This window comes from Nothobranchius furzeri, chromosome 1, assembly GCF_043380555.1.
Source record: "Nothobranchius furzeri strain GRZ-AD chromosome 1, NfurGRZ-RIMD1, whole genome shotgun sequence".
NCBI lineage: Eukaryota > Metazoa > Chordata > Actinopteri > Cyprinodontiformes > Nothobranchiidae > Nothobranchius > Nothobranchius furzeri.
Genome location: NC_091741.1, coordinates 60,630,913 through 60,703,001, shown reverse-complemented (window position 1 = coordinate 60,703,001; position 72,089 = coordinate 60,630,913).

Below are 72,089 nucleotides of genomic sequence, written 5' to 3'. Positions count from 1 at the left end.
CACTCATGAATAATAATATTTCTCTTTTTAGAATGAATGAGGTCTGAGTTATTTGAAAAAACCTTTGACCCTTGTCAGATTTATGGGTAGCAGCAGTTGCTTCTCTGATGAAGTTTTTCAGCCTTGTGCTAACAAACACTTGTGTGCTCCAGACCTCCTAAAGAGGTGGTTACACTGAAAACACCAAATAGATACTTTCCATCATAAATCCTGGATTCTGCAGGGCGGACTTAGCTTTTCACACCCATCTTTTTTGTTTAATACATGATGGGATCTGCTAGCCTGGCAAGCCAGACTAAATAAATGTATTATTTAGTCTGGCAACGCTCCATTGACGGCTCTCGGTTGTGGGGCGGGTTCTACCAGTGTTGCCAACTTAGCGAATCTGTCACCATTTATAACGACTTTTCAGACCCCCTTAACGACTGTTTTTCAAAAAAGCGACTAGCGACAATTCTGGTGACATTTCCGACCCTCCTCAGCTACTTCGACTACAACTTTGTTGCCGAGATGCCGACTTTACCTGCAGATTAGAGATGCATTTGAAGCGACAGGACCGTGTCCTTCCTCCAGATGATCAGAAAGAAAATGATCTGCGCATGTGCATGCAGCATGATCATGCTACCCCCGTTGACCAATCAAACCATTTGTGGGTTTTCACCCTCCAACTAATAAATTTGTTTTACAGAGAAAATAAATTTAATTGTACAAAAGAAATATCCAAGTATTTAAGACCAATTTTTTCCTTTTGTTAGTCACACACTGGCCACCCACCAACAGATATCCACCTATTTTCAGACTTTGTATCAGTTCTATAGAGAATTGAACATACATTAAACAGCCTTTTTAAAGGCTACTTTACACTGTTTACTTTTGCTTAGAAAGCAATAATTTCTTTAATTCCTATATACGTTTTTTCATCTTTTAAACATTTATTTCTCCTTCCTCTTTCTAAAGTGTCCCCAGCCTTTTTTTATTGCTTACCATTTATTAATTTCTCAGTTCACCTCACATTTTCCCCAACTCAAAATTAAAAAAATTGTTTTTACTTCTTTCATCCTGTCCCACCTCCTTGTTTTCCCTTCATCATAGTGACACAGATTTCGATAAAAAACAGACATTTAACATTTTATTAGACAAATTGGCAAAGTAAATACATTACAACAATGACACAACCAAAATCCTATTTCCAAAAGTACCGCAAAGAATGGGAGTCACTACCTGAATTTAAAGGTTGGCTGAAACCACATGCAGGTAGTGACATTAGAGCTACCTGCATGTACTGCAAAACAGACCTCTATGCAAAGTTGTCAGACATTAAAAAGCATGCAGCTACCCAGAAGCACATCGAGAAGGCTAAGCCTTACAATCAGGCAAGCCAACCCAAACTGACATTCGTTGCCAAAAAAACGGACACACTGAAGCAGGCAGAGGCCACAATTGCTTTGGCTATCAGTGATCACTGCTCAATTTTGTCATGTGACCACATTGGTTTAGCATGCAAAGCAGCTTTCCCTGATTCTACTATTGCCCAAAATTTTCGGATGCACCGTACCAAATGCACTGAGATGATAAATGGTGTTTTGGCTCCATATTTCATACAGCGGTTGGTGGCTGACATTGGCAGTAACAAATACAGCCTTTTGCTTGATGAAAGCACAGATGTCAGTGTCTCCAAATATCTGGGCATTGTGGTTCGCTATTTTAGTGAGGGAAAGGGACACGTGGTGGACACCTTCCTTGGCCTTCTTGAGCTGGAGGGAGGGGATGCGAAGAGCATCGCCAAGGCAGTTCTCTCCTTTCTCCATCAGTCTGGCCTTGAGAAGGAGAACCTGCTTGGCATTGGAACAGACAATGCATCAGTAATGACAGGGATATCCAATGGTGTTCACAAAATTCTTAAAGAAGAAATAAAACACCTTGTTCTCATCCGCTGTGTATGTCACTCCTTGCAACTGGCTGTCAGCTCTGCTTCCAAAACCACTCTTCCTCGCAGTGTTGAGTTCCTGGTCAGGGAAACCTACAATTGGTTCTCCATCTCCCCTAAAAGAAAAGAAGCATACAGGACAGTTTATGAAACCATAAACTGTGGCGAGAGGCCATTGGCCATAACAAGAGTCTGTGCCACACGCTGGCTTTCAATAGAACCTGCTGTATCAAGACTACTCAGTCAGTGGGAGGAGCTAAAGCTCCATTTTAGTCTGACCAAGACAAGCGAGCATTGCTACATGGCAGACGTTTTGCATTCAATGTATGCTGACCCACAGAACCTACTGTACTTGACCTACCTGAAATCAATCCTTGGTGAGGTGCAGGCTGCAGTGAAGGCCTTTGAGGGAGAGCAAACAGATCCTCTCAAGCTCCTGGACTGTTTAATTCTACTAATTAAATCTGTGTGCAGCAGAGTTCTTCATCCTGGGGCTACAATTGACATCCTGAAAGACCCAATAGAGAACCACATCTCACCCAGGCCGTATCTTGGCTTTGCATTTGAGTCCAAAACAGCAGAGCTTACCATCTCCCCTGAGGATGAGGACTGTGTGAGACGGAGGTGTATTAGTTACACCGTTGCCCTAGCCAATGAGCTTCGAGCAAGACTTCCGGACAGTCTGGAAATTCTTCAGCACATGTCATTGTTCAGCGTCGGAGAGACCCTGAAACAAAACAAGAACCCAGATGACATGGCAAAGCTGATGGTCTTATTAGGATATGATCCTGAAACAACTGACCGCATAATTAATCAGTGGAGAAGTGTCCATTTTCAGAGATGGGAGGAAACAGCCAACACCACTGGGTTCTGGTTTGAGGTCAAAAAGCACAGGGATGCAGCAGGCCTTAACCCATTTGAAGAGTTGGCGTCTGCAGCAGTTGCAGTTCTTTCGCTGCCTCACTCAAATGCTGCAGTAGAAAGACTCTTCAGCCAAATGGGTGTCATTAAAAACAAATTAAGAAGCCGCATGTCCCTCCAAACTCTCACCTCCATCCTCCACATAAGATATGGCTTAAGACTAGCTGGGAACACGTGTTATGAGCACAAGTTGCCAGATAAGGTGCTAAATCTCTTTGCCACGTCTGCTGCCTACTCTTTTAAAGCAGACAGTTGTCCAGGTCCAAGCATGCAGTCATCCAGCACTGCTTCTCAGAGGGAAAGCACTGATAGTGCTTGTATAGAGGACATGGAGTTCTGCCTCAGGGCCCTCGATGATCTAGAGTAAGCAGATTAAAAAAAAAACATTAAAATTAGTTAACTTTGTAAATATTTGTCAATAGTTTATGTGATATGTTAATAAAAAAAAATAAATTGGAACTCCAATTAAAAAAAACTCTGTTAATATTGTAAATAAGTCAATAGTTCATGTGATTGGCCTTTAAATCAAGCTGTATAATAGCTAATTTATTGTAAGTAAAAAATATCAACTGGAACTACAATAAAAAATCCTTTTTGTTAATACTGTAAATATGTCAATAGTTCATGTGGTTGGCCTTTAAATAAATGTTAAATAGTTAATCTATTGTTAATAAAACATCTGAACTGAAACTAATAGATAAAACTGTTTCATTGTTGTTAATAGTGTAAATATTGAAATAGTTACAGCTTTGCAGGGTGATGATAAGTTTTCTTACCTTTTGAGTTTGTGCTCATCTTCGCTGGGGCGAGGTAGTCGTCGTGAGTAGCTTTGTTAGCTTTGTTGTTAGCTTTAGCCATTTTCTTCTTCCTTTGTTGACTCACACACACTTTACGTTTTGCTGAAACTCCTTCGTCTGGTTGTGAAGGGTGATATAATATGACCAGTGAGTTTTTTTCTCTCGCATGCAAATAGTTTATTAACAAGTTCATTATTTAAGATAGCCACCGGAGCTAGATAAAGGGCAACCACTCCTTCCGCCATCCTGCCGCATTTCGGCAGCTGAGCTCAGTTGGCACTGGTAGGCTGACCGCAGGGCAGCGTCGCTATCGCACATGGCTGCTGGCTTCTCACACCCATGTCGATGCTCGCACCACTTGTGGTGCGATCAAGGAACATTGGAACTCTATGATGAGTTCATAAACATTGCACATTTTAAACTTTTATAAAAAGGTGCTGTTTTGCATTCTATGGGTTTTTCATTTTAATAAAATATTAAAAAATAAATTAAATACATTTTTTATAAAATCACGTGGGTTTTATTTGATTGGTTTACTCTACAAGACCGATTACGTCACGACGCAGACGTGGTGACGTCATCACGTCTTATGCAAATGAGCACGTGACGTCATCTGGTGACATCTAACGTCTTTCGGGGGGAACTTCAGCTACTTTCAGTCAAAAACAGTTGGCAACACTGGGTTCTACCGTTGTCTTTCAAATGATCTCCGCATTCCACTGGACAAAGAATGTGACATACTCTTGTTTCACTCTGTTGCATCATCCCACCCACCAGGCATATAGAGTGCCCTGAATGGGCCACAAAGCAGATAAAGCTCTGTGATTTGTTCACTAAGCAGATAGAGCACTATGATTGGCCCACCATTATGGACCAATCACAGCTCTTTATGTGTTTGAAACCCCTCTAGAGAGCTGTGATTGGCCAGCCAGAGTCCTGGTAGGAGCTGCGGAGGTTCCAATGGAGCATTCCTAGACCAAACTTTGCAAAGCAAGAATTTGGTCTAGTTCACTAGGCTAGGGATCTGCTGCATTTGTGTAAAACTCAGAACCTGAGAGATGTGTTTTTATTTTTTGTAAAATATGTAAAATTTACTTCAGTAATGGCTGAATTGTGATAATGAGGAAGAGAGAGGATGTAATGAACTCTGACCTCCTTTTAAAAAGCACATTTACAGCAACAATGCCCCCTGCTGGACACTATTGCTTTGCTCATATACAATTTCCTCATGTAAACTTTAATTATTTAACTAATGATTACATATATTTATTTATTCAGTGAGATAAAAAAATGGTGCCTTCACCAGCCAAGTGACAGGATTTTAGAAAATATAAGCAATAATTAAAAATGAAAATTAGAACACACTCAAAGACGAATAAGACGTAAAGAGCTTCTGCCTACCACTATATTGATGCTTAGGGCTATCTTACTGTTTATTTTTAAAAACAGGTTCAGACATTGTTAACCACTGGACATTTTAACAGCTTGACGTGTGGATGGAGTGCACACATTTAGTTACTGTACTCTTCACAGTTTGTTATAAACAACAGATGTTCCAGTTATCAGTTACTTTGAAACTCGGACCCATAAGTGCTTGTTTTCTATTGGTTAAACAGAAGTGAAGCCATTGACCACCACCAACAGACAAGGCAGGTTAAGTGTCTTGCCCAAGGACACAACAGCTGTGACAGACAGCGGTCAAACCAGCAGCCTTGCAGGTTACGCCACTAGTCGGTCTCTGGCTGGTCTGTGCAGTCCATGACACAAATATCAGGGGAATCAAATATGCGGCCCGCGGGCCGGATCCGGCCCGCAAACGGGTTAAATCCGGCCCGCAAGATGGTTGTGTAAACTTTATTTTCATACTTTACAATGTAGAGTGAAAATAAACTTATCTTTGTGAGCAAGTTTCCTCTGTAATGAGTATAAATAAAACAAAGCTGCGCTCAAGGCTCACACAAGAACTTGAATCACATTCTGAAGTTGGCTGCCACTCAGGATGTGACTTCTGATATTGATGTGCTGGTGAAAGCTAAAAGATGTAAAGTAAAATGAGTCAAATATACTTTAAGTGCTGCATGAAACTGGTCTAGCCATGTGACCTGTAAGCTCTTTGAATCACTAGGGAATTTTTATTTATTGATTGATTTTTTATTTATTTCAAATTTTCAAGTACACTTCAGGTGTTGTACTTGTACTATTTTGGATACACTGTCCTCAGGCTCCAGCCTTGTTTTATATTGATTGTATTAAAACAAACTCCTCCTTGAACCGTCACCTTATCGTGGTGGAGGAGTTTGAGTGCCCTAATGATCCTAGGAGCTATGTTGTCTGGGGCACTTAGTGCCCCTGGTAGGGTCTCCCATGACAAATTGGTCTTAGGTGAAGGGTGAGACAAAGAACGGTTCGAAGGATCTTTCATGGCGGTTAAAACGAAGAGTCGGAGTACCCGGCCCGGAGGGTTACCGGGGTCCCACCCTGGAGCCAGGCCTGGGGTTGGGGCCCGTGAGCAAGCGCCTGGTGGCCGGGCTTTCGCCCATGGGGCCCGGCCGGGCCCAGCCCGAACCGGATACATGGGCTCGTCCAACTGTGGACCCACCACCCGCAGGAGGAACATGAAGGGTCCGGTGCAATGCGAATCGGGTGGCAGACCAAGGCGGGAGCCTTGGCGGTCCAATCCCCGGACAATAAAACTAGTTTTTGGGACATGGAACGTCACCTCGCTGGCGGGGAAGGAGCCGGAGCTTGTGGCAGAGGTTGAGCGGTACCGGCTAGATATAGTCGGACTCACCTCGACACATTGCATTGGCTCTGGAACCCGAGACCTGGAGAGGGGTTGGACACTCTACTTTGCTGGAGTTGCTCCGGGTGAGAGGCGGAGGGCTGGGGTTGGCTTTTTGTTAGCCCCGAGACTCTCTGCCTGTGTGTTGGGGTTTACCCCGGGGGACAAGAGGGTAGCTTCCTTGCGCCTTCGGGTCGGGGAACGGGTCCTGACTGTTGTTTGTGCTTATGGGCCAAATATCAGTTCAGAGTACCCACCCTTTTTGGAGTCCCTGGGACGAGTGCTAGATAGTGCTCCATCAGGGGACTCCATTGTCCTGCTGGGGGACTTCAATGCTCACGTGGGCAATGACAGCTTGACCTGGAGGGGTGTGATTGGGAGGAACGGCCCACCTAATCTGAACTCGAGCGGTGTTTTGTTATTGGACTTCTGTGCAAGCCGCAGTTTGGCCATAACGAACACCATGTTCGAACATAAGGATGCCCACCGGTACACTTGGTACCAGGGCAGCCTAGGTCACAGGTCGATGATAGATTTTGTAGTCGTATCATCTGACCTGCGGCCGTATCTTTTGGACACCCGAGTGAAGAGAGGGGCGGAGCTGTCAACTGATCACCACCTGGTGGTGAGTTGGATCAGATGGCAAGGGAACATGCCGCGTAGACCTGGCAGACCCAAACGCATAGTGAGGGTCTGCTGGGAACGCCTGGCAGAAGAACCTGTCAAGACGGTCTTCAACTCCCACCTCCGGCAGAGCTTTGACCACGTCCCGAGAGCAGTGGGGGACATTGAGTCCGAGTGGGCCTTGTTCCACTCTGCGATTGTCGAGGCGGCTGTTGCTAGCTGTGGTCGTAAGGTGGCCGGTGCCAGTCGTGGTGGCAACCCCCGTACCCGCTGGTGGACACCAGAGGTTCGGGGAGCCGTCAGGCTGAAGAAGGAGGCCTACAGGGCGTGGCTGGTCTGTGGGTCTCCGGAGGCAGCAGACAGGTACCGGATAGCCAAGCGGGGTGCAGCAGTGGCAGTTGCCGAGGCAAAATCTCGGGCGTGGGAGGAGTTTGGTGAGGCCATGGAGAAAGACTATCGATCGGCTCCAAAGAGGTTCTGGCAAACTGTCCGGCGCCTCAGGAGAGGAAGGCAGCAACTCGCTCACACTGTTTACAGTGGGGATGGGGAGCTGCTGACGTCAACTGAGGCTATAGTCGGACGGTGGAAGGAATACTTTGAGGAGCTCCTCAATCCCACCAATGCGCATTCCGAGGAGGAACCAGAGCTGGGAGGCCTGGGGATGGACTGTCCGATCTCGGGGGCAGAAGTTGCTGAGGTAGTCAAACAACTACACAGCGGCGGAGCCCCGGGGGCGGATGAGGTTCGTCCTGGGTATCTCAAGGCTATGGATGTTGTAGGGCTGTCATGGTTGACACGTCTCTACAACATTGCGTGGTCATCGGGGGCAGTTCCTAGGGAGTGGCAGACCGGGGTGGTGGTCCCCATCTTTAAGAAGGGTGACCTGAGGGTGTGTTCCAACTATAGGGGGATCACACTCCTCAGCCTCCCTGGAAAGGTCTACGCCAAGGTACTGGAGAGGAGGGTCCGATCGATACTTGAATCTCAGATAGAGGAGGAGCAATGTGGTTTTCGTCCTGGCCGTGGAACTGTGGACCAGTTCTATACCCTTGCAAGGGTGATGGAGGGGGCATGGGAGTTTGCCCAACCAATCCACATGTGCTTTGTGGATTTGGAGAAGGCTTATGACCGTGTCCCCAGGGGCACCCTGTGGGGGACGCTCCAGGAGTATGGGGTGGGTGGCTTTCTGTTAAGGGCCATTCAGTCCCTTTACCAGAGGAGCGTGAGTTTGGTCCGCATAGCCGGTAGTAAGTCGGACCTGTTCCCAGTGAGGGTTGGACTCCGCCAGGGCTGCCCTTTGTCACCGGTTCTGTTCATCACTTTTATGGACAGAATTTCTAGACGCAGCCGTGGTGTGGAGTGTGTCGAGTTTGGTGGCAGGAGAATCTCGTCTCTGCTTTTTGCGGATGATGTGGTCCTCCTAGCTTCATCCAGCTCTGACCTTCAGCTCTTGCTGGGTAGGTTCGCGGCCGAATGTGAAGCGGCTGGGATGAGGATCAGCACCTCCAAATCTGAGACCATGGTTCTCGACCGGAAAAGGGTGGCTTGCCACCTCCGGGTCGGGGGAGAGGTCCTACCTCAAGTGGAGGAGTTTAAGTATCTCGGGGTCTTGTTCACGAGTGAGGGTAGGAGGGATCGGGAGATCGACAGGCGGATTGGTTCGGCATCTGCAGTGATGCGGACGCTGAGCCGATCTGTCGTGGGGAAGAGGGAGCTGAGCCAGAAAGCCAGGCTCTCGATTTACCGGTCGATCTACGTCCCAATCCTCACCTATGGTCATGAGCTTTGGGTAATGACCGAAAGAACGAGATCGCGGATACAAGCAGCCGAAATGAGTTTCCTCCGTAGGGTGGCCGGGCTCAGCCTTAGAGATAGGGTGAGGAGCTCGGACATTCGGGAGGGACTCGGAGTAGAACCGCTGCTCCTCCGGATCGAAAGGAGCCAGTTGAGGTGGTTTGGGCATCTGGTCAGGATGCCTCCTGGACGCCTCCCCGGGGAGGTGTTTCGGGCATGTCCTGCCGGCAGAAGGCCCCCGGGTCGACCCAGGACACGTTGGAGAGGTTACATCTCCAATCTGGTCCGGGAACGCCTTGGGGTCCTGCCGGAGGAGCTGGTGGACAAGGCCGGGGAGAGGACGGCCTGGAGCTCCCTAATTGGGATGCTGCCCCCTCGACCCGGACCCGGATAAGCGGAGGAAGACGACGAGACGACGACGACGTATTAAAACAAAGAAAACAATCTGAAGTTGTTTTTAATTTACCGGTCCGGCCCACTTGGGACTAGATTTTTCGCAATGTGGCCCCTGAGCTAAAATGAGTTTGACACCCCTGACAAATATTAAACAAACTAAAAATTTGTAGAATATAAAATAAATTGTAGTTGGTGCTTCGGCATGATCTTGGGATGATTTAGATTTGGGCTTTTCTTTGAGTCAAGCAGAGGAAAGTCCTTTATTTAGTAAAAGTATGTATTTGCATCCTCTTCGACAGTGTATGGCGAATCGCCCCATAGCGGTGAGTACATCATCTTGTTTGTTATCAGTGTGGAGACAGTTTTAAAGACGACCGTAGATCCTTCCCCACAACTGTGTCAATGGGTCGTGGCCATGGCTTGCCAGACTAGAAGCCTTTAGGTATGCTCCTCCTCAGCTCCAGAGCCCAGAATCTGTCTGCCAGAAATATATAAAGCACCACATTACAAAAGAATCTCAAGGAAAAATAAAACATTCCAATTAAGTTCAGTTCATTATGCCAATTAGCTAAAGGTTTCCTATAAAAGGAACCCAGCCACCGGAACCACTGAGACAGGTGGTGGAGACAGGTGGCAGACTTGCGGAGCTCACCAGTCTGTTTAAAGAGGCTAAACCTAGTGGGTCACCAGAAGATATTTTACCCCCGCATTTGCTTAAGGAAGTTTTTAAAACAGTTGCACCACTGATTTTGCATATAATCAATAACAGTTTGGCTTCTGGTTTTGTACCGACGGATTTTAAAAAAAGTTATTCACCCACTTTTAAAAAAACCTGGTATGGATGCTTCCTTACCAGTGAATTATAGGCCAATCTCCAAGCTCCCTTTTTTGGGTAAGATGCTGGAAAAATGTCTACACTCAACTCATGGACTTCTTTAAGGACTTTGATATTTTAGAGACCCTCCAATCAGGTTTTAAAATGTTGCATGGTACGGAGACTGTCCTTATCAAGGTCTTTATTGACATTCTTCTAGCAACAGATGCTGGCAGTCCAGTGCTGCTGGTCCTATAGGATCTTACAGCAGCTTTCGATACCGTAGACCACGAAGTGTTGCTCCATCGCCTTGAACATTATGTGGGAATTTCTGGGCAAGCCCTAAACTGGTTCAGATCTTATTTACCTGACAGGATGGTTTGTGTGAGGATGGGTGGCTTCTCATTGGGCTTCTCACATCTGCCATGGGGGATACCACAGGGTTCAATACTGGGACCCTTGCTGTTTTCAATTTATATTCTCCCATTGGGTAACATTTTACAAAAGTTTGGAAATGGATTCCATCTCTATGCCGACGACTGCCAATTGTACTTGCTTCTAGATGGCGCCGGTGATCACACGATAAAAAGTTTTTTGGATTGTCTGGCAGAAATTAAGATATGGTTGGCAGAAAACTTCCTGTGTCTCAATGGGAAAAAAATAGAGGCACTGCTGTTTGGTCTGAGTGGACATGTTGATTTTTCAAACGTAGACTGCGGTGAATTGAACTCATATTTGGGTGTTTCAGCAGTCAACCTTGGAGTGAAGTTGAACAGTGCATTCTGCATGGATGCTCATGTGGGTACTGTAGTATCCTCTTCATTTTATAATTTAAGACGTTTGGCTAAAGTAAAGCCGTTTCTATCTAGACATGACCTTGAGACTGTTGTTCATGCTTTTATTACCTTGCGACTGGACTATTGCAATTCCGTTTTATTTGGTGTAAGTAAGGGTACTGTAAACCGGCTGCAGCTTGTCCAGAATGCTGCAGCCAGATTCTTGTACAACAAAAGGAAGCATGAACACGTGACACCAATTTTGGCTGCTCTCCACTGGTTGCCTGTTGATTTTAGAATTCGTTTTAAACTTATTTTAATGGTGTTTAAGGCGCTGAATGGTGTGGCTCCAGCCCATTTGGCAGAGTTGCTGCAGCCATACGTTCCGGCCCGGTCACTCCTCTCTGAGAACCAATTGCTACTTGTGGCTCCTAAGGCCAGATTTAAGTTAAGAGGGGACAGGGCTTTCTCTGTTGCGGGTCCAAAACTGGAACGCACTGCCCCTAACCATTAGGGGCTCTCCATAGGTGGCGGTTTTTAAAATGAGGCTGAAAAACTACTTGTACGATCTGGCTTTTAATTCTGTGGGTTAGCAATTGCTAATGTTTTATATTTTGTAATTCTTATTTGTGGTTTTAATTATGTCTGTGGCGCTATATGTTTTATTGTTTTATTCTTCTGTTGTACAGCACCTTGGTGGCTTGCTCATGCCTGTAAGGTGCTTTATAAATAAAGGCTGATTGATTGAGGTGGTGAGTCTAGGATTGCAGCACAGATATTAGAGACTTTCTCCACAAAGTAATGAAGGAAGTGTTCACAATTTCCAGCTGACGAAGACAGTTCACTGTCACAGTGTAGGAGGTGGAGACGGCGGACCATGTGTGGCTCAGAAAACTCCATCACTGAATTCAACACGTTAAAAAGTGTGACCTTTGACCTTTAACACCCAGTTTCTTCTGGAAAACCCTCCCTTATGTATCTGAATTCTGAACAATTCTGTGAAGCAGACTGGGTAAAGTAAAGTAAAACAGAGTTCACTTCAAACCACTTCCTGGACTACATGAGGGTAAAAACCACCGGCCCTAGAGCCCTCCGGCCATTCTGGGATTCCCCAGAACTCACAGATGACTAGTCCGCTCCTGTTGTTGACTTTTTTTAGCTACTGTTTACCCAAAGGTACAGGTAAAAGATTTCTTTTATCAACAAGTACTTTTCTGAGAGAAGCAAGAGTCAGGTCAGCTACTGGAGATACATCAGATCACACTGGGATTCTGGGCCAGACAGAGATCTCAGTGGAAATGTGAAACATGTAAGCAAATATTCAACCCTCTTAAGGGATTTTAACGTTAGAAGAAAAGAAGGTGTTGTTTTCACGGTTTGGTTTTTGTGTTGAAGAAAAACAGAAGACATGGCTTCTCAGTCTGTGAGCTCCAGCTGTGCTGAAAGGTGGATTTTGTTACATAAACAAACCAGCAGACTCTTGAGGTGGACTACATTTAGTCTGAGTTACTGGGATAATAATGATGCCACATGCAAGGAGATGTGGAGGACCACCAAAACACGATTTTATACTTTACAGTGACGTCTGAAATAACATAAACATAGCAAATATTAATTAATTTTATGTTGAATTTAATGTTTTTATGCCAATAACATGAAAACAAAACTAAATCCAATTGTAAATGGCATCAACTGTTTATCAAATGAGCCTAATAATTGGGGTTGGAAATCCTTTTTCTTCACCAAAATGACCTAAATAAAACATGCAGATCCTGCAGAGTCACTGCAAACAAAAATGAAATGGAGTTGGGATTTCAGGATCTAATGCCGCAGAGTCTAATTTTCTATCTTCTTTAGATGCTCTTAAGATACTATACTATATATCAGATATTCTCTACACAAATCAGATTTGACAGTTTTTTCAAACACAGTTCGAAGCTAAATAAACAAGTGTGTTATGAAATGACTTTAAACCTTTTGCCTTAAAAAGTTACATTTTTGTTTTAGGAAATTATTTTATAAATTATTTGATTTGTAGAGATTCTGCCAAGACCCTCAGACTCGGGGTTAAACCAAAGTTATTGAGACAACAATGGTGGCAGGAGAGTAGTCTCCACAAGATGGCGCTATCATACAGACCTGACCAGCATAACTCACCCGGTTACATCCAACGTTTATGTAAATGTTGGATGTGTTATCCGTCTCTGTCTCAGGCTGCACATTAGAAAAAGCATGCATTAGTGACATTGTGATGTCAGATAATTAAACTCAAAATTTTCACCATTAAAGCATTTTTCTTCAGTTTTTTTTTAGGTTTTAGTCATGATCCAAACTGTGGAGCGGGTAAGTCAGATTGGTCAAATATAGGAATGCCTCAGGAACATAACAACCTATCACTTATTCCAGGCTCCGAAGTCCTTTAGAACATTGATTTTGCACCTATTGATAACGTGACAACTGTAAGTTTCAGTTTAAGTCAATTTTATTTATATAGCACTCATCACAGACAGAGAATCACAAAGTGCTTCACAAAGATCAAAAATAAAACAAATCACAAAGTCATAAAATCATAATGATCTTAAAACAGAAAAAAAAATCAGAAAAACAGAAACAAATGAAAGATGATTACAAATTCGAGTTAGAAATGAGAAAATAAAATATTTACGTGCAAGTAGCTTTAAATAAAAGGGCCATCAGCTGTTTCTTTAAGTGTCCAGACTGTCAATCCTACGTAAGGATAAAGGAAGATCATTTTTAAAGTCGGGATGCAACAGTCTGGAAGGTGCGATTTCCTCGACTTTCATATCTGGTCTTTGGAACATCTAGAAGGTTCTGGTGTGTGAACCTGAGGGCTCGGGTTGGAGCATAAGGATTTGACAGTTAATTAATTTAGGGAGGAGCTTGACCATGTAGAGCCCTGAAAATTATAGTCAGGATTCTAAAATGAACCCTAAAGTTAATGGGTAACCAGTGCAGAGACATTAAAATAGGAGTGACATGTGCTCTTCTGTTTGCTCCAGTTAGGAGCCTCGCTGCAGAGTTCTGGACCAGCTGAAGGTGGTAAAGGGCTTTTTTGTTAAAACATGTGAAAAGTGTGTTACAGTAATCTAGACGGATGAGATAAAAGCATGGATAACTATTTCAAGCTCATGTTTTGATACTTTGTGTTTCTTACATGATAAAAACAGTTTTGGACCAACTCTTTTGAGTGACCTGGAACATCGATTGGTTAAAAACAACAACCAAATTCCTCAAGTTTGTCTTGATGGCAGAAAATAAAGGACCACGATTTAGACTAATCAGGGGAACCATGCTCTCAGGGACAATGATCAGACATTCAGTCTTTTCAGAGTTTAACTGAAGGAAGTTATCTTCTAGCCAGCTGGTGATAGCTGATAGAGACTCTAGTAATTCAGACAGTTTATAGAGCTCAGAATCCTTAAAGGAGCAGTACAGCTGAATCCGCATATTCGATTCCGGGTCTGTATCCAGCACAATTTAGTTTTAACTCTGTTTCAACACACAGCAGGTGATTAGCAGGCTTCTACAGAGCCTGATGAGCTGCTGCACAGGTGAATCAAGTGTGCTGAATCAGAGAAACCATTAAAACGTGCTGGATACCGAACCTCCGGGCCCAGAATTTAATACCCCTGATACAGGTGATAGGAGACATTATGAAGATAATCAATTATCTGTCTAAGAGGGTGTATGTACAGTAGAAACAAGAGTGGACCCAAAACAGAGCCTTGGGGTACCCCACAGAACAGATCAGTAGAATCTGACATGATTTGGTCAGACACTGTAACTTCTGTTTGAAAGGTATGAGCTAAACCAGTGTAGAACAGTTCCAGAGATCCCCACCGAGTCACGAAGTCTGTTAACTAAGGTGAAGTGATCAAAGTGTCAAAAGCAGCAGAAAGATCTAACAACACTAACACTGTAAACTCCCCGTTGTCTGCAGCCATCATGATGTCACTGGAAACTTAGAGCAAAGCGGTTTCGGTTTTGTACAAAAACCAAATTGGAATTCATCAAAACTGTTGTATAGTTCCAGAAAAGTAATCAGTTGATCTGCCACAACCCTTTCCAATATTTTAGAGATAAAAGGTAATTTAGAAATGGGTCTGTAATTTTTAGGCTGAGTCTAGACTGGGGTTTTTCAAGGATAGGTTCAATAACTGCATGTTTGAAAACAGATGGTACAAAGAGTACGGTTTAATTTATCCTGTTCCGTTAGTTGGTTCTTAGTTACACCTAGCTCATACCAGGTTGGACCCACTTCTGTCTTCAGAACCACTTAATTCTTGATATCTCAGACTCAATAAGAAGATGGAAACATCCCTCAGAGGTTCTGGGCCATTCTGACTTGACAGCATCACACATTTCCATTCATGATTAGTCGCTGCTCCACCACATCCTAAATATTCTGGACTGAACTGAAATCTGGTGACTGTGGAGGTTGTTGAAGTCTAGTGAACACATCATAATGGTATTGAAACCAGTTAAAGATGATCTGAGGTTTGTGACATGTTGCTTTATCCTGCTGGAAGTAGCCATCAGAAAATGGGTCTACGTGGTCATAAAGGGTTGGACATGGTCAGGTGGGCTGTGGAGTTTAAACCAGGCTCAGGTGGTACTAAAGAGTTTAAAATCCCACACACTATGACACCCCCAGCAGCAGCCTGAAGCTTTGGTTTAAGGCAGGATGGATCCTCATGTTTTCTGACCCGACCATCTGAATATTGCTGCAGAAGTCCAGACATTTAAGACCACGACATATTTTCCAGTCTCTCCTGGTCCAGTTCTGGTGATCCTGCTAACAAGTCATTTTCATCCACACATCTGCTGCTCACTGGACATTTTCTCCTTTTCAAATCATTTTCTTTAAACCTGAGATTGTCATGGGTTCAAATCCCAGTAGATCTGCATGTCTGGTATCAAAGACCAGGCCATGTTTAAATTCTCTTAATGTTCTTTTGAAGTTCAGTTTGAACTTTATCAAGTCTAAAACACATGTGGCTTTGTGATTGGCTGATTTGTTATCTGTAAACTTTTCCTGAAGGTTTCTGCTTCATATCGTCACCCATCTTTGCACGGTATCTAATTTGTTTAGAAAACTGCTGAAACTGAAGTTAAAATTAAAGAGTTGGACAACAACAAACAAACCAAAAAAAAAAAAAAAAAAACAAGTGTCCCAGAGGTCCAAAGTCCACCTTGGTCCCAGGGAAATCATTTTAAAATTGTCTGCAGGGAAAATGGGTTCATGTCTACCCCTCAATCAAGTGAAATGAGGTAGTACAACCCCCCCCCCCCCCCCCCCCCCGCACCACAGTTTCTGAATCTCAGTTGTGAAATGTTTGTCTCACAAAGGTGGGTGAAGATGTGAATCTGACATTTTCAGAAAGCATCTGTTTGCTGAAGCAATAAAATTTCCAACACATATAAAAGAGGTTTTGAACAATTTAACATTAAAATCTGGCTACTTTCCCCCATCAGATATGTTTTGTGACTATTTTGTGGAAATTGCCATGTTTTGCATTCAAGGTTCCCTTTTTATTTAAAAAGTTGATCAAAGTGATCATAATGTCTAAGCGAACTACAACAAGTCCCAGAAGCATACCTTTTCCTCATGCACGGCTGTAAATGAGGAGCAAGTGTCATAATTAGCTCATGTCGCTGACAGATGTATTGCTTTTGGCTTGGACTCAGCAGCTTCCTACTATGCTTCCCTTTGGTAGCAAGTGCTCAGAAATACTTGAACATCTTCCAGTGGAAATAGCTTAAGGACAATCTCACAGACTTCTCTTCACACCAGTGTCGAGGGCAGGAAGCCGAACCAATTTGGGAAAAATCTAACATTATCTGTTGGTTTCATTAGTTCTTTCTGTGCAAAATGAACTATAAAAAGATGTTTTCCATAACAGGACCTTCAGGAGCAGTAAATAACCCAAATCTTAAATAGCAACAAACTCTCAGCTGTGAGCCGGGACAAATTATATATATATATATATATAAATAAAAAGATAACCATAAATGGGGAAACAGATCTCAGGAACTGACGGGTTATGCTTTTATTGGATAGGTTGAGAGATTGTCCTTATGTGAAATGGCAAACAGTAATGTAAACTGGTGGGAAAATAAAGGTTGTGTGTGTTATATCTGAAAATATGAGACTGGCACGATGGTGGAAAAGTTACAAAACACATGCTGGTTTTGCTGTGTGATTGACAGCAGACTAGTAATGGCTATAAAGCTTATATCACATTTAAATTAATGTATTCAACAATATGAGATTGTTACTTTTTTAATAAAAGATAAATTTATTACTTACTATGAGAAGATATTTGAGATTTTGCTTTGGTTTTCCAAAGGTTTGCATTAGAGCTGCTTGATCATTTTTTTAAACACTTTTTTGCTTTATCAGAGACAGAGGAAACACTATGTCAACCTTTTCACACCCTTCTAAACTCTCACTGGCCAAGCTGTGGTAGTGGGATGGGGTGGAGGGGTGCATGCTTTGATTGCACTAATTGGCTGCCACTGTGAGTGCAGGCTAAAGGCCTGTTGGTGAGGCTTGACCCCTCATTCACACCAAGTACAGAACAATGCAGACCAGAATCTGTGCTACTTCCACATTTACTGACATTTACGCCGACTGCGGATGGACGTCCAGAAAAAATAGAAACCATGCAAAAGGACTCCTGCATTGCAGCCAGTGAAAGCTCTGATTGGACTAAATTATTTTCAATCTTTGCAGAAGCTGCATGGATTCTGACTTGGCTGCCTGGGCTACAGGAGAGTCCAGCCATGTTCTCGAGATCCCAATCAACTGCTCCAACACACCTGGGTCTATGACTGGTATACCAATTTAGTGAGCCATCAAGCTCTGCAGAATCCTGTCAATCATCACTGATTAAGATCAGGTGAGTTAAAGTAGAGAAACTAACACGTGCTGAACAGGTTGGACCTGGGGCCTCAGTATCAAACATTGTGTAGAATCCTTACTAAAACCGTACTTAAGCTCAGCAAAAAAAAAGTACTTATGTCAAGTAGGTTTGTGATCTATCAAACATGGTGTACGCACAGCTGCACACAATCTCCGCTTCATGAATCAGAAACTATCTAGAAATGTTCTCAGCTGCTTTTTAGTCACATCCCACCCTCACCACGCCCACTTACTGCCATAAATAGTCAATGCAAAGTGCCTTGTGGACCTCATGCATACATAAGCCAGCTTGTTGCAGCATTTCGATCATGACCGCAGATCAAGGAAGCGCTATTTCACAAGCAGAAATTCAGGTACTTGTGGGTGAGGTGGAGAAATGAAAGGAAGTACTTTTGCAAAACAAATAAGAGAAAATCCACGGAGTGGCACAACGTTGCTGAAGCCGTCAATGCTGAGTTCTTCAGAGAGATCTTTGGCGGATATAAAAAATAATTATCCGATCAGGATTCAATCCCCAGACTCCCAGGTGAAAGTCACACGCGCTAACCAGTCAACCGAACGGAGATCTCCCTTGTAGTACTAGTAGCAGCTAGGACACATGATCATTCGGGTCACAGTGACAGGACACACACTGTCACAGATGCATGACATTCTGTCTCAATCTGTCCCCCTGCTGATTTTCTGCATTCCGTATTCTGCACTTCAGGCTGTGTGTGTGTGTGTGCGCGCGTGTGTGTGAGTGTGCGCTCATGTGTGTGTGCACGCGCACGTGTGGGGGGTCTTGTTCTGTGTGAAAACGAAGCAGTACAAGTGATAATGCTGCAGGATTTCATTATTTTATCCTTCTCAGCAGCAGCACTGCAGGTGCTCTCCATGTCCAAAATGTGTGTAAGCCAGGTCCTTAGTCAACTTAAAGTTGTGCACATGTTTCCGCTAAGTTATCTTTCATAAATCCCAAAGTTTGCATGGAAAGTTGCTTACACAGTTTTCCGACCCCGTTTTGTGCGTAAGCAAGCTTGACAAATAAGGCCCCTGGTGAGATAAAGTAGAGAAACTCTAACAAGTGCTGAACAGGCCGGACCTGGGGCCTCATTTATCAAGCTTGCTTACGCACATGTTGGACACGGAGAGCACCTGCAGTGCTGCTGCTGAGAAGGATAAAATTATGAATTCCAGCAGCATAATCACTTGTACCGCTTTGTGCGCACACAGAACAAGCAAGCCGCACGCATGCACGTACGCACGCACGCACGCACGCACGCACGCACACGCACACACACACACACACACACACACACACACACACACACACACACACACACAGCGCCTGAAGCGCAGAATACGGAATGCTGAATATCAGCAGGGGGACAGATTGAGACAGGTCATGTCACTGTGACCCGATTGATCATGTGCCCTGGCTGCTTGAACAAAGGAGATGGCTGTTTGACTGACGGGTCAGCATGCAATACTCTCACCCGGGAGTCTGGGGATCAAATCTCAATTGGACAAACTTTTTTATATCTGCCACAGATCTCTCTGAAGAACTCACAGCATTGACGGGCTTCAGCAACACTGTGCCACTCCGTGGATTTTCTCTTATTTGTTTTGCAAAAGCATTTCCTTTCATATCTCCGCCTCACCCACAGGTACCTCAATTTCTGCTTCGGTGAAATTGAGCTTCCTTGATCTGCCTTGATCTACGGTCGCCATGTCATTGGCGGAGTGCTGCAACAGCCGGCTTATGTATATGCATGAGATCCACAAGACACTTTGCATTGACTATTTATGGCAGTAAGTGGGCATGGTGAGGGCGGGATGTGACTAAAAAGCAGCTGAGAACCTTTCTCGTTAGTCTCTGATTTATGAAGAGGAGATTGCGTGCAGCTGTGTGTACTCCATGTTTGATAGATCACAAACCTACTTGACGTAAGTACATTTTTTTGCTGAGCTTAAGTACGGTTTTAGTGAGGATTCTACGCAATGTTTGATAAATGAGACCCCTGGTGATTGATGCTGCATGATCTGCGGGCTCGTGGCTGTGAGGTTTGTTTTGTTTGGGTTGCTGCCCATGTGGGAGTGGTGGGCAATGAGCGAGTGGACTCTGTGGCCAAGGCAGCGCTGAGGAGTGCTGTTTTGGACCTGGAGGTTGTCATGGGCTCCCCTGAGTATTGTTCTGCAATAGGCAGGGAGGCCATGAGATTGTGGCAGGCATCGTGGGATGGTGGGGTGGTGGGGTGGTGGGTAGGGGCTTTCATGGGTTGCATTGTTTGGTGGGTGGCAATGGGTCGGTCCTCGATCTTCGGAGGAGAGACTCGGTGGTCCTCACTCAGTTGAGGTTGGGGCATTGTGGTCTTCGGGGCGGGTTGTTTTTGGTGGGGAAACACATGGACGGGAGGTGTGATTGTGGGGAACTTGAGTCTGTGTGTCATATTCTGTTGCACTGTGGACGGTATGGTCATGAGAGGGAGGCCTATTTTCGGAGGTTGAGGGCTACGGGTCTGTCTGTGTTTTCCCTGTGGACCTTGTTGGGTGTGGAGGACAGGCGTAGGGTGTGGGCCCTGATGTGGTTTCTGCGTGAGACAGGGGTTTATGAGAGGCTGTGACGCTCTCTGGCAGTGTGTTTGGGCGGCTGTGGCACCAATACGCCTCGTGGGCGTCTAGCCTGCCTGACTCTATGAAGAAGAAGTCGTGCTGAACAGGGGCCCTCTATGACCAGGGTTACACACCACTGGGCTGCAGCATCAAACGAGTTTCAGGATTTTGATCTACCTGATTTCACTTTAACAATTACTCAGTCAGGTGTGATTCACCCATTTAATCAATACACTTGCAGTGGCTTCTAGTAGGAATGAATGCCTTGTAAGCTGTGGTGGTGGGGACTCAGATGCACTTTCAGGAAGTCAGCTGGAGAAGAAAGAAGCTTCAGACGACAGAATTTGGAGTCTTATTTCCTGATATTTGGACATTTTGCCTCTGACTGGATAACAGCAACATGGCTCTACTACTGACTCTGTTTGCTGTTTATTGTTGATGTTTTGTCTCCACATATAACACAAGCCTGAAGAAGTTCTGCTGTGTGGTGGAGTTTGTAATGCTAACTGTTAGCTTTAACTATAGTCGAGGCGTTCTCATGGACTCTAACACAACAACAGCCTTCCAAGTTGCAAGTCAAGATGGGTGAGTCCATGAGTGTTAAGTCATTGTATAAAGCAAATCTGTCAGGATTTTCAAATCCAAGCATTTCATTATATATTTTCTATCAGAAGCTAATGCAGGAGATCGGTGTAGGAGATCGTTTTCATGTTCAGCCTGCATGAAAACCTCAGCGATTATAACCAGAAATATAAAAAAAAGTTTTTTCAGTGAAGTTGAACTTTAATGTTTATGGATTTCTCTCTGAATGTGGCCTTTTGTATCTTGACAATTACTATGCATGGTAGGTAAAACTACAGCCTTAGAATCACTGACTAGATACACAAGAATGTCACAATGTGAGCATGGTCACTTTACTGATGTACATTATTTTAATAAATACACAGCTATGAACATCGGCAAATGTATTTGTGTAATAATCAAATGTGAAGTGTGTAACAAAACTTTTAAAAGCAGCTTATTTAGCAGTTTGAGAGAAGAGGAATTTGTTAATGTCTTGAGCTCAGTGTGACTACTATTGTTTATAAGTTTCATGGATTTATCTATAAATGTATCACTGTAATGTGGAAATCCCCGCTGAACAAAGACAGCCTTTCTGTCCTTTTCAATGTTTTCCTTCTTCCAAAGGATTCCATTGTAACAGTTACTACACCTAAAAGCATTTGCAGCCTCCTGCCATAAATAAATGACTTATTTATCAGCCGATTTAACCACCAAACCTCAATCTGCCTTGCAACCAATCTTTGAAACGGGAAGAGGGACAATCATTGTTATGTAACCAGTCCTCTATGAATAGCTTCATCAACAGGAACTATAAAAATTTCCTGCTAAAAGTATAATACTGAAGAAAAAAAATCGCCACAACTTGTGGAGCAAGTGTTTTATGTAATAGAGTCTTTGTTTTGAAGCGCTAAGGGCATTGTTTCTCATGCTGCTGTCACACTCTTCCTTATCTTTCCATGTAGACTGCCACATCCACATATGTCTAAAACGTGGGTCAAAACATGATCAAATAAAGCAAACGTTAGATTTAGACACATTCCTGTGATTTAGATTTGCATTTTCAAGGAAGTTTGGGACAATTATAGCACATTGTGGTACAAGCGCGACGTAACGGCATTGTTGATGACGTTTGGTTCTCATATGGATTTTTGCAGCTGTGCATTCATTTTTTCGTTCTTCTGGGGACCCATGGTCCGGAAGTAGATGGGCGTGACTTAAGCCTGGTTTATGCTTCTCCGTCAGCTCCGCAAGGGACAGACACGCACGGATTGACGGAAGCGTTTTGCTCTCATACTTCTCCGTCTCCTGGAGAGTGTGGCAAAGCAATTGCCCGGCAGGACCACAGAGGGTGTAGCGCTGTTCTGTGGTATCATGTCATGTATCTGGTCCAAGATAGTGTGTTTATATTGTGTTTTTTGTGCATATAAGATACTTTTAACACGGACATATTTGTCTCTCATTCTCCCACCTCTTCATGCGCTCCCCACCTCTAAATGCACGTTTCCTGTCATTTCCGTCCACAAATAAAACGCTTGCTGTGCATTTTTTCACTCCTCCAGTCACGGGGAAACTAAACGTTCATATTTTTAGAGTTTTTTCGCGAGGTATTCTTCAAGCTTCTCTGTGTCTGCCGCTAGTTATCCTCGGCTTTCTTTGCAATGGCGGTGCTGTAAACAACAGCGGTGTCCTGACCAATCACAAGCTTGCGTAATCCGTCTCGTTCGACGGATGTTTAAAAAAGTGGGCTAGACTCCGTACGTACTTGCGTGCCTGCCGGAGCCCTACGTAAGGACGGATAATGGCGTTGCGTGTCTCCGCACTGACGCAGACGGAGAAGCATAAATCAGGCTTTAGCAGGCGCACAGTGGTAAACAAACGTGTCTGCCGAACTTTTACTCCGGATGTAAACTTTAATTCTTGCAGTGAAAAATACGGCATGGAAGAAGGATCTTAAAATGCGTCAGCATGGTGGAATTACTACGAGTCTTACAGAACAAACTCCAAGCGGTGTAAGGGGAATTTTGGTCGCTGCAGAAGTAAAAACACACAGAGCCTCAACTGTGAAATGCAGCCGCTCACCAACACTGGTCTGTGTGAGTGTGACCATACGTAGGAAGGCTGAGCAATAACCTGATAAATAATCATGCTAGACCAGCCTGGTGGGTGACACCGGGTTCTGGCCACTAGGAGCCATTACGGATAATAAATAAATAACTATACTAATAAAAATATCACACAACAGGCAATGTTGTGTGATTATTTTTCTTTTTTGAACTATTTAGTCTGTTGAGAGTTTAAACGTTCTGTTAGATTGTCACTGACAGCAGCTACATTTAAGTTTCAGTTTCCCTTCTGACTGAATCGCAGCTGCAGCATGTAGGTGTAGACTCTCAGTCATCCTGGACATGATCATCCTGAGAGTTTGAACCTAACAGCTGGACTTTTCTGGTTATGCTGAAGACACTTTGCCTCTCATCCGAGAGGCTTCTTCAGTTCCTGTACTTTGGTTGTGAGTTGTGTCAGAAACAAACACACTGATTGTTTTGCAAGTCTTTTTCTTTCTTTTTAGAAAGCATGTTTTTGTCTAAATGAAGGTGATGCTATTGTACATAGAAGCAAAATTCATGTTGCAGTTCAGATTGTTTCACCAAGTAAGACCTGTGGTTAGCTGGCTCACTAAAAACACATCACGTTTTTTGGATCCTGCCACTTGATAGACTCAGGAATCAATAGGAACCCAAATCTAAATGAAAAACTGGAATTGGAATTTTTCTAATTCAAACGATGCTCAACCCTACCCTTAGCCGGCCAGAAGGAAACATGGCGTCTCCCAAAGACGCTAGACCCACACCACTTTAGACCCAATTCTTATGGTTATATGTTACGAAGCTGCCAACATTTTTCAAAAACTGAACATCGTTTTAATCTGTTTTCAACGTTTTGATGGGTTTTTTCTGAGTTTAACGGTAAAGACTACAGAACGTTTCTTTAAAGACAAAAGTTACAGGATATTGAAGGTTCTGTCATAGTTTTATACATCTGTCTGATTGTATTCTGTACCAACACGGAAGGAACTTAACTCATAGAAAGAAACAAGATTCGTCCGATGAAAGACAAGTGAATAAAGAATAGTGTTTAGAACAATAAAACACGGTTAAGTACAAGTGGCAGTAATAAGTCTTTATACAGCCCACATGAAGATGATTATAATTAGAGTTTTACTAGAAGCTTATTTTAAAACAAATGTACTTCATTCTTTATTTTTAGAAACTAACATGTCCACATGATGAGTTTTTGCACTGTACTATGACAGTTCCTACTCCCATGTTGTTCTTATTGTAGGAAACTAGCGACCAAATGACCCAGACGCTTAACCATAATGCTATAAAAGCTTCCGCCAACACACACGCTTATGGATTTTGCTGTGATGCGCTAATCACTTTCTGAATGAACATTTGCAGTTCAGCGGATGTAACAGACCTTTAAGCCAAACATCTGATTTTACACAGAGCTAATGTTAAAGCACTTCATCTCCTATCGTGACGTTCATGACGGGGGCTTCCCGGTAGTGATGTAGGTGGATTAAGGGCCTGCTCTGCCACTCCTCTACTGGATTATGACCTCCAGATTATTTTCATGTTTTGACTGTGGTTGAACAACATGACTTGACTTCGAATCCCATCTGTGATCTGAAAAGGCAAACGGCCTGTTCAGACAGCTGAGTAAAGGGCTTTTCCTTTTGTCTTTTAAACCTGAAGCCTCTAGTTATGCTCACACCTTTACAGTAATGTCTGAAGTTATCAGAGGGAAGGAAAGCGACTGACAGACTATTTAAAAAAAAACTTAGATGGTCAAGAGTTTAAAGAAGAAGAAGAAGAAATGATATTAGCACTTCTCAAGATAAAAATCACAAGGCGCTTCACAAGAACAAAAATTCAAAAAAGAAAAAAGATTAAAAAAATGGTTAAAAATATCAGAAAATGAGAAACGATGTGAGGAAAGGGAAAGAGAAAAGGAGTAAGAAAGAGGTGGATTCCAGGAAAGGCAGAATTGGTAGTGTTGTTCTTCTCTAAGTTTGCTTCTTCTGTGTTCTTAGATCTTTGTGTCTGAGGTTTCTATAATAACTGAAGTATAATAACAGACTTTATATTCAAAGAGGCAAAATTTGCCGGGTTGGTCCTTTTTCATGACCCACCTGACGTGGTGTCGGTCAACTTCCGGTTCAAATCCTGACTGATGGCTGCCTATGATTCATGATTAATGCTGACATTTGTTAAAACTTTCAGGATTTTGACTATTTGCCTCATTAAGATTGACCACAAGGTCTGAATGGAATGAAGGTCAAGGCGATTTCCTGGACACGGACCCAAACCTTTGATGTTCTCTGAGCCACTTGTTCAGCATTTGCTCCATTTGTTACAAGTGTTTTATATTTGAATGTAAAGGCTGTGATCAGTGGAAAATGTATTTCTTGGATGTATTTCAGATGTATATTCATCATGACTTCAAGTCAAAAGGAAGAACATAAATAGTTTTTGATTTTCAATTTTGATCATCTAACAACCTGACTCAAAAGACTATAGGTTGAATTGACCATTTTTGTTGTAATACTGATGTTTTAGAGATTCCGATAGACTTGGATCACGACGCAAGGAACTGAATCCTGGATAAAATTTACAAGAGATTTTCCTTTGGGCCTACCCTTGAGGGTAGGTGAGGTACTCCTGGGAGGAATTTGGTGGAGCTGCTACTCTTCTGTATCTTAAAGGAGCCAGCTGGTTCAGGTCTCTTTCTTCTGGAGGTTTTTGGGAACATCCAAATGAGAGTAGACTCCAGGACAGACCCAAAACTGACTGGAAGGATTACATATCCTCTCTGGTCTAAGAATGTCTGGGAATCCCCAGGAAGAAAAACAGGGAAAGATGGGCTTCCCACCAGGATAAGTTACTTCTGGGACCTTATTTATCAACTGTTCTTATGCACAGATCTGTGCGGGTGGCATGCGTTGGAACTAATTTACGCATTGTGTGGTATTCATCATTTTTTACTTGCACGTGACAAAGTTCCTACATACAGGTGCTGGCCAGTAAATTAGAATATCATCAAAAGGTTGAAAATATTTCAGTAATTCCATTCAAAACGTGAAACTTGTACATTATATTCATGCAATGCACACAGACCAATGTATTTCCGATGTTTATTACGTTTAATTTTGATATTTATAGGTGACAACCAATGAAAACATCAAATCTGGTATCTCAGAAAATTAGAATATTCTAAAGGCCAATGAAAAAATGTTTGTTTCTCTAATGTTGGCCAACTGAAAAGAATGAACATGAAAAGAATGTGCATGTATAGCACTCAATACTTAGTCGGGGCTCCTTTTGCCTCAATAACTGCAGTAATGCGGCGTGGCATGGACTCGATCAGTCTGTGGCACTGCTCAGGTGTTATGAGAGCCCAGGTTGCTCTGATAGTCGTCTTCAGCTCCTCTGCATTGTTGGGTCTAGCGTATTGCATCCTCCGCTTCACAATACCCCATAGATTTTCTATGGGGTTAAGGTCAGGCGAGTTTGCTGGCCAATCAAGGACAGGGATACCATGGTCCTTGAACCAGGTGCTGGTGGTTTTGGCACTGTGTGCAGGTGCCAAGTCCTGTTGAAAGGTGAAGTCTGCATCCCCATAAAGTTGGTCAGCAGCAGGAAGCATGAAGTGCTCTAAAACTTCCTGGTAGACGGCTGCATTGACCCTGGACCTCAGGAAACAGAGTGGGCCAACACCGGCAGATGACATGGCACCCCACACCATCACTGACGGTGGAAACTTTACACTGGACCTCATGCAACGTGGATTCTGTGCTTCTCCGCTCTTCCTCCAGACTCTGGGTCCTTGATTTCCAAAGGAAATGCAGAACTTGCTTTCATCAGAAAACATAACTTTGGACCACTCAGCATCAGTCCAGTCCTTTTTGTCCTTGGCCCAGGCGAGACGCTTCTTGCGCTGTTTCATGTTCAAGAGTGGCTTGACACACGGAATGCGACACCTGAATCCCATGTCTTTCATGAGTCTCCTCGTGGTGGTTCTTGAAGCGCTGACTCCAGCTGCAGTCCACTCTTTGTGGATCTCCCCCACATTTTTGAATGGGTTTGTCGTCACAATTCTCTGCAGGGTGCGGTTATCCCTAGAGCTTGTACACTTTTTTCTACCACATTTTTTCCGTCCCTTCGCCTGTCTGTTAATGTGCTTGGACACAGAGCTCTGCGAACAGCCAGCTTCTTTAGCAATCACCTTTTGTGTCTTGCCCTCCTTGTGCAAGGTGTCAATGATTGTCTTTTGGACAGCTGTTAAGTCAGAAGTCTTCCCCATGATTGTGGTGCCTTCAAAACAAGACTGAGGGACCTTTTAAAGGCCTTTGCAGGTGTTTTGAGTAAATCAGCTGATTAGAGTGGCAGCAGGTGTCTTCTATATTCAGCCTTTTCAGAATATTCTAATTTTTTGAGATACCAAATTTGGAGTTTTCATTAGTTGTCACTTATGAATATCAAATTTAAATGTAATGAACATTGGAAATACATTGGTCTGTGTGCATTGCATGAATATAATGTACAAGTTTCACGTTTTGAATGGAATTACTGAAATATTTTCAACCTTTTGATGATATTCTAATTTACTGGCCAGCACCTGTATAAGACAATCTTAGACCATGTGTAAAAACTGCATCTAGTGGTAGAACCAGGGAACTGCAGTACTGAAGGTCTCAGTCATCCACACGTTCCTCATCCACAAATTATTTTACCCTATAAATAATTTTTTTCAGTGGAAAAACAGCTGTGTCACATAATTAGAGCTAAACCTGGAAAATACTCGTGACCGACGGGAATCTTACATTGTAGCATGACTGATTTGTGCTATTGGAAGATTTGGCAGAGCATGCGCTCTGGGGGAATGTGTCCTCCATTAGCGCACTGATCTGATTCCTGAAGGAGATCCTTATGAAGCTATGCTGTGATTTGAGACTCTTTGTGGAACAGCAGACGAACCTTACAAATCACATTCCAGTCCGTATTCTATTTTACAACTGCGAGAACCGGCGATGGGTATCGAATTCGGTACTTTTTAAGGTACCGACCGAATTCCATAGTACCGACCGAGCACCGATTCACCTCATTTCAAACGGTGCCTCGTTTCGGTGCCCGTCCTTCATAACGAGAACTTGCCAAGACAGCTGCGCATGCGCAAGAGCGTTATGTCGTCGTTCGCTGCGAGCCAGTTGTAAACAGAGCAGCATGCAAAGAATGCACGCTAAAGCTTGGGTCCAGTTCACTAAATGTGATGCGTAACTGGGTGATGATGAAACCAGCGACAACGATCTAAGTGAGACATCCTCATCTTAATCTGCTCCGGTAGGTAAATAAAATGTTTAAGATAACGTTAGCTTGATTTGTTAGCTTCCGTTTCGCTAATGGTGCGTTTGCTTTCTCCTCGGAAATCCGAATTTCCGACTAGAAGAACATGAACGCGCTCTAAAGTTTGGCTTCACTTTACAACAATCTAAGTGTGAGGGATCATTGTTTTAATCTGTTCCAGCAGTTAAATGAACTGTTTAAGATAACGTTAGCTTGATATGTTAGCTTCCATTGCCACCGTTGTTATCAGCTAATGGTGCGTTCGCTTTCTCCTCGGAAATTCTAACTTCCCAGTAGGAAAAATCAAATGAAAAAAGACGGCAAAAGGAATGAAGATACACAGTAAATTTAGTTCACAGTAAAGATGTTTGCTTCAGTTTAATTATCAGCTTATAAAACTACAAGGACGATGTTAAAATACAAACAGTTGAATGTTATTTATTGTGATATTTATCAAATATTGTTATATATTGAGAAAAATATATATTTAATTATAAAAGAGAATTAAAATAATAAACACTCAAAAGTATCGAAAATTGGTACCGGTATCGATTCCTAGGTACCGGGAATTAGTACCGGATCGATTCAAATGTCAAAGGTACCCATCCCTAGAGAACCCTCAGAACCACCTTTGATCCCTGATCGTGATACATATTGCCAACGTAACCAGACTGAATGACACCTCAGAAGAGGTTGCAGTGTCAGACTTTCCAAATAAAACTAGCTCCAAACAGCATGACTCCTTCAATGTAAAATCTGAATGACAACCTGTTCAATTTTCTGTGGAATCATTTTATTTAATCCTGACAGAGACCTCTGAACTGTCCCGGCCGCATTTATAACCTCTGCAACTTGTTTGGCTCTCGATCTCGCTGTCAATAAAGTGAGCACCTGGGTACTCACAGGTGGGATTTATCATCAGACGATTACGGAGGAACATGTGGACGAGAGGCCACCACATGTTTCATAAATCCTGATTTAGAACGTTCGTACACACATTCTAAATTTTATTCATGAGAAGGAATATAAGAATCTCTATGAACGTTTGATGAATGAGGTCCCTGAAGCTCAACGCTGGATAAATGGTGGACGATGTGTATTTCAGAGTTGAGGTGAACTGATCTTTACTGTTGGTAGCTAAATAATTTCATAACAAATCACAAAAAGTCTTACTTCGAAAGAAAACCTACGCTTGAAACTACTTCAGTGTGAATAAGTGATTTGTCTGGTTAGACACAACACATCTTCTTATCATCAGGGCCAAACATCCAAAAGATTTGTTAAAGGGCTTTTAAGTGGATTTATGTGTGGTTAGTCAGTGGACAATCTGATGACTCAAGAAGCATTTTTCATTGCAAGTGTAATGTAAATGGTCTCTTGGTGTGATATGGCCTGAAGACAGTGCATTGGCCCACATGTTCTCATGAGAACTGCTTGTTACTGCGATTATGTAACACTTGCTCTATAATTTTAAGTCAAACCCACCACAGGCTGTGAAAGGATCTCACTAGGTTCATGTGGTGTGAACATGGGATGAAAAACATTTTTGTGTTTGTGCTGAATGAGCTTTGTAAATGGTGTTTTGCCTGTGTGCAAAACCAACACTCCTCACGAGGTTCATTGATTGTCAACAATGGCTTCATTGTAGGAGGACAGTACACTTGTCTGCTGCTTCCATTCATCTGTGACTTCTTCATTGATGCTCTAACACACCATAAACTGCTTTTAAATTATTGTTATAGAATAAAATCAGTTATTTGGGTGGGTAAATGTTTAGTTATTAAATGTAAACTCTGACAGAGTTTGTTACATTGATAAAATAAGCATTTGTAATCATTTTAAAGCTAAGTAAAGGTCAAGAACAGGCACAGAGACGTGTGGGCAAAAAGCTTTAAATCAATAAATTAACTCTGCTGCTGCATAGATGTGAGTTTACTAGAAGCTACATTTCACAAAGATCTCTGGGTAGTGTTTGAGAGTCTTTTAAGGTCTTGACTGCTAATTAAGTATGATTTTTGGATTTGTTCCTTAATAAAATGTCTTTTCGTACTCCTAGTTTACTGGATCTAGAAGATGCTCTTTCCTGTAAACAAATCATTAAACATGGGGATTTTATTCTATTATTTTAGATGCCTTGTTTATTTACAAAAGATTGGAATGAGAATATAGAATGATACATACAAGAGACTCAGAGGTACAGTAACAGCAAAAATGGTTCCAGGTGTTTTAACAATTTACATTTGTCGTAGGATGCCCTATGGGTAATTTCAAACTGTGATTACAACCTGACTTACTAATGTAAACGTGAATCATAATTATTTCAAGAATTATCTGGCTATAAAGTTACCATACCATACCAAGTTTATTTGTAGAGCACATTTAAACACGGCGTGAGAGCCGACCAAGGTGCTGAACAAAAACACATAATAAAAAACAATTAAACTTAATATAAACTAAATCCATTAAACTCGAGTGATTCAGATACAAAAGAACAGGAAAAAGAGAATAAATTAGGCTGAATTAAAAGCCATAGATTAAAAGTGAGTTTTTAAATGAGACTTAAAAAGGGAAAGAGAGGAGGGTCTGATCGGGAGGGGCAAGTTGTTCCCGAGCTTCGGTGCACAAACTGAAAAAGCGTGCTCCCCGCGGGACTTACAGTGGGAGCTAGGGACAAGGAGGAGGTGCTGGTCAGATGATTGGAGGGATTGCGTAGGGACATAAGGGTGAATGAGCTCGGACAAGTAGCCAGGTGCTAAGTTATTGAGGGATTTGAACATAAAAACCAGGATCTTAAACTCTATCCGGAGAAAGATGGGGAGCCAATGGAGATTTGTCAACACCGGTGTGATGTGTTCTCGCTGCCTGGTGCCAGTCAGGAATGAGCAACAATATCCACCATGGAAAAGAAGGTTACTCTGCACAGATGTTTCTGTACACAATGCCAGCCACTTGGTTGTGGCATTCCATGGATGCTTTCTGCAGTTATGTGCATTTATGTGGTGGATTGTCTCAGGGGCTTCTTTGCATAGCCTACACACCTTGGGTCTTGTCTGGTGTAGGAGATCTTGGCCTCTGTTGCTCTGGTGTTCAGGGCCTGTTCCTGTGCAGCCATGATGAGTTCCTCTGTGCTGTCCTTCAGACCAGCTCTTTCTAGCCTGATTTCTTGATATCCACCACTTCAGTTATCTATTGGTGGTACCTCCCCTGCAGGATTTATCTTCCCACGATGGTATTTCCAGGGTCTCCTCTATTTGCCATTGTCTGAGACATTCACTGAGCACGTCATCTGTTGGGACCTTATCCATATATGTATTAATGGATCTTGGATATTTCATCCTGGATGGTATCACACTCATTAGTCCTCTGCCTCTTTCCTTACGGCTATTATGAAGTCTCAGGGTGCTGGATTTGGGAAGGAACCCTCCATGCATGGTTTGGAGCTTCCGTATCTTAACATCTGTGGTCTGTATTTCTTCCTTTGGCCAGCTTATTATTCCTGCAGGATATCTGGTTACATGCATAGCTGTTTATTGTCCAGATCTTGTTCTTGCCATTGAGCCGACTTCTTAGGACTTGCTTTCTTATTGTAGGTATTTGGCTGTGACTCTTTTTCTTGCAGCTTCATCGAGGCTGTCATTTGCTTGTGAAATACCAAGTTACATGTAGCTGTCCTCAATGTCTGCTTCTGTTCCTTCTGGGAGTGAGACCCTTTATGTGTGGACTACTTCTGTTTCTTTGTCACCATCTGACCACACTTCTCAAGTCCGATTGACATTGCGATGTCAGTGCTGTAGATCTTGGTGGTGTGGATCAGTGAGTCAATGTCTCGCTTCCTCTTGGTGCACAGCTTTATGCCATCCATGTAGAGGAGGTGGCTGACTGTGGTTCAATTCTTGAATCAGTATCTATAGCTCGTCTTGTTGATTATTTGGCCGAGGGGGTTCAGACCTATGCAGAACAGCAGAGGGGATTATATGCCACATTTGTGCAAATGGCCTCAAGGGTAGTTTTCCAAAGCCCCATTGAGTTTGCAACAAAGGCTGTCAGACTTCTGTTGATGTTGTACAGCTCCAAGCTTTCAATGATCCATGAGTGTTGCACTGAGTTAAAGGCTTTCTTACAATCAATCAAAGCCGTGCACAGGTTGGTGTGTTGGGCTTTGCAGTCTTGGGCAGCTGGTGTTTGGCTCCTCAAGTATCTCTACCAATGCCCTTCTGTACTGTGCTCATGCATTTATCCTTGTGCCCACTTATCTTAGTCGCTATGATGCCTATCATGAGCTTTCATGTTGTGGGGATAGCACAGATAGTTGTTTATTTTATTTATTTAGTTAACCTTTATTTAACCAGATGAGTTGATTGAGAAATCATTCTCATTCATAACAATAATCTGGCCAAGAGGCAGCAGCAGATAGATAAGATAAAAACAAACAAGATAAAAACAGATATAAAGACAAAGGACTGTTCTCATATATAATATGTACGAGCAATCAAAACAGACTTAAAACAGTCTTTAAGTGCTCAGAAGCACATTGATCAGGAAGAGCTGATTGCAATGAATTATTGAAGGTAGATAATGGAATGTAGGTAGTGAGCTGTAATGATTTTTGCAGCTCATTCCAGTCATTGGAAGCAGCAAACTGGAATGAGGAGTGGCCAAAGGAGGTGCGAGCTTTGGGAATAACCATAGAGATTAAGTTACTGGAACATAAATTGCGCTGGTTGTTGGAAGTGATGAGTAATGAGCGAAGATTTGACGAGGTTCTACCGATGATTGTTTTGTATTAGAACTGATACAGATGTAACATCCTGTGGGAATGGAGTGATGGCCAGTTAACAAGTGTGTACAGATCACAATGATGAGTAGTGAATGGAGCACCAGTGACTAAATGAATTCCTGAGTGATAAATGACATTGAGTTTCTGAACTTTTTGGAAGCAGTCCTGTAAATGATGTCACCGTAATCTAAGATGGGAAAGATTGTCATTTTGCCCAAGTTTGTTTTGCAGAATGAGTAAAGGATGAGGTGTTGTGGTATAGAAACCAGATTCTTGAATTGACTTTAGAAAGTAATCTATTAATGTTAAATGTCATACGAAAGTGTGCTGCCAAGCCAGATACCCTAATACTTGTAGGAACTGACAAGCTATTTAACAAACAAAATAAAAGTGGTTTCTAATAATGTGGCAAGTTAAAATATTACATTTCAAGTTGTGATCGTATTAAAAATGTGTAACTTGTAAAGCCATTGCCTTTAAAATTCTCAACCAATGTATCATTGAAGAGTTATATTTTTCCAGCCTAACTAACCCAAAGTATTTATCCACACATTATGTGTTAAGGATAGGTTAGGCAGTTGCATGCAGGACAGGTAAATGTATGCATTTTTATTTCTCTATAGCAATGCATTTGCCTGAACCTTAGATCACCTCTGGCAGTGAGAAGGTCTTCAGAACAGTACGTTTCTCTATACATCTGCATGAAAGGGATTCTCTATTAAACTTCTTGTTACATAATAGGGACTGGATTGGCTAGGGGCTCAAAAAGTAAATTCTTTGGCTTCTTTTATTTCATAGCTTTCAGAACAATGAGATCATTGGTATCAGCCATTTCAAACAAACTAACTTTGACACAGGACACAAGCTTTACAACAACCTCAAAGAACAGTTAATTTCTTTGAATTTGAAGAACATTGTGTTTAGTCTTAAAGCAATTTGTTTGTATAACAGTGCTGTTTCCGTCCTCATGGAGTTCTCTCTCTCTCTCTCTATATATATATATATATTTTAGAAGAACATGAAGAGATTATCTCGAAATTAACTTTTTTCCAAATCCCAACATTTGAAGGACTTCACAATAGGGTGACTAGATCCCAACTTGCCAAATGTGGGACAGAGACTACTCAATGTGGGACAAGGTGAAGTTCCAATGTAATGAGAAAAAAAATAAAATAAATAAAACGTACATTCTGCCTTTTCGCCCTAACATCACTGTAACATATACATAAAATGATTATTTTTATTATCATCATATATTTCTTGTATATATTTTATTTGAATTCTACATGAACAAGCATACAGCAAAGCTTGACTATTTCACAGTTTCTCTCAAGTTACCACAACATAACTCAGTCTCTTTGGGCCTTCTGTAGTGGCTCTGATGATTTTAATAACATAGATAGGCCCACAATAATAAAACCATGCAGGTTTAAGCAGCTTTTCAGAGTTTTCCTTGAATGTTTTCCACAACAGAATGACAGTAAAATTACCAGTAATATTTTTAAGATCTATTTATGTTTGTTTTTAATTAATTTTCCACAAAAATCAGCATCTCATTGAAAAAAATATCCATACCTTTTTGCTATTTTTTCATTATTCAGAAACAAAACATTTTTTTTAAACATGACAACAAATCTCTTCTAATTTTAGGTGAGAGAATAAACATCAGATTCTAATCTCTAAAAAAATCAGATCTAATCTAATAATAGTTTCTTAGAGTTATTTTGCCTCAAATGTCTAAGCATAAGTGATCAAAGCTTTCATTGATTCTCTCATTATTTCTTCACTGTGCTTCAAGGGGCTCAGCATGTAGGTATCTGAAACTGCAGCGCCTTGTCTGTTAGAACCTTCATTGTGTTTATCATGGATCTGTCTAATTACTGGAAAACCTCCTTTTGACCTCTTCATATCAGACTCTGCACCGAGACATGAAAGAATGACCCAGAAACAACAAAAACCGTCGAGTATCTCTGAACACGTTTAATTCACAAGTTTACAGCATTTTCTCCTCCGTGCTCACTCACGCTTGTTTTGGTGGTTCGAGAACGCTCTACACACGCTCCGGATCTGTGTTAAAGTCCCACCTCCGTTTGATTGACAGCAACAAACAGGCAGATTTCTCCACAGTTTCTTCTATAAGATTGAAACTTGAAATGGGAAACTGTCAATAATGCGGGACATGAGTCTCAATTTGCGGGAAACATGAAAAGTACTGAAAATGCGGGACTGTCCCGCACAAAGCGGGGCATCTGGTCACCCTACTTCACAATATACCTAAACAAATAGTCATTGTTTCCTCTGGCTTACCATGACAAGAAATAATCTTCAACTAATCAGCAGATGCTAGTAGCAACACTAGCAGATGGTACAGAAATTTGATTGCCCAAAGCAGGTCAAATCTTCAAAGTTGCTGGGATTTTACACTGAAACACCACGTTAAGGCTGGTAATGTTTTCAGAAGCATCACAATAAGTACAGGTGTCCCACAGGGATGCATCCTCAGTCCTATGATCTTCACTTCACTATCCTATGACTGCATGCCAGAGTACAGCATCAATCAATCAATCAATCAATCAATCAATCAATCAATCAATCAATCAATCAATCAATCAATCAATCAATCAATCAAATTTTATTTCTAAAGTGCTTTTCAAACAAAGTGTTATTCAAAGTGCTTTACAAAATGACCCCAGATTCCCATAACAGGTTAAAAACATTAACAAACATATGCAATCACACGCACACACACAGACTCACACACACACACACACGAGTAAAAATTATATTAGGCTGAGTCCAGATGAGCCAAGTATGGTAACGCAAGGAAACGCCATCAGAGGAGCCATCTGTCCCGGCAGCATCAGGTCTTCCACACTAACTCAGGGCTCTCAGTGGAGGGGGAGCATAGACCCCCCACCTATAGAGCGCCCAGGAAGCTACAGTCGACCACCGCTCCCGGGGCAGAGGGCCCCCACAGAGGAAACACTGGATTAAAATGAGTAAAAATGTAATAAAAGAGCTAATATAAATGACAACAATTAGAAAATAAGTAATAAATAAAATCATATAGACAGTAAAATAATAATTTAAATAATAAAACTGTGCTAAAATATAATCATATAGAACATGCAAAGCAAGTAATAAAATATAATCATGTAAAAAGAGAAATAAAACTGTAGTAAATATTTAGATAAAAGCTAACCTAAAAAGATGGGTCTTGAGTCTTGACTTAAAAACATGAACGTTCTCTGAGGCCCTGAGGTCCTCTGGCAGCTCGTTCCAGAGGCGAGGGCCATAATACTGGAAGGACGCCTCGCCGTGAGTTTGTGTCCTGACTTTAGGGATGACCAGGAGACGGCTGCCAGAGGAGCGCAGAGTCCGCGAGGGTTCATATTGTAAAAGCAGTTCTGATAGATAAGAAGGCCCAAGACCGTTAAGACACTTAAAAACCATTAGAAGAACCTTAAAATTGATCCTGAAACATACGGGGAGCCAATGCAATGATTCTAAAACTGGTGTCATGTGCTCCCGCCTCCTGGTCTTCATCAGGACACGTGCTGCCAAATTTTGTAAAATTTGTAAGCCTGAGATGCTCTTTTTGGGAAGACCAGAAAGCAGGGCATTGCAGTAGTCTATCCTACTGGTGATAAAAGCATGCATCAACGTCTCCGTATTGGCCCGAGAGAGAATGGGGCGGACTCTGGCGATGTTCTTTAGATGATAAAAACCTATTTTTGTGATATTTTTAATGTGTGGGATAAAAGTCAGCTCAGAGTCAAAAATCACACCCAGGTTCTTCACTTGTTCAGATGGATTTAAAGACAGAGATTGTAATTTCGGTAAAAGCTTCTCTCTCTGGGCCTCAGGACCAATGACTAAAACTTCAGTTTTGTCCTGGTTGAGCTGGAGAAAGTTCTCTGCCATCCAGGATTCGATGTCTAAAATACAGTTAAAAAGTGCATCCATTGACCGAGAGTCATCCGGAGTCACGGAGATGTACAACTGTGTATCATCAGCATAACTGTGAAAGTTGACCCCGTGTCTCCTGATGACTCCGCCAAGAGGGAGCATATAAAGATTAAAAAGCACTGGGCCTAAAATTGAACCCTGGGGCACACCACATGTAGATCAACCTCTTTGGGAAGTTTGCAGAAAACACGTCTATGGTTGATACCAACACCAAACATGAGTCAAAGTACAGGATGGCAGCCAACAATCTGATCACATAGCACAGTGACAATAATCAACATACAAACAAAATTATTTCTAACCTCTGACAAACAAATAATCAACCCATTCATTCACCAGTGTTTCTGTTGCAGAAAGGGTGAGGAACATTAAGCTCTTCTAAACCACCAACACCCAATCACTGGCAAGGAAGAGCCCAACTCGTACCGGCAAGGTAATCCTGACCAGCTCCACTATCTGTGTGGTTCAGAAACTATCACATCTGACAAGTAAACACTGGAGCCCACCAGAATCTTTAGGCCACCCCTTTGTGTAGATTCACAATGATTTCTTAGCCTGAAGGGAGCTGGCATTGTGGGGGACAGAACAGCTAGACTGAAGATCAGCTTCCTCCAGCAGGTTATTCGGAAGTTCAAGTTTTTCCGTGTAAAACATCTAATGTTTCCATGAAGACTGGACTTTGACTTAACCTTGGGCTCACAACCCCCAAATCATTATGGTTGATTTCAATAGGTGTGTCTCCATTAATATAACTCCAGGGTAGTTCCTGGGATGGGGGAATTGACCAAGATGTGAGGGCCCGGGCGGGATTTGATCCCCAGACTCCCGGGTGAGAGTCACACACGCTAACCAGTCAGCCAAGTAGCCAGGACGCATGATCAATCGGGACACTGTGACAGGACGCTCCCACTCTCAAAAAGTAGCTACGGTAACATTAATAATATTAAAAAAATTTATTCTATCAAAACATATCATACGTTAATATATTCAGAGGACGAGAGCAGCTTTGTGACGTAAAATGTGGTCTTCAATTACCAGAAAAAGGGCCATTTTTGCACTGCGCTCTGTGAGACAAGTCCGGATAATTTAGACTGTGGTGGAATTTCCCCATTTTTTCCAGTATCAGGAGTTTAGTAACTGCTGTGGGGAATTTCCACCTTGTTTTCCAGTATCTGGAGTTAGATTTAAAATGCGATCTGTGCTTTTCTTTTGCTTACAATCTGCCTCACCAGCAACTCTTCTATTTTTACTAATGCCGGTTGTTTTAGACAACGTATGCTGAAGTAATTTCCTACTGAGTTACAACCAATCAGCATGAGAAGGTTCCGCTTAGGTACTCCACCTGGCTGTTCGGTTGACCTACCCGGTACCAGGTACTCGGGAGGTTTCTGAAAACGGCCCGGAAAACGGCCATTCGGCGGACCCGGTCAAGTGGAGACACGCATGTCAAGAGTCCTTTAAATCTACCCTAAAGTTCCGATAGTGGAAAAAAGCTATTGATTGTGGCAGATTGAAAAAAGTTTTGGGCTTAGTGTAACTGATGTCATTACAATCCTCAAAAATACTTTTTGTGTAATTTGATAAATTCCAGAGGTGTGACCAGGTCACTGCTTTATAAGTCACAAGTAAGTCACAAGTCTTTCCAGTCATATCTTGAGTCAAGTCGAAGTCAAAGACAACCAAGTCCAAGTTGAGTCCAAAGTCAATGATCTGGAAGTCCAAGTCCTTAACTTTGAATTTTCAGGTCATAATCAAGTCATCTGTCCAACTTCAATTTAATGACAACAATAATAAATTAAAGCTGCAAGCAGCGTCGTTCGGCCCTCGCAGCTCCGCGCCGCTCCGGTCTGGACGGCAGCCCGGGGCACCAGTGCACGTCTGACAGAACAGAAACGTCAACCACCCCGACACCAGAAACCGCGAATGGCCTCCTAGTCTGCACCTCACCCTGACTCAGCATCCCCTCTGAGCTCACCATTAAATTGAATATTAAGATTACGGCGTTACGCCAGAATTCGCCATGGCATCAAAGCCCCTCCCTTTCTGGAAAGCTATCAGATCTGAATGGTCATTACAGCATCATGAAGACAGTGCATGACCTTAGGGTCATGTTGACTAAATTAGAGGGGACAAATATGGGCATTTCAGCATAAAAAATAAATTCCTGTAGTCAGGGGGCGGGGCTTAGGTGATGTCAGCTGTCCACATTGTCATTGTTTACAGATATGGTCAATGATCACACAGACAAAGTTCGAAAAAGATCTGATCATGCACATGGGAGTTATTAAGTCAAGTAAAGTAATGGCGAAAGGTCAACGTTTGAGGCTTAGCCACGCCCACACCTTTCAACTTTTGAAAAATCCGACGGTTGAATTTTTTCCCCTATGTCTTAAGAGTGTATTGCAGAAGTTTGAAGGTGATTGGTGAAAAGGGCGACGGAGCATCACTCTCCAAACAATGTGTGCGAAAACCACTAAATCACGTACTTGCACCAAAATGGCCGACTTCCTGTGCGACTTTACGCTTGGCTCCAAGAGACTTTTTTGTAGGTCCTGAGACCCCACATTAGTGTACCAAATTTCGTAATCCTCAGTCAAAGCATGGCTTGGGGCTGAAAGTTTTAATGGCTCTAGGGGGCGCTATTTAAGAATATAGGCCACGCCCACAAACTTCAGCTGTCTATTTCTCTTGGAGCTCAGACTAGGATCACTCACCAGAAGTTTCGTAGCAATATCACGATAACTGAAGAAATGAGACAAACGTATTTCCATGGCGTGATGGCGATTTTCGCCATGGTCCCAAAGCCCCGCCTTTTTTCAAAACCTGCCAGTACTGGAGACCAAGTAACCTCAACTTGTCTACTGCTGTTTGCCACAGAATCCTGGTGATTGGGTAAAAGGAGTCCAGTAGGGAGCTGTGAAAAAAAGAGTAGCGTGGCGACAGGTCAAAGTTTGAGGCTTAGCCACGCCCACACCTTTCAACTTTTGAAAAATCCGACGGTTAAATTTTTTCCCCTATGTCTTAAGGGTATATAGCAGAAGTTTGAAGGAGATTGGTGAAAAGGGCGACGGAGCATCACTCTCCAAACAACGTGTGCGAAAACCACTAAATCGCGTACTTGATCCAAAATGGCCGACTTCCTGTGCGACTTTGAACTTGACTCCAAGAGACTTTTTTGTAGGTCCTGAGACACCACATTAGTGTACCAAATTTCGTAATCCTCAGTCAAAGCATGGCTTGGGGCTAATAGTTTAAATGGTCCTAGGGGGCGCTATTTCAAAACATAGGCCACGCCCACAAAATTCAGCTGTCTATTTCTCTTGGAGCTCAGACTAGGATCACTCACCAGAAGTTTCGTAGCAATATCACGATAACTGAAGAAATGAGAGACAAACGTATTTCCATGGCGTGATGGCGATTTTCGCCATGGTCCCAAAGCCCCGCCTTTTTTCAAAACCTGCCAGTACTGGAGACCAAGTAACCTCAACTTGTCTACTGCTGTTTGCCACAGAATCCTGGTGATTGGGTAAAAGGAGTCCAGTAGGGAGCTGTGAAAAAAAGAGTAGCGTGGCGACAGGTCAAAGTTTGAGGCTTAGCCACGCCCACACCTTTCAACTTTTGAAAAATCCGACGGTTGAATTTTTTCCCCTATGTCTTAAGGGTATATAGCAGAAGTTTGAAGGAGATTGGTGAAAAGGGCGACGGAGCATCACTCTCCAAACAACGTGTGCGAAAACCACTAAATCGCGTACTTGATCCAAAATGGCCGACTTCCTGTGCGACTTTGAACTTGACTCCAAGAGACTTTTTTGTAGGTCCTGAGACACCACATTAGTGTACCAAATTTCGTAATCCTCAGTCAAAGCATGGCTTGGGGCTAATAGTTTTAATGGTCCTAGGGGGCGCTATTTCAGAAAATAGGCCACGCCCACCAGATGTTCACATCAGATCTTTTGGGGGGCCGGACTAGGATCACTCACAAGAAGTTTCGTGACGATATCTTTGGAAATGACGAAATGGGAGGCAAACGTAAGGCCAAGGCGGTACGCCTGAATTCGCCGCGCCACCACAGCCCCGCCCTCTGCCGAAAACTCCCATAAAGTGACGCCAAGCAACCCCCACTTGTCTTGAGTTACCAGCTACAAATTTGTGGTGATTAAGTGAAATGGGGCAATTTGGGACCTTTCACAGTAAAACTTGATCTTTTTGGTCCTGAGGGGGCGGGGCTTGTGTGATGTCATCATCCGACCTTTCAATTTACTTTGTGGGTGGATGACGAATGACCACAGAAAGTTTGGTAACTCTATTCCATTCAGTTATGAAGTTATAGCAATTTAAATATTTTTGGCGAGTAGTCAAACTTCGAGGCCTGGCTCCGCCCCTTCAACATATACGAAAACTCAGAATCCTTATCTCATTTTGTTCGCCCATCCCTTCTGAGCAATTTTACACAATTTTTGAGACGATCGTGCGAAAAATGATCGAGCAATCCAATCAGAAACGGACCCTAAAAACGGCAAAAACGGCAAAAAATCGCCATTTCAACCCAAAATGGCCGACTTCCTGTTTGATATTGACCATGGTTGCAAGAGACTTTTCTGTGCGGACTGTTGAGTACTACAAGTGTACCAAATTTCATAACTGTACGATAAACTAAGCTTTATGGAGAGGGTTTTTTTTCACTTTGTAGGGGGCGCTGTTCAGCCATTTTCTTTGCGATTTTTTTGGGACCTTTAAAATATCAAATTTTTCACCAGGCCTGACAAGTGTGCAAAATATTGTGAGTTTTGGGGTATGTTAAGGTCCCCAAAAAGCTGTTCAAAGGGGGCACGGAATAACAAAAAATAATAATAATTAAAGCTGCAAGCAGCGTCGTTCGGCCCTCGCAGCTCTGCGCCGCTCCGGCCTGGCCAGCAGCCCGGGGCACCAGGGCACGTCTGGCAGAACAGAATCGTCAACCACCCCGACGCCAGAATCCGCAAATGGCCTCCTAGTCCGCACCTCACCCTGACTCAGCATCCCCTCTGAGCTCACCATTAAATTGAATTGTAAGGTTACGGCGTTACGCCAGAATTCGCCATGGCATAAAAGCCCCTCCCTTTCTGGAAAGCTATCAGATCTGAATGGTCATTACAACATCATGAAGACAGTGTATGACCTTAGTGTCATGTTCACTAAATTAGAGGGGACAAATATGGGTATTTCAGCATAAAAAATAGACTTCCTGTAGTCAGGGGGCGGGGCTTAGGTGATGTCAGCTGTCCACATTGTCATTGTTTACAGATATGGTCAATGATCACACAGACAAAGTTCGAAAAAGATCTGATCATGCACATGGGAGTTATTAAGTCAAGTAAAGTAATGGCGAAAGGTCAACGTTTGAGGCTTAGCCACGCCCACACCTTTCAACTTTTGAAAAATCCGACGGTTGAATTTTTTCCCCTATGTCTTAAGAGTGTATTGCAGAAGTTTGAAGGTGATTGGTGAAAAGGGCGACGGAGCATCACTCTCCAAACAATGTGTGCGAAAACCACTAAATCACGTACTTGCACCAAAATGGCCGACTTCCTGTGCGACTTTACGCTTGGCTCCAAGAGACTTTTTTGTAGGTCCTGAGACCCCACATTAGTGTACCAAATTTCGTAATCCTCAGTCAAAGCATGGCTTGGGGCTGAAAGTTTTAATGGCTCTAGGGGGCGCTATTTAAGAATATAGGCCACGCCCACAAACTTCAGCTGTCTATTTCTCTTGGAGCTCAGACTAGGATCACTCACCAGAAGTTTCGTAGCAATATCACGATAACTGAAGAAATGAGACAAACGTATTTCCATGGCGTGATGGCGATTTTCGCCATGGTCCCAAAGCCCCGCCTTTTTTCAAAACCTGCCAGTACTGGAGACCAAGTAACCTCAACTTGTCTACTGCTGTTTGCCACAGAATCCTGGTGATTGGGTAAAAGGAGTCCAGTAGGGAGCTGTGAAAAAAAGAGTAGCGTGGCGACAGGTCAAAGTTTGAGGCTTAGCCACGCCCACACCTTTCAACTTTTGAAAAATCCGACGGTTAAATTTTTTCCCCTATGTCTTAAGGGTATATAGCAGAAGTTTGAAGGAGATTGGTGAAAAGGGCGACGGAGCATCACTCTCCAAACAACGTGTGCGAAAACCACTAAATCGCGTACTTGATCCAAAATGGCCGACTTCCTGTGCGACTTTGAACTTGACTCCAAGAGACTTTTTTGTAGGTCCTGAGACACCACATTAGTGTACCAAATTTCGTAATCCTCAGTCAAAGCATGGCTTGGGGCTAATAGTTTAAATGGTCCTAGGGGGCGCTATTTCAAAACATAGGCCACGCCCACAAAATTCAGCTGTCTATTTCTCTTGGAGCTCAGACTAGGATCACTCACCAGAAGTTTCGTAGCAATATCACGATAACTGAAGAAATGAGAGACAAACGTATTTCCATGGCGTGATGGCGATTTTCGCCATGGTCCCAAAGCCCCGCCTTTTTTCAAAACCTGCCAGTACTGGAGACCAAGTAACCTCAACTTGTCTACTGCTGTTTGCCACAGAATCCTGGTGATTGGGTAAAAGGAGTCCAGTAGGGAGCTGTGAAAAAAAGAGTAGCGTGGCGACAGGTCAAAGTTTGAGGCTTAGCCACGCCCACACCTTTCAACTTTTGAAAAATCCGACGGTTGAATTTTTTCCCCTATGTCTTAAGGGTATATAGCAGAAGTTTGAAGGAGATTGGTGAAAAGGGCGACGGAGCATCACTCTCCAAACAACGTGTGCGAAAACCACTAAATCGCGTACTTGATCCAAAATGGCCGACTTCCTGTGCGACTTTGAACTTGACTCCAAGAGACTTTTTTGTAGGTCCTGAGACACCACATTAGTGTACCAAATTTCGTAATCCTCAGTCAAAGCATGGCTTGGGGCTAATAGTTTTAATGGTCCTAGGGGGCGCTATTTCAGAAAATAGGCCACGCCCACCAGATGTTCACATCAGATCTTTTGGGGGGCCGGACTAGGATCACTCACAAGAAGTTTCGTGACGATATCTTTGGAAATGACGAAATGGGAGGCAAACGTAAGGCCAAGGCGGTACGCCTGAATTCGCCGCGCCACCACAGCCCCGCCCTCTGCCGAAAACTCCCATAAAGTGACGCCAAGCAACCCCCACTTGTCTTGAGTTACCAGCTACAAATTTGTGGTGATTAAGTGAAATGGGGATATTTGGGACCTTTCACAGTAAAACTTGATCTTTTTGGTCCTGAGGGGGCGGGGCTTGTGTGATGTCATCATCCGACCTTTCAATTTACTTTGTGGGTGGATGACGAATGACCACAGAAAGTTTGGTAACTCTATTCCATTCAGTTATGAAGTTATAGCAATTTAAATATTTTTGGCGAGTAGTCAAACTTTGAGGCCTGGCTCCGCCCCTTCAACATATACGAAAACTCAGAATCCTTATCTCATTTTGTTCGCCCATCCCTTCTGAGCAATTTTACACAATTTTTGAGACGATCGTGCGAAAAATGATCGAGCAATCCAATCAGAGACGGACCCTAAAAACGGCAAAAACGGCAAAAAATCGCCATTTCAACCCAAAATGGCCGACTTCCTGTTTGATATTGACCATGGTTGCAAGAGACTTTTCTGTGCGGACTGTTGAGTACTACAAGTGTACCAAATTTCATAACTGTACGATAAACTAAGCTTTATGGAGAGGGTTTTTTTTCACTTTGTAGGGGGCGCTGTTCAGCCATTTTCTTTGCGATTTTTTTGGGACCTTTAAAATATCAAATTTTTCACCAGGCCTGACAAGTGTGCAAAATATTGTGAGTTTTGGGGTATGTTAAGGTCCCCAAAAAGCTGTTCAAAGGGGGCACGGAATAACAAAAAATAATAATAATCAGAGCAAAAACAAGAGGCCTTCGCAGCGCTTTCGCTGCTCGGGCCTAATTAAAGCTGCAAGCAGCGTCGTTCGGCCCTCGCAGCTCCGCGCCGCTCCGGCCTGGCCGGCAGCCCGGGGCACCAGGGCACGTCCGCAGAACACAAACGTCGACCACCCCAACACCAGAAACTGCTAACGGCCACCTTGTCCGCAACTCACCCTGACTCAGCATCCCCTTTGAGCCCACCATTATATTTTATGTCTCACCACTAGGGAATCCTCTATCTTTACCACACTGGTGGTGTGATGACAGTGACCAACTTTAATGCTATTCTGACCATGTTTTTTAAAGTTATCGAAGGATAACGTTATCTAGGTGGCGCTGTGACCAACTACAGAAAAGTCCCATTGAGGTCAGCTTTGGTGACATTATATAACATTCACCAACCGTTTGTGCCTCATTGGCTAAAGGGCATGATTGTTCATTGCCATATTCAGTTTCGGGCAAATCGGAGGCCGTTTGTGGAAGTTACAGTCAAATGTAAGGTCATGGCGTCACGCCAGCATTCACCATGGCATCAAAGCCCCTCCCTTTCTGGAAAGCTATCAGATCTGAATGGTCTTTAAAACATCATGAAGACACTGTATGACCTGAGTGTCATTTTCATTAAATTAGAGGGGACAAATATAGGCATTTCACCATAAAACAATAGACTTCCTGTTGTCAGGGGGCGGGGCTTAGGTGATGTCAGCTGTCCACATTGTCGTTATCTTGAGATGTGGTCAGTGATCACACAGACAAAGTTTGAATTAGATCTGATCATGCACATGGGAGTTATTAAGTCAAGTAATGTCATGGCGAAAGGTCAAAGTTTGAGGCTTAGCCACGCCCACACCTTTATACTTATTTAAAATCCGACGGTTGAATTTTTTCCCCTTTGACTTAAAAGTACATAGCATAAGTTTGAAGGTGATCGGTGTAAAGGGCAACGGGCCATCAATGTCCAAACAACGTGTGCGAAAACCACTAAATCGAGTACTTGGACCAAAATGGCCGACCTCCTGTGCGAAATTGCGCTTGGCTCCAAGAGACTTTTTTGTAGGGCCAGAGACCCTACATGAGTGTACCAATTTTCGTAATCCTCAGTCAAACCTTGTCTTGGGGCTGACAGTTTTAATGGTCCTAGGGGGCGCTATTTCAGAATATAGGCCACGCCCACAAATCTCAGATGCCCATTTCTATTGGGGGTTAGACTAGGATCACTCACCAGACATTTTGTGGCGATGTCAAGATAATTGAAGAAATGAGAGGCAAACGTATTGCCATGACGTGATGGCGAATTTCGCCATGCTCCCAAAGCCTCGCCTTTTTTCAAAACCTGCCAGTACTGTAGACCAAGTGACCTCAACTTGTCAGCTGCTATTTACCAGAGATTCCAGGTGATTGGGTAAAAGGAGTCCAATAGGGAGCTGTGAAAAAAAGAGTGGCGTGGCGAAAGGTCAAAGTTTGAGGCTTAGCCACACCCACACCTTTATACTTATTTAAAATCCGACGGTTGAATTTTTTCCTTTATGTCTTAAGAGTATATAGCAGAAGCTCGAAGGCGATTGGTGAAAAGGGCGACGGAGCATCACTCTCCAAACAACGTGTGTGAAAACCACTAAATCGCGCACTTGGACCAAAATGGCCGACTTCCTGTGCGACTTTGCACTTGGCTCCAAGAGACTTTTTTGTAGGTCCTGAGACACCACATTATTGTACCAAATTTCGTAATCCTCAGTCAAAGCATGGCTTGGGGCTGACAGTTTTAATGGTCCTAGGGGGCGCTAATACAGAAAATAGGCCACGCCCACAAACTTAAGCTGACCTTTTCTATTGGGGGTCAGACTAGGATCACTCACAACAATGGTCGAGGTGATATCACGATAAATGAAGAAATGAGAGGCAAACGTATATCCATGGCGTGATGGCGAATTTCGCCATGCTCCCAAAGCCCCGCCTTTTTTCAAAACCTTCCAGTACTGGAGACCAAGTGACCTCAACTTGCCTGCTGCTATTTACCAGAGATTCCTGGTGATTGGGTAAAAGGAGTCCAATAAGGAGCTGTGAAAAAAAGAGTGGCGTGGCGAAAGGTCAAAGTTTGAGGCTTAGCCACGCCCACACCTTTATACTTATTTAAAATCCGACGGTTGAATTTTTTCCTCTATGTCTTAAGACTATATAGCAGAAGTTTGAAAGTGATTGGTGAAAAGGGCGACGGAGTATCACTCTCCAAACAACGTGTGTGAAAACCACTAAATCGCGCACTTGGACCAAAATGGCCGACTTCCTGTGCGACTTTGCACTTGGCTCCAAGAGACTTTTTTGTAGGTCCTGAGACACCACATTAGTGTACCAAATTTCGTAAACCTCAGTCAAAGCATGGCTTGGGGCTGACAGTTTTAATGGTCCTAGGGGGCGCTATTTCAGAAAATTGGCCACGCCCACCGGATGTTCACGTCAGATTTTTTGGGGGGCCAGACTAGGATCACTCACAAGAAGTTTCGTGACGACATCTTTAGAAATAAAGAAATGGGAGGCAAACGTAAGGCCACGGCGGTACGCCTTACTTCGCCGCGCCGCCACAGCCCCGCCCTCTGCCGAAAACTCCCATAAAGTGACGCCAAGCAACCCCCACTTGCCTTGAATTACCAGCTCCAAATTTGTGGTGATTAAGTGAAATGGGGCAATTTGGGATCTTTCACAGTAAAACTTGACCTTTTTGGTCCTGAGGGGGCGGGGCTTGTGTGATGCCATCAACCGACCATTCAATTTACTTTGTGGGTCGATGACAAATGACCACAGAAAGTTTGGTAACTCTATTCCATTCAATTATGAAGTTATAGCAATTTAAATTTTTTTGGCGAGTAGTCAAACTTTGAGGCCTGGCTCCGCCCCTTCAACATATACGAAAACTCAGAATCCTTATCTCGTTTTGTTCGCCCATCCCTTCTGAGCAATTTTACACAATTTTTGAGACGATCGTGCGAAAAATGATCGAGCAATCCAATCAGAGACAGACCCTAAAAACGGCAAAAACGGCAAAAAATTGCCATTTCAACCCAAAATGGCCGACTTCCTGTTTGATATTGACCATGGTTGCAAGAGACTTTTCTGTGCGGACTGTTGAGTACTACAAGTGTACCAAATTTCATAACTGTACGATAAACTAAGCTTTATGGAGAGGGTTTTTTTTCACTTTGTAGGGGGCGCTGTTCAGCCATTTTGTTTGCGATTTTTTTGGGACCTTTAAAATATCAAATTTTTCACCAGGCCTGACAAGTGTGCAAAATATTGTGAGTTTTGGGGTATGTTAAGGTCCCCAAAAAGCTGTTCAAAAGGGGCACGGAATAACAAAAAATAATAATAATCAGAGCAAAAACAAGAGGCCTTTGCAGCGCTTTCGCTGCTCGGGCCTAATTAAAGCTGCAAGCAGCGTCGTTCGGCCCTCGCAGCTCCGCGCCGCTCCGGCCTGGCCGGCAGCCCGGGGCACCAGGGCATGTGTGGCAGAACAGAAACGTCAATCATCCCGTCACCGGAAACAGCAAATGGCCTCCTAGTCCGCACCTCACCCTGACTAAGCATCCCCTCTGAGCTCACCATTAAATTGAATTGTAAGGTTACGGCGTTACGCCAGAATTCGCCATGGCATCAAAGCCCCTCCCTTTCTGGAAAGCTATCAGATTTGAATGGCCATTACAGCATCATGAAGACAGTGCATGACCTAGGTGTCATGTTGACTAAATTAGAGGGGACAAATATGGGCATTTCAGCATAAAATAATAACTTCCTTTAGTCAGGGGGCGGGGCTTAGATGATGTCAGCTGTCCACATTGTCATTGTTTACAGATATGGTCAATGATCACACAGACAAAGTTCGAAAAAGATCTGATCATGCACATGGGAGTTATTAAGTCAAGTAATGGCGAAAGGTCAAAGTTTGAGGCTTAGCCACGCCCACACCTTTCAACTTTACAAAAATCCGACGGTTGACTTTTTTCCCCTATGCCTTAAGAGTATATAGCAGAAGTTTGAAGGCGATTGGTGAAAAGGGCGAAGGAGCATCACTCTTCAAACAACGTGTGCGAAAACCACTAAATCGCGTACTTGGACCAAAATGGCCGACTTCCTGTGCAATTTTGTGCTTGGCTCCAAGAGACTTTTTTGTAGGTCCTGGGACACCACATTAGTGTACCAAATTTCGTAATCCTCAGTGAAAGCATGGCTTGGGGCTAATAGTTTAAATGGTCCTAGGGGGCGCTATTTCAGAAATTAGGCCACGCCCACATATTTCAGCTGTCTATGTCTCTTTGGGGTCAGACTAGGATCACTCACCAGAAGTTTCGTAACAATATCACGATAAATGAAGAAATGAGAGGCAAACGTATTTCCATGGCGTGCTGGCGATTTTCGCCATGCTCCCAAAGCCCCGCCTTTTTTTGAAACCTTCCAGTACTGGATACCAAGTGACCTCAAGTTGTCTACTGCTATTTGCCAGAGACTCCTGCTGATTGGGTAAAAGGAGTCCAGTAGGGAGCTGTGAAAAAAAGAGTGGCGCGGCGACAGGTCAAAGTTTGAGGCTTAGCCACGCCCACACCTTTCAACTTTTGAAAAATCCGACGGTTGAATTTTTTCCCCTATGCCTTAAGAGTATATAGCAGAAGTTTGAAGGCGATTGGTGAAAAGGGCGACGGAGCATCACTCTCCAAACAACGTGTGCGAAAACCACTAAATCGCGTACTTGGACCAAAATGGCCGACTTCCTGTGCAATTTTGTGATTGGCTCCAAGAGACTTTTTTGTAGGTCCTGGGACACCACATTAGTGTACCAAATTTCGTAATCCTCAGTCAAAGCATGGCTTGGGGCTATTAGTTTAAATGGTCCTAGGGGGCGCTATTTCAGAAATTAGGCCACGCCCACATATTTCAGCTGTCTATGTCTCTTTGTGGTCAGACTAGGATCACTCACCAGAAGTTTCGTAACGATATCACGATAAATGAAGAAATGAGAGGCAAACGTATTTCCATGGCGTGATGGCGATTTTCGCCATGCTCCCAAAGCCCTGCCTTTTTTTGAAACCTTCCAGTACTGGATACCAAGTGACCTCAAGTTGTCTACTGCTATTTGCCAGAGACTCCTGCTGATTGGGTAAAAGGAGTCCAGTAGGGAGCTGTGAAAAAAAGAGTGGTGCGGCGACAGGTCAAAGTTTGAGGCTTAGCCACGCCCACACCTTTCAACTTTTGAAAAATCCGACGGTTGAATTTTTTCCTCTATGTCTTAAGAGCAGATGGCAGAAGTTTGAAGGAGATTGGTGAAAATGGCGACGGAGCATCACTCTCCAAACAACGTGTGCGAAAACCACTAAATTGCGTACTTGGACCAAAATGGCCGACTTCCTGTGCAACTTTGCACTTGGCTCCAAGAGACTTTTTTGTAGGTCCTGAGACACCACATTAGTGTACCAAATTTCGTACTCCTCAGTCAAAGCATGGCTTGGGGCTGACAGTTTTAATGGTCCTAGGGGGCGCTATTTCAGAAAATAGGCCACGCCCACCGGATGTTCACATCAGATCTTTTGAGGGGCCGGACTAGGATCACTCACAACAAGTTTCGTGACGATATCTTTAGAAATGACGAAATGGAAGGCAAACGTAAGGCCATGGCGGTACGCCTGACTTCGCCGCGCCGCCACAGCCCCGCCTTCTGCCGAAAACTCCCATAAAGTGACGCCAAGCAACCTCCACTTGTCTTGAGTTACCAGCTACAAGTTTGTGGTGATTAAGTGAAATGGGGCAATTTGGGACCTTTCACAGTAAAACTTGACCTTTTTGGTCCTGAGGGGGCGGGGCTTGTGTGATGTCATCATCCGACCATTCAATTTACTTTGTGGCTGGATGACGAATGACCACAGAAAGTTTGGTAATTCTATTCCTTTCAGTTATTAAGTTATAGCAATTTAAAAATTTTTGGCGAGTAGTCAAACTTCGAGGCCTGGCCCCGCCCCTTCAGTAATTACGAAAAGTCAATTTTATTGTCTCAATTTGTTCCTCCATCTCTTCTGAGCAATTTTACACAATTTTTGAGACGATCGTGCGAAAAATGATCGAGCAATCCAATCAGAAACGGACCCTAAAAATGGCCAAAACGGCAAAAAATCGCCATTTCAACCCAAAATGGCCGACTTCCTGTTTGATATTGACCATGCTTGCAAGAGACTTTTCTGTGCGGACTGTTGAGTACTACAAGTGTACCAAATTTCATAACTGTACGATAAACTAAGCTTTATGGAGAGGGTTTTTTTTCACTTTCTAGGGGGCGCTGTTCAGCCATTTTCTTTGCGATTTTTTTGGGACCTTTAAAATATCAAATTTTTCACCAGGCCTGACATGTGTGCAAAATATTGTGAGTTTTGGGGTATGTTAAGGTCCCCAAAAAGCCGTTCAAAGCGGGCTAAGAATAATAAATAAAAAAGAATAAACAGAGCAAAAACAAGAGGCCTTCGCAGCGCTTTCGCTGCTCGGGCCTAATAATCAGAGCAAAAACAAGAGGCCTTCGCAGCGCTTTCGCTGCTCGGGCCTAATTAAAGCTGCAAGCAGCGTCGTTCGGCCCTCGCAGCTCCGCGCCGCTCCGGCCTGGCCGACAGCCCGGGGCACCAGGGCACGTCTGGCAGAACAGAAACGTCAACCGCCCCGACACTAGAAACCGCAAATGGCCTCCTAGTCCGCACCTCACCCTTACTCAGCATCCCCTCTGAGCTCACCATTAAATTGAATTGTAAGGGTGCGGCGTTACGCCAGAATTCGCCATGGCATCAAAGCCCTTCCCTTTCTGGAAAGCTATCAGATCTGAATGGTCAATACAGCATCATGAAGACAGTGCATGACCTTGGTGTCTTGTTGACTAAATTAGAGGGGACAAATATGGGCATTTCAGCATAAAAAAATAGACTTCCTGTGGTCAGGGGGCGGGGCTTAGGTGATGTCAGCTGTCCACATTGTCATTTTTTACAGATATGGTCAATGATCACACAGACAAAGTTTGAAAAAGATCTGATCTTGCACATGGGAGTTATTAAGTCAAGTAAAGTAATGGCGAAAGGTCAAAGTTTGAGACTTAGCCACGCCCACACCTTTCAACTTTTGAAAAATGCGACGGTTGAATTTTTTCCCCTACGTCTTAAGAGTATATAGTAGAAGTTTGAAAGTGATTGGTGAAAAGGGCGACGGAGCATCACTCTCCAAACAACGTGTGCGAAAACCACTAAATCGCGTACTTGGACCAAAATGGCTGACTTCCTGTGCGACTTTACGCTTGGCTCCAAGAGACTTTTTTGTAGGTCCTGAGACCCCACATTAGTGTACCAAATTTCGTAATCTTCAGTCAAAGCATGGCTTGGGGCTATTAGTTTAAATGGTCCTAGGGGGCGCTATTTAAGAAAATAGGCCACGCCCACAAATTTCAGCTATGTTTGTCTCTTGGGGGTCAGACAAGGATCACTTACAAGAAGTTTCGTAGCGCTATCACAATAACTGAAGAAATGAGAGGCAAACGTATTTCCATGGCGTGATGGTGATTTTCGCCATGCTGCCAAAGCCCCGCCTTTACTCGAAACCTGCCAGTACTGGATACCAAGTGACCTCAAGTTGTCTACTGCTATTTGCCAGAGATTATTGGTGATTGGGTAAAAGGAGTCCAATAGGAAGCTGTGAAAAAAAGAGTGGCGTGGCGAAAGGTCAAAGTTTGAGGCTTAGCCACGCCCACACCTTTCAACTTTTGAAAAATCCGACGGTTGAATTTTTTCCCCGATGACTTAAGAGCATATGGCAGAAGTTTGAAGGAGATTGGTGAAAAGGACGACGGAGCATCACTCTCCAAACAACGTGTGCGAAAACCACTAAATCGCGTACTTGGACCAAAATGGCCGACTTCCTGTACGACTTTGCACTTGGGTCCAAGAGACTTTTTTGTAGGTCCTGAGACACCACATTAGTGTACCAAATTTCGTAATCCTCAGTCAAAGCATGGCTTGGGGCTGACAGTTTTAATGGTCCTAGGGGGCGCTATTTCAGAAAATAGGCCACGCCCACCGGATGTTCACATCAGTTCTTTTGAGGGGCCGGACTAGGATCACTCACAAGAAGTTTCGTGACGATATTTTTAGAAATGACGAAATGGGAGGCAAACGTAAGGCCACGGCGGTACGCCTGACTTCGCCGCGCCGCCACAGCCCCGCCCTCTGTCGAAAACTCCCATAAAGTGACGCCAAGCAACCCCCACTTGTCTTGAGTTAACAGTTACAAATTTGTGGGGATTGAGTGAAATGGGGCCATTTGGGACCTTTCATAGTAAAACTTGACCTTTTTGGTCCTGAGGGGGCGGGGCTTGTGTGATGTCATCATCCGACCATTCATTTTACTTTGTGGGAGGATGACAAATGACCACAGAAAGTTTGGTAACTCTATTCCATTCAATTATGAAGTTATAGCAGTTATAATTTTTTTGGCGAGTAGTCAAACTTCGAGGCCTGGCCCCGCCCCTTCAGCATATACGAAAACTCAGAATCCTTGTCTCATTTTGTTCGGCCATTTCTTCTGAGCAATTTTATACCATTTTTGAGACGATCGTGCGAAAATTGATCGAGCAATCCAATCAGAGACTGACCCTAAAAACGGCAAAAATGGCCAAAAATCGCCATTTCATCCCAAAATGGCCGACTTCCTGTTTGATATTGACCATGCTTGCAAGAGACTTTTCTGTGCGGACTGTTGAGTACTACAAGTGTACCAAATTTCATAACTGTACGATAAACTAAGCTTTATGGAGAGGGTTTTTTTTCACTTTGTAGGGGGCGCTGTTCAGCCATTTTCTTTGCGATTTTTTTGGGACCTTTAAAATATCAAATTTTTCACCAGGCCTGACAATTGTGCAAAATATTGTGAGTTTTGGGGTATGTTAAGGTCCCCAAAAAGCCATTCATTTCGCGCACGGAATAATAAATAATAATAATAATTAAAGCTGCAAGCAGCGTCGTTCGGCCCTCGCAGCTCCGCGCCGCTCCGGCCTGGCCGGCAGCCCGGGGCACCAGGGCATGTCTGGCAGAACAGAAACGTCAATCATCCCGTCACCGGAAACAGCAAATGGCCTCCTAGTCCGCACCTCACCCTGACTAAGCATCCCCTCTGAGCTCACCATTAAATTGAATTGTAAGGTTACGGCGTTACGCCAGAATTCGCCATGGCATCAAAGCCCCTCCCTTTCTCGAAAGCTATCAGATTTGAATGGCCATTACAGCATCATGAAGACAGTGCATGACCTAGGTGTCATGTTGACTAAATTAGAGGGGACAAATATGGGCATTTCAGCATAAAATAATAACTTCCTTTAGTCAGGGGGCGGGGCTTAGATGATGTCAGCTGTCCACATTGTCATTGTTTACAGATATGGTCAATGATCACACAGACAAAGTTCGAAAAAGATCTGATCATGCACATGGGAGTTATTAAGTCAAGTAATGGCGAAAGGTCAAAGTTTGAGGCTTAGCCACGCCTACACCTTTCAACTTTTGAAAAATCAGACGGTTGACTTTTTTCCCCTATGCCTTAAGAGTATATAGCAGAAGTTTGAAGGCGATTGGTGAAAAGGGCGAAGGAGCATCACTCTCCAAACAACGTGTGCGAAAACCACTAAATCGCGTACTTGGACCAAAATGGCCGACTTCCTGTGCAATTTTGTGCTTGGCTCCAAGAGACTTTTTTGTAGGTCCTGGGACACCACATTAGTGTACCAAATTTCGTAATCCTCAGTGAAAGCATGGCTTGGGGCTAATAGTTTAAATGGTCCTAGGGGGCGCTATTTCAGAAATTAGGCCACGCCCACATATTTCAGGTGTCTATGTCTCTTTGGGGTCAGACTAGGATCACTCACCAGAAGTTTCGTAACAATATCACGATAAATGAAGAAATGAGAGGCAAACGTATTTCCATGGCGTGATGGCGATTTTCGACATGCTCCCAAAGCCCCGCCTTTTTTTGAAACCTTCCAGTACTGGATACCAAGTGACCTCAAGTTGTCTACTGCTATTTGCCAGAGACTCCTGCCGATTGGGTAAAAGGAGTCCAGTAGGGAGCTGTGAAAAAAAGAGTGGCGCGGCGACAGGTCAAAGTTTGAGGCTTAGCCACGCCCACACCTTTCAACTTTTGAAAAATCCGACGGTTGAATTTTTTCCCCTATGCCTTAAGAATATATAGCAGAAGTTTGAAGGCGATTGGTGAAAAGGGCGACGGAGCATCACTCTCCAAACAACGTGTGCGAAAACCACTAAATCGCGTACTTGGACCAAAATGGCCGACTTCCTGTGCAATTTTGTGATTGGCTCCAAGAGACTTTTTTGTAGGTCCTGGGACACCACATTAGTGTACCAAATTTCGTAATCCTCAGTCAAAGCATGGCTTGGGGCTATTAGTTTAAATGGTCCTAGGGGGCGCTATTTCAGAAAATAGGCCACGCCCACCGGATGTTCACATCAGATCTTTTGAGGGGCCGGACTAGGATCACTCACAACAAGTTTCGTGACGATATCTTTAGAAATGACGAAATGGAAGGCAAACGTAAGGCCATGGCGGTACGCCTGACTTCGCCGCGCCGCCACAGCCCCGCCTTCTGCCGAAAACTCCCATAAAGTGACGCCAAGCAACCTCCACTTGTCTTGAGTTACCAGCTACAAGTTTGTGGTGATTAAGTGAAATGGGGCAATTTGGGACCTTTCACAGTAAAACTTGACCTTTTTGGTCCTGAGGGGGCGGGGCTTGTGTGATGTCATCATCCGACCATTCAATTTACTTTGTGGCTGGATGACGAATGACCACAGAAAGTTTGGTAATTCTATTCCTTTCAGTTATTAAGTTATAGCAATTTTAAATTTTTTGGCGAGTAGTCAAACTTCGAGGCCTGGCCCCGCCCCTTCAACATATACGAAAACTCAGAATCCTTGTCTCATTTTGTTCGCCCATTCCTTCTGAGCAATTTTACACAAGTTTTGAGACGATCGTGCGAAAAATGATCGAGCAATCCAATCAGAAACGGACCCTAAAAACGGCAAAAACGGCTAAAAATCGCCATTTCAACCCAAAATGGCCGACTTCCTGTTTGATATTGACCATGCTTGCAAGAGACTTTTCTGTGCGGACTGTTGAGTTCTACAAGTGTACCAAATTTCATAACTGTACGATAAACTAAGCTTTATGGAGAGGGTTTTTTTTCACTTTGTAGGGGGCGCTGTTCAGCCATTTTCTTTGCGATTTTTTTGGGACCTTTAAAATATCAAATTTTTCACCAGGCCTGAGAAGTTTGCAAAATATTGTGAGTTTTGGGGTATGTTAAGGTCCCCAAAAAGCCGTTCAAAGGGGGCACGGAATAACAAAAAATAATTAAAGCTGCAAGCAGCGTCGTTCGGCCCTCGCAGCTCCGCGCCGCTCCGGTCTGGACGGCAGCCCGGGGCACCAGTGCACGTCTGACAGAACAGAAACGTCAACCACCCCGACACCAGAAACCGCGAATGGCCTCCTAGTCTGCACCTCACCCTGACTCAGCATCCCCTCTGAGCTCACCATTAAATTGAATATTAAGATTACGGCGTTACGCCAGAATTCGCCATGGCATCAAAGCCCCTCCCTTTCTGGAAAGCTATCAGATCTGAATGGTCATTACAGCATCATGAAGACAGTGCATGACCTTAGGGTCATGTTGACTAAATTAGAGGGGACAAATATGGGCATTTCAGCATAAAAAATAAATTCCTGTAGTCAGGGGGCGGGGCTTAGGTGATGTCAGCTGTCCACATTGTCATTGTTTACAGATATGGTCAATGATCACACAGACAAAGTTCGAAAAAGATCTGATCATGCACATGGGAGTTATTAAGTCAAGTAAAGTAATGGCGAAAGGTCAACGTTTGAGGCTTAGCCACGCCCACACCTTTCAACTTTTGAAAAATCCGACGGTTGAATTTTTTCCCCTATGTCTTAAGAGTGTATTGCAGAAGTTTGAAGGTGATTGGTGAAAAGGGCGACGGAGCATCACTCTCCAAACAATGTGTGCGAAAACCACTAAATCACGTACTTGCACCAAAATGGCCGACTTCCTGTGCGACTTTACGCTTGGCTCCAAGAGACTTTTTTGTAGGTCCTGAGACCCCACATTAGTGTACCAAATTTCGTAATCCTCAGTCAAAGCATGGCTTGGGGCTGAAAGTTTTAATGGCTCTAGGGGGCGCTATTTAAGAATATAGGCCACGCCCACAAACTTCAGCTGTCTATTTCTCTTGGAGCTCAGACTAGGATCACTCACCAGAAGTTTCGTAGCAATATCACGATAACTGAAGAAATGAGACAAACGTATTTCCATGGCGTGATGGCGATTTTCGCCATGGTCCCAAAGCCCCGCCTTTTTTCAAAACCTGCCAGTACTGGAGACCAAGTAACCTCAACTTGTCTACTGCTGTTTGCCACAGAATCCTGGTGATTGGGTAAAAGGAGTCCAGTAGGGAGCTGTGAAAAAAAGAGTAGCGTGGCGACAGGTCAAAGTTTGAGGCTTAGCCACGCCCACACCTTTCAACTTTTGAAAAATCCGACGGTTAAATTTTTTCCCCTATGTCTTAAGGGTATATAGCAGAAGTTTGAAGGAGATTGGTGAAAAGGGCGACGGAGCATCACTCTCCAAACAACGTGTGCGAAAACCACTAAATCGCGTACTTGATCCAAAATGGCCGACTTCCTGTGCGACTTTGAACTTGACTCCAAGAGACTTTTTTGTAGGTCCTGAGACACCACATTAGTGTACCAAATTTCGTAATCCTCAGTCAAAGCATGGCTTGGGGCTAATAGTTTAAATGGTCCTAGGGGGCGCTATTTCAAAACATAGGCCACGCCCACAAAATTCAGCTGTCTATTTCTCTTGGAGCTCAGACTAGGATCACTCACCAGAAGTTTCGTAGCAATATCACGATAACTGAAGAAATGAGAGACAAACGTATTTCCATGGCGTGATGGCGATTTTCGCCATGGTCCCAAAGCCCCGCCTTTTTTCAAAACCTGCCAGTACTGGAGACCAAGTAACCTCAACTTGTCTACTGCTGTTTGCCACAGAATCCTGGTGATTGGGTAAAAGGAGTCCAGTAGGGAGCTGTGAAAAAAAGAGTAGCGTGGCGACAGGTCAAAGTTTGAGGCTTAGCCACGCCCACACCTTTCAACTTTTGAAAAATCCGACGGTTGAATTTTTTCCCCTATGTCTTAAGGGTATATAGCAGAAGTTTGAAGGAGATTGGTGAAAAGGGCGACGGAGCATCACTCTCCAAACAACGTGTGCGAAAACCACTAAATCGCGTACTTGATCCAAAATGGCCGACTTCCTGTGCGACTTTGAACTTGACTCCAAGAGACTTTTTTGTAGGTCCTGAGACACCACATTAGTGTACCAAATTTCGTAATCCTCAGTCAAAGCATGGCTTGGGGCTAATAGTTTTAATGGTCCTAGGGGGCGCTATTTCAGAAAATAGGCCACGCCCACCAGATGTTCACATCAGATCTTTTGGGGGGCCGGACTAGGATCACTCACAAGAAGTTTCGTGACGATATCTTTGGAAATGACGAAATGGGAGGCAAACGTAAGGCCAAGGCGGTACGCCTGAATTCGCCGCGCCACCACAGCCCCGCCCTCTGCCGAAAACTCCCATAAAGTGACGCCAAGCAACCCCCACTTGTCTTGAGTTACCAGCTACAAATTTGTGGTGATTAAGTGAAATGGGGCAATTTGGGACCTTTCACAGTAAAACTTGATCTTTTTGGTCCTGAGGGGGCGGGGCTTGTGTGATGTCATCATCCGACCTTTCAATTTACTTTGTGGGTGGATGACGAATGACCACAGAAAGTTTGGTAACTCTATTCCATTCAGTTATGAAGTTATAGCAATTTAAATATTTTTGGCGAGTAGTCAAACTTCGAGGCCTGGCTCCGCCCCTTCAACATATACGAAAACTCAGAATCCTTATCTCATTTTGTTCGCCCATCCCTTCTGAGCAATTTTACACAATTTTTGAGACGATCGTGCGAAAAATGATCGAGCAATCCAATCAGAAACGGACCCTAAAAACGGCAAAAACGGCAAAAAATCGCCATTTCAACCCAAAATGGCCGACTTCCTGTTTGATATTGACCATGGTTGCAAGAGACTTTTCTGTGCGGACTGTTGAGTACTACAAGTGTACCAAATTTCATAACTGTACGATAAACTAAGCTTTATGGAGAGGGGTTTTTTTCACTTTGTAGGGGGCGCTGTTCAGCCATTTTCTTTGCGATTTTTTTGGGACCTTTAAAATATCAAATTTTTCACCAGGCCTGACAAGTGTGCAAAATATTGTGAGTTTTGGGGTATGTTAAGGTCCCCAAAAAGCTGTTCAAAGGGGGCACGGAATAACAAAAAATAATAATAATCAGAGCAAAAACAAGAGGCCTTCGCAGCGCTTTCGCTGCTCGGGCCTAATAATAATCAGAGCAAAAACAAGAGGCCTTCGCAGCGCTTTCGCTGCTCGGGCCTAATTAAAGCTGCAAGCAGCGTCGTTCGGCCCTCGCAGCTCCGCGCCGCTCCGGCCTGGCCGGCAGCCCGGGGCACTAGGGCACGTCCACGGAACAGAAACGTCGACCACCCCGACACCAGAAACCGCAAACGATCACCTCGTCCGCACCTCACCCTGACTCAGCATCCCCTCTGAGGACACCATTATATTACACGTCTCACAACTAGGGCATACTCTACCTTTACGACTCTCGTGGATCTGATGACACAGACCAACTGTAATGCTTTTCTGACCACGTTGTTTGAAGTTATTGTAGGTTAAACTTATCTAGGGCCGCTGGAAAGCTTTCAGATCATGACAAATATGGGCATTTCACCATAAAACAATAGACTTCCTGTAGTAGAGGGCGGGACTTAGGGGATGTCAGCTGTCCACATTGGCATTGTCTTCAGATGTGGTCAGTGATCACACAGACAAAGTTTGATATAGATTAGATCATGCACATGGGAGTTATTAAGCCAAGAAATGTAATGGCGAAAGGTCAAAGTTTGAGGGTTAGCCACGCCCACACCTTTCAACTTTTGAAAAATCCGACGGTTGAATTTTTTCCCCTATGTCTTAAGAGGATATAGCAGGAGTTTGAAGGCAATTGGTGAAAAGGACGATGGGGCATAATACTCCAAACAATGTCTGCGAAAACCACTAAATTGAGTACTTGGACCAAAATGGCCGACTTCCTGTACGATTTTGCACTTGGCTCCAAGAGACTTTTTTTCCTGAGACAACACATTAGTGTACCAAATTTCATAATCCTCAGTCAAAGCATGGCTTGGGGCTATTAGTTTAAAAGGTCCTAGGGGGCGCTATTTAAGGAAATAGGCCACGCCCACAAACTTCAGCTGTCTATTTCTCTTGGGGTCAGACTAGGATCACTCACCAGAAGTTTCGTAGTGATATCACGATAACTGAAGAAATGAGAGGCAAACGTATTTCCATGGCGTGATGGCGATTTTCGCCATGCTCCCAAAGCCCCGCCTTTTTTTGAAACCTGCCAGTACTGGAGACCAAGTGACCTCACGTTGTCTACTGCTATTTGCCAGAGATTCCTGCTGATTGGGTAAAAGGAGTCCAGTAGGGAGCTGTGAAAAAAAGAGTGGCGTGGCGACAGGTCAAAGTTTGAGGCTTAGCCACGCCCACACCTTTCAACTTTTGAAAAATCCGACGGTTGAATTTTTTCCCCTACGTCTTAAGAGTATATAGCAGAAGTGTGAAAGCGATTGGTGAAAAAAGCAACGGAGCATCACTCTCCAAACGTGTACCAAAACAACTAAATCGCGTACTTGTACCAAAATGGCCGACTTCCTGTGCGACTTTGGACTTGGCTCCAAGAGACTTTTTTGTAGGTCCTGAGACTCCACATTAGTTTACCAAATTTCGTAATCCTCAGTCAAAGCATGGCTAGGGGCTGGCAGTTTTAATGGTCCTAGAGGGCGCTATTTCAGAAAATTGGCCACGCCCACAAATTTTAGCTGTCCATTTCTATTGGGGGTCAGACGAGGATCACTCACAACAAATTTCGAGGTGATATCTCGATAACTTAAGGAATGAGAGGCAAACGTATTTCCATGGCGTGATGGTGATTTTCGCCATGCTCCCAAAGCCCCGCCTTTTTTCAAAACCTGCCAGTACTGGAGACCAAGTAACCTCAAGTTGTCTACTGCTGTTTGCCACAGAATCCTGGTGTTTGGGTAAAAGGAGTCCAGTAGGGAGCTGTGAAAAAAAGAGTGGCGTGGCGACAGTTCAAAGTTTGAGGCTTAGCCACGCCCACACCTTTCAACTTTTGAAAAATCCGACGGTTGAATTTTTTCCCCTATGTCTTAAGAGTATATAGCAGAAGTTTGAAGGAGATTGGTGAAAAGGGCGACGGAGCATCACTCTCCAAACAACGTGTGCGAAAACAACTAAATCGCGCACTTGGACCAAAATGGCCGACTTCCTGTGCGACTTTGCACTTGGCTCCAAGAGACTTTTTTGTAGGTCCTGAGACACCACATTAGTGTACCAAATTTCGTAATCCTCAGTCAAAGCATGGCTTGGGGCTGACAGTTTTAATGGTCCTAGGGGGCGCTATTTCAGAAAATTGGCCACGCCCACCGGATGTTCACGTCAGATTTTTTGGGGGGCCAGACTAGGATCACTCACAAGAAGTTTCGTGACGACATCTTTAGAAATAAAGAAATGGGAGGCAAACGTAAGGCCACGGCGGTACGCCTTACTTCGCCGCGCCGTCACAGCCCCGCCCTCTGCCGAAAACTCCCATAAAGTGACGCCAAGCAACCCCCACTTGCCTTGAGTTACCAGCTCCAAATTTGTGGTGATTAAGTGAAATGGGGCAATTTGGGACCTTTCACAGTAAAACTTGACCTTTTTGGTCCTGAGGGGGCGGGGCTTGTGTGATGTCATCAACCGACCATTCAATTTACTTTGTGGGTCGATGACAAATGACCACAGAAAGTTTGGTAACTCTATTCCATTCAATTATGAAGTTATAGCAATTTAAATTTTTTTGGCGAGTAGTCAAACTTTGAGGCCTGCCTCCGCCCCTTCAACATATACGAAAACTCAGAATCCTTATCTCATTTTGTTCGCCCATCCCTTCTGAGCAATTTTACACAATTTTTGAGACGATCGTGCGAAAAATGATCGAGCAATCCAATCAGAGACGGACCCTAAAAACGGCAAAAACGGCAAAAAATCGCCATTTCAACCCAAAATGGCCGACTTCCTGTTTGATATTGACCATGGTTGCAAGAGACTTTTCTGTGCGGACTGTTGAGTACTACAAGTGTACCAAATTTCATAACTGTACGATAAACTAAGCTTTATGGAGAGGGTTTTTTTTCACTTTGTAGGGGGCGCTGTTCAGCCATTTTCTTTGCGATTTTTTTGGGACCTTTAAAATATCAAATTTTTCACCAGGCCTGACAAGTGTGCAAAATATTGTGAGTTTTGGGGTATGTTAAGGTCCCCAAAAAGCTGTTCAAAGGGGGCACGGAATAACAAAAAATAATAATAATTAAAGCTGCAAGCAGCGTCGTTCGGCCCTCGCAGCTCTGCGCCGCTCCGGCCTGGCCAGCAGCCCGGGGCACCAGGGCACGTCTGGCAGAACAGAATCGTCAACCACCCCGACGCCAGAATCTGCAAATGGCTTCCAAGTCCGCACCTCACCCTGACTCAGCATCCCCTCTGAGCTCACCATTAAATTGAATTGTAAGGTTACGGCGTTACGCCAGAATTCGCCATGGCATAAAAGCCCCTCCCTTTCTGGAAAGCAATCAGATCTGAATGGTCATTACAACATCATGAAGACAGTGTATGACCTTAGTGTCATGTTCACTAAATTAGAGGGGACAAATATGGGTATTTCAGAATAAAAAATAGACTTCCTGTAGTCAGGGGGCGGGGCTTAGGTGATGTCAGCTGTCCACATTGTCATTTTTTACAGATATGGTCAATGATCACACAGACAAAGTTTGAAAAAGATCTGATCATGCACATGGGAGTTATTAAGTCAAGTAAAGTAATGGCGAAAGGTCAAAGTTTGAGGCTTAGCCACGCCCACACCTTTCAACTTTTGAAAAATCCGACGGTTGAATTTTTTCCCCTACGTCGTATGAGTATACAGCAGAAGTTTGAAAGTGATTGGTGAAAAGGGCGACAGAGCATCACTCTCCAAACAACGTGTGCGAAAACCACTAAATCGCGTACTTGGACCAAAATGGCCGACTTCCTGTGCGACTTTGTCCTGGCTCCAAGAGACTTTTTTGTAGGTCCTGAGACACCACATTAGTGTACCAAATTTCGTAATCCTCAGTCAAAGCATGGCTTGGGGCTATTAGTTTAAATGGTCCTAGGGGGCGCTATTTAAGAGAATAGGCCACGCCCACAAACTTCAGCTGTCTATTTCTCTTGGGGGTCAGACTAGGATCACTCACCAGAAGTTTCGTAGCGATATCACGATAACTGAAGAAATGAGAGGCAAACGTATTTCCATGGCGTGATGGCGATTTTCGCCATGCTCCCAAAGCCCCGCCTTTTTTCAAAACCTGCCAGTACTGGAGACTAAGTAACCTCAAGTTGTCTACTGCTGTTTCCCACAGAATCCTGGTGATTGGGTAAAAGGAGTCCAGTAGGGAGCTGTGAAAAAAAGAGTGGCGTGGCGACAGGTCAAAGTTTGAGGCTTAGCCACGCCCACACCTTTCAACTTTTGAAAAATCCGACGGTTGAATTTTTTCCCCTATGTCTTAAGAGTATATAGCAGAAGTTTGAAGGAGATTGGTGAAAAGGGCGACGGAGCATCACTCTCCAAACAACGTGTGCGAAAACCACTAAATCGCGTACTTGGACCAAAATGGCCGACTTCCTGTGCGACTTTGCACTTGGCTCCAAGAGACTTTTTTGTAGGTCCTGAGACACCACATTAGTGTACCAAATTTCGCAATCCTCAGTCAAAGCTTGGCTTGGGGCTATTAGTTTAAATGGACCTAGGGGGCGCTATTTAAGAGAATAGGCCACGCCCACAAACTTCAGCTGTCTACTTCTCTTGGGGGTCAGACTAGGATCACTCACCAGAAGTGTCGGAGCGATATCACGATAACTGAAGAAATGAGAGGCAAACGTATTTCCATGGCGTGATGGCGATTTTCGCCATGCTCCCAAAGCCCCGCCTTTTTTCAAAACCTGCCAGTACTGGAGACCAAGTAACCTCAAGTTGTCTACTGCTGTTTCCCACAGAATCCTGGTGATTGGGTAAAAGGAGTCCAGTAGGGAGCTGTGAAAAAAAGAGTGGCGTGGCGGCAGGTCAAAGTTTGAGGCTTAGCCACGCCCACACCTTTCAACTTTTGAAAAATCCGACGGTTGAATTTTTTTCCCTATGTCTTACGAGTACATAGCAGAAGTTTGAAGGAGAATGGTGAAAAGGGCGACGGAGCATCACTCTCCAAACAACGTGTGCGAAAACCACTAAATCGCGTACTTGGACCAAAATGGCCGACTTCCTGTGCGACTTTGCACTTGGCTCCAAGAGACTTTTTTGTAGGTCCTGAGACAGCACATTAGTGTACCATATTTCGTAATCCTCAGTCAAAGCATGGCTTGGGGCTGACAGTTTTAATGGTCCTAGGGGGCGCTATTTCAGAAAATAGGCCACGCCCACCGGATGTTCACATCAGATCTTTTGATGGGCCGGACTAGGATCACTCACAAGAAGTTTCGTGACGATATCTTTGGAAATGACGAAATGGGAGGCAAACGTAAGGCCAAGGCGGTACGCCTGAATTCGCCGCGCCGCCACAGCCCCGCCCTCTGCCGAAAACTCCCATAAAGTGACGCCAAGCAACCCCCACTTGTCTTGAGTTACCAGCTACAAATTTGTGGTGATTAAGTGAAATGGGGCAATTTGGGACCTTTCACAGTAAAACTTGATCTTTTTGGTCCTGAGGGGGCGGGGCTTGTGTGATGTCATCATCCGACCATTCAATTTACTTTGTGGGTGGATGACGAATGACCACAGAAAGTTTGGTAACTCTATTCCATTCAGTTATGAAGTTATAGCAATTTAAATATTTTTGGCGAGTAGTCAAACTTCGAGGCCTGGCTCCGCCCCTTCAACATATACGAAAACTCAGAATCCTTATCTCATTTTGTTCGCCCATCCCTTCTGAGCAATTTTACACAATTTTTGAGACGATCGTGCGAAAAATGATCGAGCAATCCAATCAGAAACGGACCCTAAAAACGGCAAAAACGGCAAAAAATCGCCATTTCAACCCAAAATGGCCGACTTCCTGTTTGATATTGACCATGGTTGCAAGAGACTTTTCTGTGCGGACTGTTGAGTACTACAAGTGTACCAAATTTCATAACTGTACGATAAACTAAGCTTTATGGAGAGGGGTTTTTTTCACTTTGTAGGGGGCGCTGTTCAGCCATTTTCTTTGCGATTTTTTCGGGACCTTTAAAATATCAAATTTTTCACCAGGCCTGACAAGTGTGCAAAATATTGTGAGTTTTGGGGTATGTTAAGGTCCCCAAAAAGCTGTTCAAAGGGGGCACGGAATAACAAAAAATAATAATAATCAGAGCAAAAACAAGAGGCCTTCGCAGCGCTTTCGCTGCTCGGGCCTAATCAGAGCAAAAACAAGAGGCCTTCGCAGCGCTTTCGCTGCTCGGGCCTAATTAAAGCTGCAAGCAGCGTCGTTCGGCCCTCGCAGCGAAGCTGCTCGCCCTCCTTCCGCACCCCCTCCGCTCCATCCCCGACGCTCTCCAAACCCAGCTCCGCGCTTGTCCATCCTGGCCGGCAGCCGGGGGCACCAGGGCACGTCTGGCCGAACAGAAAGTCAACCACCCCGACACCAGAAACCGTGAACGGCCTCCTCGTCCACACCTCACCCTGATTCAGCATCCCCTCTGAGCCCAGCATTACACGTCTCACCACTAGGAGATACTCTATCTTTACCACACTGGTGATGTGATGTTCAGTCTCTGGCAAATCGGAGGCTGTTTGTGGAAGTTACAGTCAAACGTAAGGTCACAGCGTCACGCCAGAAATCGCCATGGCATCAAAGCTCCTCCCTTTCTGAAAAGCTATCAGATCTGAATAGTCATTACAACATCATGAAGACAGTGCATGACCTTAGTGTCATGTTGACTAAGTTAGAGGGGACAAATATGGGCATTTCACCATAAAACAGAAGACTTCCTGTAGTCAGGGGGCGGGGCTTAGGTGATGCCAGCTGTCCACATTGTCACTGTCTTCAGATGTGGTCAGTGATCACACGGACAAAGTTTGAAATTGATCTGATCATGCACAAGGGAGTTATTGAGTCAAGTAACGTAATGGCGACTGGTCAAAGTTTGAGGCTTAGCCACGCCCACACCTTTATACTTATTTAAAATCCGACGGTTGAATCTTTTCCTCTATGTCTTAAGAGTATATAGCAAGAGTTTGAAGGTGATCGGTGGAAAGGGCGACGAGACATCATTCTCCTAATAACGTGTGCGAAAACCACTAAATCGAGTACTTGGACCAAAATGGCCGACCTCCTGTGCGACATTGCGCTTGGCTCCAAGAGACTTTTTTGTAGGTCCTGAGACACTACATTAGAGTGCCAAATTTCGTGATCCTCAGTCAAAGCACGGCTTGGGGCTGACAGTTTTAATGGTCCTAGGGGGCGCTATTTCAGAAAATAGGCCACGCCCACAAACTTCAGCTGTCCAATTCTATTAGGGGTCAGAGTAGGATCACTCATCAGAAATTGTGTGGCGATGTCACAATGATTGAAGAAATGAGAGACAAACGTATTTCCATGGCGTGATGGCGAATTTCGCCATGCTCCCAAAGCCCCGCCTTTATTCGAAACCTGCCAGTACTATAGACCAAGTGACCTCAACTTGTCTGCTGCTATTTGCCAGTGATTGCTGGTGATTGGTTAAAAGGAGTCCAATAGGGAGCTGTGAAAAAAAGAGTGGCGTGGCGACAGGTCAAAGTTTGAGGCTTAGCCACGCCCACACCTTTATACTTATTTAAAATCCGTAGGTTGAATTTTTTCCCCTTTGTCTTAAGAGTCTATAGCAGAAGTTTGAAGGTGATTGGTGAAAAGGGCAATGGTGTAACACTCTCCAAACAACGTGTGCGAAAACCACTAAATCGACTACTTGGACCAAAATGGCCGACTTCCTGTGCGACTTTGCACTTGGCTCCGAGAGACTTTTTTGTAGGACCGGAGACACCACATTAGTGTACCAGATTTCGTACTCCTCAGTCAAAGCATGGCTAGGGGCTGACAGTTTTAATGGTCCTAGAGGGCGCCATTTCAGAAAATAGGCCACGCCCACAAACTACAGCTGTCCAAATCTATTGGGGGTCAGACTAGGAACACTCACCAGACATTTTGTGGTGATGGCACGATAATTGAAGAAATGAGAGGCAAACGTATTGCCATGGCGTGATGGTGAATTTTGCCATGCTCCCAAAGCCCCGCCTTTTTTCAAAACCTGCCAGTACTGGAGACTAAGTGACCTCAACTTGTCAGCTGCTATTCGCCAGAGATTGCTGGCGATTGGGTAAAAGGAGTCCAATAGGTAGCTGTGAAAAAAAGAGTGGCGTGGTGACAGGTCAAAGTTTGAGGCTTAGCCACGCCCACACCTTTATACTTATTTAAAATCCGACGGTTGAATTTTTTCCTTTATGTCTTAAGAGTCTATAGCAGAAGTTTGAAGGCGATTGGTGAAAAGGGCGATGGAGCATCACTCTCCAAACAACGTGTGCGAAAACCACTAAATCGAGTACTTGGACCAAAATGGCCGACTTCCTGTGCGACTTTGCACTTGGCTCCAAGAGACTTTTTTGTAGGTCCTGAGACACCACATTAGTGTGCCAAATTTCATAATGCTCAGTCAAAGCATGACTTGGGGCTGACAGTTTTAATGGTCCTAGGGGGCGCTATTTAAGAAAATAGGCCACGCCCACCGGATGTTCACATCACATTTTGTGGGGGGCTGAACTAGGATCACTCCCAAGAGGTTTTGTGGCGATATCTCTAGAAATGACGAAATGGGAGGCAAACGTAAGGCCTAAGCGGTACGCCTGACTTCGCCGCGCCGCCACAGCCCCGCCTTCTGGAGAAAACTCCCATAAAGTGACGCCAAGCAACCCCAACTTGTCTTCAGTTACCCGCTACAAATTTGGGGTGATTATTGGAAAGGGCGAATTTTGGAAAATTTCCCAGTAAATCTTGACCTTTTAAGTCCTGAGGGGGCGGGGCTTATGTGACATCATCAATCGACCATTCATTTGTCTTCGGAGGGCGACGACGATTGTCCTTAGAACATTTCTTTAACTGTAATTCTTTCATTTATGAATCTATAGCAATTTGAATTTTTTTGGCGAGTGCTCGAACTTTGAGGCCTGGTTCCGCCCCTTCAGTATTTACGAAAAGTCAATTTTATTGTCTCATTTTAATCGTCCATCGCTTCTGTTCGATCGCACACTATTTTTGAGACGATCGTGCGAAAAATGACCAAACTGTTAAACCAAATATAGACCCTAGAAATGGCCAAAACGGGGTCAAAATGGCCACTTTAGTCCAAAATGGCCGACTTCCTGTTTGATATTGACCATGGGTGCAAGAGGCTTTTCTGTGCGTATTGTTGAGTTCTACAAGTGTACCAAATTTCATCACTCTACTATGAAAAAAGGTCAAAGCGGAGGGGTATTTTTAATTTTCCAGGGGGCGCTGTTGACACATTTTTTTACCAACTTTCACATTGCCAGCGAAATACGTAAATTTCACGCGCTTTCTATATTGGGCCAGAATTTGGTGAGTTTTTGGATATGCTAAGACCCCCTAAAGGCCATCCAAAGACGCGGAAGAAAAAAAAAGAAAAAAAAAGAAAAAAAAAAATAAACGGAGCAGATACAATAGGCCTTCGCAGCTTCACTGCTCGGGCCTAATTAAAGCTGCAAGCAGCGTCATTCGGCCCTCGCAGCTCCGCGCCGCTCCGGCCTGGCCGGCAGCCCGGGGCAATAGGGCACGTCCACGGAACAGAAACGTCGACCACCCCGACACCAGAAACCGCAAACGATCACCTCGTCCGCACCTCACCCTGACTCAGCATCCCCTCTGAGGACACCATTATATTACACGTCTCACAACTAGGGCATACTCTACCTTTACGACTCTCGTGGATCTGATGACACAGACCAACTGTAATGCTTTTCTGACCACGTTGTTTGAAGTTATTGTAGGTTAAACTTATCTAGGGCCGCTGGAAAGCTTTCAGATCATGACAAATATGGGCATTTCACCATAAAACAATAGACTTCCTGTAGTAGAGGGCGGGACTTAGGGGATGTCAGCTGTCCACATTGGCATTGTCTTCAGATGTGGTCAGTGATCACACAGACAAAGTTTGATATAGATTAGATCATGCACATGGGAGTTATTAAGCCAAGAAATGTAATGGCGAAAGGTCAAAGTTTGAGGGTTAGCCACGCCCACACCTTTCAACTTTTGAAAAATCCGACGGTTGAATTTTTTCCCCTATGTCTTAAGAGGATATAGCAGGAGTTTGAAGGCAATTGGTGAAAAGGACGATGGGGCATAATACTCCAAACAATGTCTGCGAAAACCACTAAATTGAGTACTTGGACCAAAATGGCCGACTTCCTGTACGATTTTGCACTTGGCTCCAAGAGACTTTTTTTCCTGAGACAACACATTAGTGTACCAAATTTCGTAATCCTCAGTCAAAGCATGGCTTGGGGCTATTAGTTTAAAAGGTCCTAGGGGGCGCTATTTAAGGAAATAGGCCACGCCCACAAACTTCAGCTGTCTATTTCTCTTGGGGTCAGACTAGGATCACTCACCAGAAGTTTCGTAGTGATATCACGATAACTGAAGAAATGAGAGGCAAACGTATTTCCATGGCGTGATGGCGATTTTCGCCATGCTCCCAAAGCCCCGCCTTTTTTTGAAACCTGCCAGTACTGGAGACCAAGTGACCTCACGTTGTCTACTGCTATTTGCCAGAGATTCCTGCTGATTGGGTAAAAGGAGTCCAGTAGGGAGCTGTGAAAAAAGAGTGGCGTGGCGACAGGTCAAAGTTTGAGGCTTAGCCACGCCCACACCTTTCAACTTTTGAAAAATCCGACGGTTGAATTTTTTCCCCTACGTCTTAAGAGTATATAGCAGAAGTGTGAAAGCGATTGGTGAAAAAAGCAACGGAGCATCACTCTCCAAACAACGTGTACCAAAACAACTAAATCGCGTACTTGTACCAAAATGGCCGACTTCCTGTGCGACTTTGGACTTGGCTCCAAGAGACTTTTTTGTAGGTCCTGAGACTCCACATTAGTTTACCAAATTTCGTAATCCTCAGTCAAAGCATGGCTAGGGGCTGGCAGTTTTAATGGTCCTAGAGGGCGCTATTTCAGAAAATTGGCCACGCCCACAAATTTTAGCTGTCCATTTCTATTGGGGGTCAGACTAGGATCACTCACAACAAATTTCGAGGTGATATCTCGATAACTTAAGGAATGAGAGGCAAACGTATTTCCATGGCGTGATGGTGATTTTCGCCATGCTCCCAAAGCCCCGCCTTTTTTCAAAACCTGCCAGTACTGGAGACCAAGTAACCTCAAGTTGTCTACTGCTGTTTGCCACAGAATCCTGGTGTTTGGGTAAAAGGAGTCCAGTAGGGAGCTGTGAAAAAAAGAGTGGCGTGGCGACAGTTCAAAGTTTGAGGCTTAGCCACGCCCACACCTTTCAACTTTTGAAAAATCCGACGGTTGAATTTTTTCCCCTATGTCTTAAGAGTATATAGCAGAAGTTTGAAGGAGATTGGTGAAAAGGGCGACGGAGCATCACTCTCCAAACAACGTGTGCGAAAACAACTAAATCGCGCACTTGGACCAAAATGGCCGACTTCCTGTGCGACTTTGCACTTGGCTCCAAGAGACTTTTTTGTAGGTCCTGAGACACCACATTAGTGTACCAAATTTCGTAATCCTCAGTCAAAGCATGGCTTGGGGCTGACAGTTTTAATGGTCCTAGGGGGCGCTATTTCAGAAAATTGGCCACGCCCACCGGATTTTCACGTCAGATTTTTTGGGGGGCCAGACTAGGATCACTCACAAGAAGTTTCGTGACGACATCTTTAGAAATAAAGAAATGGGAGGCAAACGTAAGGCCACGGCGGTACGCCTTACTTCGCCGCGCCGCCACAGCCCCGCCCTCTGCCGAAAACTCCCATAAAGTGACGCCAAGCAACCCCCACTTGCCTTGAGTTACCAGCTCCAAATTTGTGGTGATTAAGTGAAATGGGGCAATTTGGGACCTTTCACAGTAAAACTTGACCTTTTTGGTCCTGAGGGGGCGGGGCTTGTGTGATGTCATCAACCGACCATTCAATTTACTTTGTGGGTCGATGACAAATGACCACAGAAAGTTTGGTAACGCTATTCCATTCAATTATGAAGTTATAGCAATTTAAATTTTTTTGGCGAGTAGTCAAACTTTGAGGCCTGGCTCCGCCCCTTCAACATATACGAAAACTCAGAATCCTTATCTCATTTTGTTCGCCCATCCCTTCTGAGCAATTTTACACAATTTTTGAGACGATCGTGCGAAAAATGATCGAGCAATCCAATCAGAGACGGACCCTAAAAACGGCAAAAACGGCAAAAAATCGCCATTTCAACCCAAAATGGCCGACTTCCTGTTTGATATTGACCATGGTTGCAAGAGACTTTTCTGTGCGGACTGTTGAGTACTACAAGTGTACCAAATTTCATAACTGTACGATAAACTAAGCTTTATGGAGAGGGTTTTTTTTCACTTTGTAGGGGGCGCTGTTCAGCCATTTTCTTTGCGATTTTTTTGGGACCTTTAAAATATCAAATTTTTCACCAGGCCTGACAAGTGTGCAAAATATTGT